Genomic DNA, 72,089 nt, shown 5'->3' with positions numbered 1-72,089 from the left:
TGTAGGTGAAGAAAGCTTCTGATAGAGTGTACAATACAATGAGCGTGGCTGATGCAACATCTATAAACTGATGTAAACGTCGACAGGATCATATCTGGATTTGATCCTGAAGAGGAATGCTTAGAATGAGAAAGTCTGTTATTAGAAAACAAGTGGAATGGCTTGATTAATCCTTAATTGTGTTAGTAAATGCATGATTCATCTGTTTGTTTTTTTTTTGTTTTTTCTTTTGTTTTTTTTGGCCGACTTGAAACACCCAATCCATAAAACTACGGGGAAGAAGAACCCTTGACAGAACAAACAAGAGTCACGACCAAGCCAACTAAACTAAATGTGGATCTGGAAAACCATTATACAACAACATTTCAAATTGATGCTTTATCTCTTTGTCGGGGTCTATACCGTGGGCCTTAACAAATTTTGGTTTAAATACCTATAAACCACAATCCACATGCTTCAACAAAGCAAAGTTTGTCAATACTTAATTCTCCAAAAAAAATTAATAATAAGTTTGTCAGTACTTAAATATGTCATTCATTAATGTTTGAGAACATGAGATTAGGATCAAAGCTGAAACTAAATCAAATTCTAGTAGTATAAAAGTTAGAGAACAAAAAGGTAGTAGAAAAAGTGGAAATCAAAGAATAATGACCCAGCAGAGCACTCTGTTAGGGTTTGTGGTGCGGCGGCACTAATGTTCGTTGTTATCTATACCTAATCCATTCATGGAGAAACCTTTAGGCTTTGGTTTATTCATCTTTGTCTTCGGAGGCAGTGCATCTTTGGAGAGGAGTTTGGGCTCAGCTGGGGCGGTGTCGGCGGGCCAAGTTTCTGTTGGTACAAGTTCAGAGGTAGGCAGTGATTACTAGGAGAAGTGGGATCCAGATAGAAACTTTGGTGATCTCAGTGGGCCTCCTCTTCCCCGCGGTGCTGCTGAAGCGGTGGAGATTCGGTGGGTGCGAAACAGGATATCCTCTGGCCGGATTGCATGATGGTGCGGATGTCGTACCCCACTAGTTGATCTATCCTAGGTGGTGTTGGAATCCGGTTTTTGGTCCACGATGTCCTTCGATGCTAGGGTGGTGTGGCAGACAACTAGCCATCGTTTAACGGCTTAACGGATATGGGGAGTGCCACCAGCGGCAGGGTTGGTTGGCCAGATGCTATGGGGACTAGGAATCTGTCACGCCCCTAATTTTTAACACCAATAAAAATCGATATATAATCCCATAATTATACATGCGTGATCATTCATCCATCAATACAAAATACCTGGAAACTTTTTCCTTTAAAACCAAGTACATACTGATGCCCTGAACCCTCAAAATCAATATACACTCGCTCCACAGAGTTATATCTTACACAAGCTTACGAATTAAATTGTCAACAACAAAATAAAATGTAAATGCTTCTCAGGGATCACTACAACGAAAGTCTTTATAACGGTAAAGTCACAAAATTGACTTCCTACCGTAATGCCACCAACACACCACCTCAGGTTCAGCCACGATTATCCTGACCTGCATAAATAACCCCTACACCGTTTGAATGGTGTACCGGGTTGCCACACAACAAACCCAGTAAGCTTTTGCAAGCCCGTATGAGTTACTCAAAACCACACATGCACAACTCGCCCAACTCGGAAACCCATCAACTCGTAAAAAGGAACACACACCCTGTTTTCCCAAAACAACACATTCTTTTCCCAAAACAAAACAACTCAAATCACCCCGTGATGGAATCATATTAATTGAAACTCTGACAATTAAATATGATACACAAGTCCTCCCCGGACATTTAAAAGAAAGCATCCCCGAAACTCTCTTTTAAAACACGTACTCATGAGCATCAGATAGCTTCTCGCTACCCCCCATGATGTACCAACAACAATTCAGTCCAACCTGGACAAAACAACACATCGGTCCAACCTGGACACACAACATATAAATCCAACCTAGACACACAACACATCAACACACACCTCAATCATATCTATCGTTAACCTAACAAATATAATATGATTCACAAGTCCTCCCAGGACATTTAAAAGAAAGAATCCCCGAAACTATCTTTTAAAACACGTACTCATGAGCATCAAATAGCTCCCCTCTACCCCCCATGATGTACAGACAACAATCTAGAGCTCTAACTGATCATACCCACTCACCCGGCCAAAAGCGTGAAGTCCCGATCGTCAGACAGATCACCAACAGATCACTCCCAGCAACCCCGAATCCTCAGACGTCCCCAGGTCGTCAGATCAGAACATTAAACAACCCACACAGATCTTGACACTTCCCAAACAATAGGAATTCCCAATTCCTAACACATTGTCCCCCGAAAAGTCAAACCTCAAGCAATAGAATGAAACCCATCAATCCCTATTGCATAAATCACCCATCAACCCAAAAGAATATACATATTTCATGTAAATATATATATACACATGTGGTCAGTCAATCATGAATGCCACTAATACCAACAATAGTTTGCAGTTAACTAAATAACTCTAAAAAATAATATGGTAAACCCGTTCGTGAATGAACATTGTGAGATTACTCACCTCGAAACTTCCGCTGTGTCTTCAATATAGAACAAGACAACCACACCACAAAAAAACCGTCCAAGGATACCCCGTCAAGTACCTAATCACATACGGTTTCAACTTAGCAACAATCCACAAACGATTTAAGTCCGAAACCCCTGTTTTGAACTAAAATCCCCAAAGTGACACCAACTGAGGCGAAACCACATCCAAGACCACCCAATGTCTCCGGAATACTTCTACGATCGATATGCCAAAACCACAAGTCGATCGGATAGTCGGATCCTCACGGATCGAAACATCGAACTGTCTGAAACCGTAAAAACCCTAACATGTTCATACGTTCTCCAAAAATTACAAACAATATATCAAAATGCTCGTCTCGACGAGTAGATCAAACTCAGGGACATAAACTATCCCTGAGGTGGCCGAAAACTGCCGGAAAACACCAACATAGTGGCGGCACCACCGCTGGCCCTAAGTCAGAATTTGACAAAACTTCCAACACCAAAGTTCTTCATCTCAACTCCAATTTAAACTTTCATAACTACACCAAAGTCCAATTATGAACCAATTGATCGAATTTTACTTTAGAACAAAAGAGCTCGATGGAAACCCTAGAATTTCAAAGCTTCGATTCGTCTTCCACAAGTGAAATCGCTCCAAGCCACTTTGGGAGAAACATCTACGTCCTCCGAGCTCCAAAAGCCCTCAAGAATCACCGGCAAAAGTGGCCGAAATCTTCAACTCCGATCAAGGCGATTTCATCCCCGAAGCGACCTCTTCCAGTCGATGTAGCTCCCCCCACAGCTCGAATCTCTCTTCAATCCTTCCACAGACCTCTAGAGGGGATTGAGGCGATGTGAACTCACTTTGAATCGCATCCAAAGGTGGTCGGATGAGGGAGAACGACGCCGGCGAAGTGGAGAGGCGAAACCAGGCTCGGGGAGAGAGAAAACAGAGCTGGGTTTCCGTTTTTGGAAATCTGGCCTTTTTGCAATTTCCGGAAATTTTCGTCCTATCATACCAAAATGGAAAGTATTTCTGAAGTCCATAACTTCTCCATACGAACTCCGACTCTTGCGTTCCGCATGTCCACGAACTCGATCGACGCGCTCTACAACTTTCGTGAAGGAAGTTTTTGGAGAATCCCAATGAATAAAAAGTCAACCCTTGCCCCCCCTAAATGACGCTTCCTGAATAATTATTTGCCCGAAACACTTCCGCTCCGTCCACGAGCCACGAAACCATCTGATGCCCACAATTTAAATTCTGAAAAATCCTTGGAAAAAAAATAAGAATTTCCGGGGCATCGATATCCCGGAGCATTGGGTCACAGATGGTGATCGCTATTAAGTCACAGATGGTGACGGATCACAGATGGTGATCGATATTGACATATCGATCGTAGAAGTATTCCGGAGACATTGGGTGGTCTCGGATGTGGTTTCGCCTCATTTGGTGTCATTTTGGGAATTTTGGTTCGATTTAGGGTTTCGAACGTTATTCATTGTGTTTCAGTGACTGAATCAAGGCTGTACTTCCTTAGGTGTTTGACAGAGGGCGTTCTGTAAGAAGTCTAGTGGTGTGAAGACGCAGCGGGAGTTTTGAGGTGAGTAATCTCACAAGGTTCATTAATGAACGAAATTATCTTTATTGTTTTGGTGGGTTTGTGGATCTATGGAAACAATATGCATGAATGATGCGTTTTATTGTTTGTGATGTGACTTTTCGGAAAACAAATGGTGGGAAATGGTATTTCTATTGTTTTGAAAAGTGTCTGAGGATGTGAGAGTCACAGGTTGTGATTTCTCCTTTTGATTTGATTTAACATTTGGGGTCCAGTGCGACTCATTTAATGTTTTGATCTGAAGGTTAGGTGGGCCTAAGGATCCGAGGTTGCAGGTTGCATTCTCATGGCAATATTATATCGTAAGGTTGAACCTTGGCCAGGTGACAGGTTACGATTCAGTTAGAGCTCTAGTTTGTCTGCTATGGTACCTCGTGGATCTAAGTAGGTTACTTACGACTCTTGGGTACGTATTTGTCCAGGTTGGACCAAAGATTCATATTCGATTTGTTAGGTTAACAATTAATATGATTTGATTATTTTGTCCAGGTTGGACCGATTTGTTATTTTGTCCAGGTTGGACCGATTTGATTATTTTGTCTAGGTAGGACCGATTTATTATTTTGTCCTGGTTGGATCGATTTATTGTTTTGTCCAGGTTGGACCGATTTGATTGTTTTTTCCAGGTTGGACCGATTTATTGTTTTGTCCAGGTTGGACTGATTTGATTGTTTTGTCCAGGTTGGACAGAATTGTTGTTTTATCCAGGTTGGATCGATTTATCATATCTGATTTGTTAGGTTAATGATTTATATGATTTTGTCACGATGTGACTTTCGTAGTTTTCTTTTGGGAAAAAAGTATTGTTTTGGGAAACATGGTATGTTTTCCTTATTTTCGAGTTGAAAGGTTTTCCTCCTTTTTGGCGTGCGTTGTGCAATGTTTTGTTTTGAGTTACTCATACGGGCTTGCAAAAGCTTATAGGGTTTGTTGTGTGACAACCCGGTACACTATTCAAACTGTGTAGGGGTTAATCCTGCAGGTTAGGATAATCAGGGCTGGAGCGGAGATAGTGCCTTTGCAGCTTCACGGTAGGAAGCTTTTTTTGTAACTTTACCTTTGATAAGAACTTCCGTTGTAGTAAACTCTGAGGAGCATTACGTTTTATTTTGTTATTGACAATTTAATTCGTAAGCATTGTAATATATGACTCTATGGAGCAGGTCAATATTGACATAGTGGGTTCAGGGCATCAATATGTACTTGGGTTAAAAGGGAAAAAGTTTCTAGGTATTTAGTATTGATGGCTGAACGTTCACGCATATATAATTATGGGATTGTATATCGATTTTTATTTGTGTTAAAAATTAGGGGCGTGACTCAATATCGATCACCATCTATGACTCAATATCGATCACCATTTGTAACTCAATATCGATCACCATCTGTGATCCGTCACCATCGATACCATTCGTCACCCACTGCTCTTATCTAATTCTGCTTGTGTGCTAGAATGATGTGGGATAGTTGTGTACTTCTTTCTGTGTGTTGTGTTGGGTTTTCCCTGTTGTCTAGAGTTAGACTTTGAGTGTGGATGATGTGTGAAGAATATTATGCATGATGGGTTCATATTATTGTTAAAGGTGACTTTTCAGGAAATAATATTATGGAAAAAAATGTTTTCTATTGTTTAAAAAGTATTGAGTTTGATGTTACATTTTTGAGTCAAGCGTGACTCATTTTAAATGTATTGGTCTTTGTATTAAGGGTCACAAATGGTGAGCAAGGATGGGGAAAGCCGAAACTAGATGTTTGTAACGTTTTTAGGTCAGGTGTGACTTACTTAACGTTTGACTTTGAGACCAGACAGGGTCTGAAATCATGTGTCACAGATGGTGACAGGTGGCAGATGGTGACCGAGGCTGGAAATAGGTATTCACGTCCTTGGCAGGACGAGTGGTTACGATTTCAATCAGAGTTCTAGTCTGTCTGCCATTATAGCTTATAGGAGTAACGGTCGAGGTTGCTGGAGACTTATAAGTATGTAGTTTAAAGGAGAGTTCCGAGAGTATTCTTCTTTTATTGTCTAGATGAGACTTGAATTGCTTCTTGATGGTTAAGTTAGCAAATAGAACATTGTCACAGCGGTGATTTATGTTGTCCTTTCAGTGGAAAGGATATGGGATGTTAGAAGGAATCATGGTTGCATGGTTTCCTTAAGCTGATGTGGGTGAGTTGTTGAGTTGAAATGAAGGGTCCATTTTCAATTCCTGTAATGCAAGGGTTGCATTATCGATGAACTGATGCAGATACTATTGTGATGATAGGATTCTCGACTCTTGTGTGATCTGTGTGTAGTGGTGCAGTCACAGAGTCTTTGTTGGGTAGTGTAGGTGGATGAGATCCATCAAATGATTGAGTTACCACCAAGCTGTGTGGTAAAGATTCCTAGTGTTGTGATACTAGGTAGGGTACCTGCATCCATTATTGAGTTAGGTATGTTGTACAGTGAGACAAGAACAGGTTGTTGAGGAATGAGAATTGGATGTGGGAATGAGTTTATTCTTACTTGTGGGAGTGGTACGTTTAAATTTCCGGACGAAATTTCCTTAAGTGGGGTAGAATGTGATGCCCCGGAAATTCGTATTTATTTTCCGAGGATTTTCCGGAATTTGAATTATGGGTATCAGACAGTTTTGTGACTCGTGGATGGAGCGGAAGTATTTCAGACAAATAATTATTCAGGAAGCGTCATTTAGGGGGGGCGCAAGGGTTGACTTTTTATTCGTTGGGATTCTACGAAAACTTCCTTCATGAAAGTTGTAGAGCGCGTCGATACAAGTTCATGGACATGCAGAACGCAAGAGTCGGAGTTCGTCTGAAGAAGTTATGGGCTTCGGAAAAACTTTCCATTTTGGTATAAAAGGACGAAAATTTCCGGAAATTGCAAATAAGGCCAGATTTCCAAAAATGGAAACCCAGCTCTGTTTTCTCTCTCCACGAGCCCAGTTTCGCCTCTCCACTTCGCCGGCGTCGTTCTCCCTCGTCCGACCACCAGTGGATGTAATTCAAAGTGGGTTCTCGTCGCCTCAATCCCCACCTTTGGCCGCCTTGATCGGAGTTGGCGATTCCGGCCACCATTGCAGTTGATTCTTGAGGGCTTTTGGAGTTCGGAGGACGTAGATGCTTCTCCCAAAGTGGCTTGGAGCGATTTCACTTATGGAGGACGAATCGAAGCTGTGAAATTCTAGGGTTTCCATCGAGCTGTTTTGGTCTAAGATAAAATTCGATCAATTGGTTCATAATTAGACTTTGGTATAGTTATGAAAGTTTAAATTGGAGTTGAGATGAAGAACTTTGGTGTTGGGAGTTTCGTCAAATTCTGACTTTGGGCCGGCGTTGGCACCACCACTGTGTTGGTGTTTTCCGGCGGTTTCCAGCCACCTCAGGGATAGTTTCTGTCCCTGAGTTCGATCTACTCCTTGATAGGAGCATTTTAATGTGGTATTTTAATAGTTAATTCCTCTCATTTTGCTTAGTTAATTCCTTAACGAATCGATTTTTAACTCAATTTCTATTTTTTTAGGTACATTGGAGTAGATGATGATGAAATGAGCTGTTTGGCCCCAAAATGAGCATTTTGGCCTGACAAAGCATGTCTTGGAGAAATTGAGCCAATGAGAAAGCGAGCTAGACAATAAATGAGGAGTGGCAGACTAACCATCCGAACTCCAAATAAGTTGAAACTTTCTAGATTAATTCTAGAAAGCCCAAGGATCATTTCTTATGAAGAGTGCCAGAGCAAACTATGAGTGGAAGGCCTTCAAACAATCAGCCTAATTTTCTACAGAAGCAAAACTGGAAAACTGGACCTGTAAGAGGTCCAGCAGCATTTTCGGCCCAACCGCATGGAATAAAAATCTGAAAATTTGTCAAGATGATCTACACTCATAGTGGAACATTTCATATGCAGAAGTCGAAGGCATATAATGAAGTCTTGTTGGAGAAATAATTGAAGGAATAAAGGGGCAGAAACTGACCTAAAACCAGCTCAATATTCACATGTTCATGTTTCCTACCCACATGAAGAAAGCTAGATGCTTTTCTCTTTTTCCTTGGATATATTTTTCTTCTACAATCTCTTTAATAGATCATCATCACTTCCATGTTGCTGCACCTTCATGCTTTGCTTTCATTTCATCATTTCTCTATCTTTTCCATATTTTACAAGTGAACTTAGATCCACTTTCATTATTTTTCTTCCACTCATCATTTCACTCTTCTTTTTCTTCCCTATATAAACACCTTCTCCTCTCATTCTAACACACACATTCCTTCATCCATTCCATCTTCTTTGTCTCTCCATTTTCTTTCCATTTTCCTATACACATTCCTTCATCCATTCCATCTTTTTTGTCTCTCCATTTCCTTTCCATTTTCCTATACACATTCCTTCATCCATTCCATCTTCTTTGTCTCTCCATTTCCTTTCCATTTTCCTAAACACATTCCTTCATCCATTCCATCTTCTTTGTCTCTCCATTTCCTTTCCATCCTCTAGTTTCAAGTTTCTGCATTTCCAAGCAAAGAGAAGAAGAGAAGAACAAGCCATGAAGCCTCCTAGCCGTCATCATCCACCTTGTGCCGTGATAGTGACGTCTTGCTTTCAAGATTCAAGATCAACGTCTCAAGCTTTTCATCATCCACTCCCTTCATGGTGTAATTCTATCTTTTTCCTTGTAATTTCTTTTGGTTTTATTTTTTTTTGGATTTCCAAACTATGAGTGAGTAATTTTCTTGTTGAGAACTAGTATGAAATCCTAGTTATGTGATGGATATTTAGCTTTTGAATCTCTTTTTCGATTACAAGGGTTTGTGAATGCTTTGTTTGGTTTTGTTTTATAAAATCTTTTATATGTTTATGTCTTAGATTGATCACCTAAAATATGAGCATGTAATTGGAGCTAGTTTTCAGGTGCAGTGCGTTCACGGTCTTAAAACACTCAAGTAGTAAAGCCTACATGTTAGGTGAAATCAAACAAATAGAATGCATGCTAGGATGGCGTTCCTCACTAGTTTTGTACTCTAAAATCAATCTTTCCAAAGAGCTTAATGTGTTTATGTGTGCTTAATGAGTTAATTTGATAGGGTAGCGTTCTACACCTTGATTGCATATAAGCAAGCTTAGGATGCAGTGCGTTCACGGTTCTAAGTAATTTTGGGAAAAATAAGGCTTTAGCGGCGATCCTAAAGTTCTTGATTGGTTTCATTCACATGCCTTAGTAATTGAAGATTAGGTTAAATTGTCTTTCTCTTATCTTAGCTAGTGGTGGATTACGAAGTTCTCAACGTCCATACAGATGATTTGGAATCCCTAAAAATTGAAACATTTTCTTTCTTTTATTATTGGTTGCGTTTTGAAAACTCCAATCCCCCCTTTTTACATTAACTTGTATATATTTCTATTCTTTGTTTTATTTTTGTACATAATACTTTTTACTTTATTATTTTAATTCTTTATTTGTTATTTTTGTACATAATACTTTTTACTTTTATTAATTTATTTTTGCAATTACAAGTGTACCCTCAATCCCCGGACTGAACGATCCCTGCTTATCCTATACTAACAATTGTCTTTTGCAGGGTAATTTTGTGCGCTTAATTCAGGCGTACCAATTTTTAGCGCCGTTGCCGGGGATTGAAAAATCACTTGCTAAATTGTGTCATTTATTGTATATATTTGTTGTATATAAATTGTTTAAAACTTAGTTTAAATATTATTTATATTATTGAACACGAATTTTAATTGTAGGTTGTAAATTGAGAGGAATAGGTGAAGTCTCTTTTATTAATATTGGCCTAAACCCCTTATTGGTACCTAGCTCAGGTCCCTTAAGGTTGAGGGCGGCCTTTATTAACACTTGTTGAACTGTCTTCACACTTATGAACTTTTTCATCTTAGTAAGTATAGCCTATGTGGAATGGTGTCTAGGAAGGGGACAACGTTCATGACGGGTTTTTGAATCCAGAAGTGCTTGCAAATGGGCCTAAACCACTATGTGGGAGTAGCTCATGCCAAAATGGATTTTTCCTCTTGTGTTCGTCCTCCCCCACCTGGCCATTTCAGTAAGGTTGCCCAAATGATTTGAAAGGGAGTTTGTGTCTAGGCGACTATACTTGGGCCGCACGTCCACTTGATTTACCGCTTGGAATTTGATTCGATATCAATAATGTTAATAACAAAAGAAATACTTGTAAATACTATATACGTGTAAATTATTTGTTGTTTCACACTTTAAACTTGTAAAAATAGTTTTCACGTTTTATACTCACTTGTGTACTTAACTTGTGTCTTATGTACAATATACTTGTTAATTATACTTGTAGTTTGTAATTAATAGTTATACTTGTTTTTATTTTGTATTTCTTTGTTAATTATAGTTACTAACTTTATTGTAGGTACCGTCTGGCTGCAAGACGTAAAATACAAGCGCTACTTGGGAGGCAACCCAATTCAGAATATAATCAGATTTGCTTTCTCTTTCCCTAATTCTTTTTATTTATCAGCTTTTCCCTTGTTTTTATTTTAGGATTTATATTTTTGTCTTTCATTTTGAGTCCTATAAATATTTTTTGTCTTTCATTTTTGAGTCCTATAAATTAAAAAAAAAAAAAAAACTGCATTCATTCAGTCTTATTAAATTCAGCTATTTACAAAAAAAAATAAATAAATAAATAAAAAAATTTTTTTTTAATACACTATACTAAGCCATGTCAGCAGCTCTGGAGGAGTTGAGACTAAGCTCAAGAGAAATGCAAGAACCACCATTGTTGTCGTCCCAGCCACCGGAGTACCAACCATATGCGCTACCTTCCTCGGAAGTAGTCTTCGGGTTACCAAGGACGTTCTCACCGTGCATGGGGAACAGTGGAAGGGTTTCAATCTCCTGGTGATATTCTCCTCGTTATTCCATGATCGATCCATCAACACCATAGCCGACACGTGACCCAAAATTTAGATCAATGGATCTGTCAGTACTAGTAGAACCAGTGGAACCAAAGTTTAGGTCAATGGACCTACCATCATCAGTGGAGCTAGTGGATCCAAAATTGAGATCGAGAGATCCACCGACCCGAACTTTCCGAATTGGCCTCATCAGCTGCCTCTCTCGAGCTTTGAGGTTCTGGAACCAAAAGAAGACGTTCTTGTCCTCGATCTGCCCATACTGTTTCAGATGAAGGCAGATCTCTTGAATCTGCTTAAAACCCTTATCATAGTAAAGGCCCTTGAGGATTCTTAGTTGAGGCGGTGTAGGAGCCCACCGGTTATTAGTCGGCCTGATAGGCGTGTTGGCACTACTCCCGGCTGCTTGGTTGTTTCCTCCATCCTCGATTTGTTGCTGGGTCTGTTGCTCCATTAGTTGCAGAGTTCGTGGTTCCATGGTGTTGGGTTGAGAGGAAGTGAAAATTGAAGAACGACGTTGTTGAGTGTTTGAGGGAGATTGTTGTTAGAAGGATTGAAGTTGATGAAGTGGTGTTGGAGATCTGAAAATCTCAGAGGAAGGAAGGGATTGAATCTTTCAGATGGGAGTAAAGATCTGAGAGAGAAGGATTGAAGATTGGTGAGGGAAGGACTGAAGAGTTGAGAGAGAAAGGCTAAAACTCAGAAGAAATTTCTTTTCCTTTGGAGTGAACAGTCGTTTCCTCAGAATGCACCTATTTATAGAACGAGTGAGCAGACCTCCACCGTTGGATGGACGATCTCTGAGATTAAATCTACGCGTTGGATTAAAGTCACCCGAAAACACGGAAAAGCTGTTGGCGCGTGGAGGACACGTGGGGGAACCCAACGAATCTCGAGGAGCTGTGACAGACAAGCTACAGCCGAAAGCAGGTCTAATTGCCATAAATCCAGGAAAAGAAAGGACACGTGGGGGAACCAAACGAATCTCGAGGAGCTGTGACAGACAAGCTACAGCAGAAAGCAGGTCTAATTTCCATAAATCCAGGAAAAGAAAAAAAAAACTTCCCCACGTGTAAATATTCCTTTCTTTTCCGTAATTTACGGTAATTAGATCTGCTTTCGGCTGTAGCTTGTCTGTCACAGCTCCTCGAGATTCGTTTGGTTCCCCCACGTGTCCTTTCTTTTCCTGGATTTATGGCAATTAGACCTGCTTTCGGCTGTAGCTTGTCTGTCACAGCTCCTCGAGATTCGTTGGGTTCCCCCACGTGTCCTCCACGCGCCAACAGCTTTTCCGTGTTTTCGGGTGACTTTAATCCAACGCGTAGATTTAATCTCAGAGATCGTCCATCCAACGGTGGAGGTCTGCTCACTCGTTCTATAAATAGGTGCATTCTGAGGAAACGACTGTTCACTCCAAAGGAAAAGAAATTTCTTCTGAGTTTTAGTCTTTCTCTCTCAACTCTTCAGTCCTTCCCTCACCAATCTTTAATCCTTCTCTCTCAGATCTTTACTCCCATCTGAAAGATTCAATCCCTTCCTTCCTCTGAGATTTTCAGATCTCCAACACCACTTCATCAACTTCAATCCTTCTAACAACAATCTCCCTCAAACACTCAACAACGTCGTTCTTCAATTTTCACTTCCTCTCAACCCAACACCATGGAACCACGAACTCTGCAACTAAGTTTTTTTTCATTTGCATACGTGTTTCTTGGGCCGTGAACTGTCATAACTCTTCTCCTTCCCGGAGAAACTTTGTTTAAACCGTGTGCCTGTGCAGTTTCAAATTCCTTCTACTTCCTCATGGCTCGAACCAAGGTTACCCCTCGCAGGGGCGTCAATCAACGCCGTGTTCTCTCTTTGGAGGAAGAAGGTCGTCAAGCGGCCACTAGAGCTGGACTTACTCGTCCAGGGGACCATCGTCCTATCCGTGAGCGTACCCGCAGTCCCCCTCCTCTGCCTCGTCGCTCTCCCAGACTGCATCCCGGAGAGTCCTCTTCCTCACCAGCTGCTCGTGCTCCTCGGCCTGTGGCCACCCTGGAAAGCTAGTCGGATTTGATTGATGATTTGCGCTCCTCTCTCCGCGATGGTATTATGGTGACAGATTGGAGAGTCACATGCATGATCGATTACATCTCTGAGATGAACTTCTCTTTGATCCGCTGTCACACTGCAATAAACAAGCTTGCTCAGGAAGTCAATAACTTGCAGAGTTATCCTCCTGGGTTTCCTCGCAAGGACGCTACTGCATCACACCATGAGGACCCTCCTCAGGAGGCTGAAACCAGCAAGAGGGCTGCCACTCGCATGCATACCACTCCTCCAAAGGAGTAAATGGAGGTACAAGTCTAGGCTGAAAGACTTTAAACATTAAGCGCTGCATGGGAGGCAACCCATTTCAACTGTAGCTGTGGTGGAACCATCAAACGCAGATTTTCTTTCTTGAACTCTTCCTTCTATTTTATTTTCATGAATTTTAAGTTGTTTTAGGTTTCGTTGTGTTAACTTTCTCTTCTATGCTTGATTTATGCTTTGCATGCTTTATATTTGTTTATACATTGAGGACAATGCATGAATTAAGTATGGGGGACGGATTATTGCTTTATTGTGTTTTTAGTAGTTAGTATATAAAAAAAAAAAATGTTTATAACGAAATAAAATGTTGTGATACACTAAGGTATATTGGATTAAACATAGTCTTGAAAAAGGGTTGCTGTTTCAGTCCCATTGCACATCGAGACTCCCTGTTCCCGTATCTAAGTGTTGAAATTAAATTAAATTGTTGAAAAAAAAAAATGAAAAAAAAATGTTGGTTTTAGAGTGTTTTTGTTTGTTTGAGTCTTAGGATGCTCTTAACGTCTAGGATGAACATGTCTCTGAATTCATGGCTGAAGGTTTTCACAATCGAAATAGGACTTAATTGAATTCTGTGGTTAATCAACATTGTGATGCTTGTATGAAGATTTGAGATAGGATTGTAACTTGGTTCATTAAGCATGCTAGGATTAAGTCTGATTCATTTGACCCTAAGTGAGCTGTTGAGCTAAAATACTTTCTTTTCGAGTGCTTACTGATAAATTTAGAATTTCATGGCTATATTTGCAAAACCTCATCATTCTTTGGAAATTCAATGATCATGTGCCATAGATTTTAATGGACTAGAGAGTACTAGAACTCGGCTGTTGTGACTGTCAAAACTTGTATGCCATAATATGCACTGATCCTGGATAGGATAGAAGGCATTAGGGTAACCACCATAGCCAAACAAGCATGTGTCCCCAATTGTGCCCGTCGTGGGACTCCTTAGAATGAACCCCTTTGAGCCTACGTTGAAAACCTTTGTTTCATCACCCTCACTACCCTACCATGAGCTTAGTACAGGATATCTCTACCCTTGTCTTAGGGACTTAGTAGAGCATAACATGGTATGTAGGGGTGACGATGAAAGACAAGTGTGGGGTGGGGAAAATCCAAAGAAAAAAAAATGAAAGAAAATGAAAATGAAAAAGAAAGAAAGAAAAGCGGCAAAAGACAAGAAAAATTGAAAAGAAAACTCTTGGGAAATTGTTGAAGTGTGGTTTTGGACTTTCAAATTTGTAAACTCAAAGTTGAAAATTATGCCTTTGTCCATTCCCATGTTGGTTAGAGTGAAGGTTTGGCCCAAAACAATGATATTTGGTCTACAAAAATGATGACATAAGGTGGTCCATATATGCTCTGCTAGGTCCTTAGGATTTTTGTATCCTTAATCTTCATTTCAAAAACCCTAGCTTAGCCCCATTACAATCTGTTTTAAGTGCTGACTTGATCCTTGAGATGGGCAGCCTTTGGTTAGTGGAGTCAGTTACGCAGTCGAGCTTATGGTTTAGGTCCATTTGTGCACTTAGTCATTTCATGAGGTCTTTAAAAATTCTTCACAAAATGCTTTTATTGATGAAATATGCAAGCTGTTTGTTGCCTTACAATTTGTTCTCTTGCATATACTTGAGTGTGAAGCTTTTAAGCATAGCCATTTCTGAGAGAAAAATCGAGAGTATGCCTTGTGAGTTTGGATTGGACTTGTCGAAACATGCTATTATTCACTGTATAACTTAAGTTCTCCATATCTTACTTAGTCATATGAGTGTCACATGTTTATTAACCTTGGAATTATCTATGTGATTTTGATTAAGTGTTTTACCTGAAAGCCATGAGTTTGATATCTCTGAGACAACAGTTAGGAGTAGTAGAGTCATTTACTTGCTTTTTGTCAAGCCTTTGTTCTGTTTTGTACTTTTGTTTTGCTAAGGGACTAGCAAAAGCTAAGTGTGGGGTAATTTGATAGGAGCATTTTAATGTGGTATTTTAATAGTTAATTCCTCTCATTTTGCTTAGTTAATTCCTTAACGAATCGATTTTTAACTCAATTTCTATTTTTTTAGGTACATTGGAGTAGATGATGATGAAATGAGCTGTTTGGCCCCAAAATGAGCATTTTGGCCTGACAAAGCATGTCTTGGAGAAATTGAGCCAATGAGAAAGCGAGCTAGACAAGAAATGAGGAGTGGCAGACTAACCATCCGAACTCCAAATAAGTTGAAACTTTCTAGATTAATTTTAGAAAGCCCAAGGATCATTTCTTATGAAGAGTGCCAGAGCAAACTATGAGTGGAAGGCCTTCAAACAATCAGCCCAATTTTCTACAGAAGCAAAACTGGAAAACTGGACCTGTAAGAGGTCCAGCAGCATTTTCGGCCCAACCGCATGGAATAAAAATCTGAAAATTTGTCAGGATGATCTACGCTCATAGTGGAACATTTCATATGAAGAAGTCGAAGGCATATAATGAAGTCTTGTTGGAGAAATAATTGAAGGAATAAAGGGGCAGAAACTGACCTAAAACCAACTCAATATTCACATGTTCATGTTTCCTACCCACATGAAGAAAGCTAGATGCTTTTCTCTTTTTCCTTGGATATATTTTTCTTCTACAATCTCTTTAATAGATCATCATCACTTCCATGTTGCTGTACCTTCATGCTTTGCTTTCATTTCATCATTTCTCTATCTTTTCCATATTTTACAAGTGAACTTAGATCCACTTTCATTATTTTTCTTCCACTCATCATTTCACTCTTCTTTTTCTTCCCTATATAAACACCTTCTCCTCTCATTCTAACACACACATTCCTTCATCCATTCCATCTTCTTTGTCTCTCCATTTTCTTTCCATTTTCCTATACACATTCCTTCATCCATTCCATCTTCTTTGTCTCTCCATTTCCTTTCCATTTTCCTACACACATTTCTTCATCCATTCCATCTTCTTTGTCTCTCCATTTCCTTTCCATTTTCCTATACACATTCCTTCATCCATTCCATCTTCTTTGTCTCTCCATTTCCTTTCCATCCTCTAGTTTCAAGTTTCTGCATTTCCAAGCAAAGAGAAGAAGAGAAGAACAAGCCATGAAGCCTCCTAGCCGTCATCATCCACCTTGTGCCATGATAGTGAAGTCTTGCTTTCAAGATTCAAGATCAACGTCTCAAGCTTTTCATCATCCACTCCCTTCATGGTGTAATTCTATCTTTTTCCTTGTAATTTCTTTTGGTTTTATTTTTTTTGGATTTCCAAACTATGAGTGAGTAATTTTCTTGTTGAGAACTAGTATGAAATCCTAGTTATGTGATGGATATTTAGCTTTTGAATCTCTTTTTCGATTACAAGGGTTTGTGAATGCTTTGTTTGGTTTTGTTTTATAAAATCTTTTATATGTTTATGTCTTAGATTGATCACCTAAAATATGAGCATGTAATTGGAGCTAGTTTTCAGGTGCAGTGCGTTCACGGTCTTAAAACACTCAAGTAGTAAAGCCTACATGTTAGGTGAAATCAAACAAATAGAATGCATGCTAGGATGGCGTTCCTCACTAGTTTTGTACTCTAAAATCAATCTTTCCAAAGAGCTTAATGTGTTTATGTGTGCTTAATGAGTTAATTTGATAGGGTAGCGTTCTACACCTTGATTGCATATAAGCAAGCTTAGGATGCAGTGCGTTCACGGTTCTAAGTAATTTTGGGAAAAATAAGGCTTTAGCGGCGATCCTAAAGTTCTTGATTGGTTTCATTCACATGCCTTAGTAATTGAAGATTAGGTTAAATTGTCTTTCTCTTATCTTAGCTAGTGGTGGATTACGAAGTTCTCAACGTCCATACATCTGATTTGGAATCCCTAAAAATTGAAACATTTTCTTTCTTTTATTATTGGTTGCGTTTTGAAAACTCCAATCCCCCCCTTTTTACATTAACTTGTATATATTTCTATTCTTTGTTTTATTTTTGTACATAATACTTTTTACTTTATTATTTTAATTCTTTATTTGTTATTTTTGTACATAATACTTTTTACTTTTATTAATTTATTTTTGCAATTACAAGTGTACCCTCAATCCCCGGACTAAACGATCCCTGCTTATCCTATACTAACAATTGTCTTTTGCAGGGTAATTTTGTGCGCTTAATTCAGGCGTACCACTCGTCGATACGAGTATTTCAATATATTGTTTGTGATTTTTGGAGATCGTATGTACATGTTAGGGTTTTTACGGTTTCGGACTGTTCGATGTTTCGATTCGTGAGGATCCGACTATCCGATCGACTTGTGGTTTTGGCATATCGATCGTAGAAGTATTCCGGAGACATTGGGTCATCTCGGATGTGGTTTCGCCTCAATTGGCGTCACTTTCGGGATTTTAGTTCAAAATAGGGGTTTCAGACTTAAATCGTTTGTGAATTGTTGCTAAGTTGAAACCATATGTGATTAGGTACTTGACGAGGTATCCTTGGACGGTTTTTTTGTGGTGTGGCTGTCTTGTTCTGTATTGAAGACGCAGCAGGAGTTTTGAGGTGAGTAATCTCATGATGTTCATTCACGAACGGTTTTACCACTACTAAAAAGAATTGCTTTTGCGACGCCTATTTTGCGACGGCAAAATGAGCTTTTGCGACGGAAAAAACTTTTCGTGACGGAAAATTAAGCCTTTTGCGACGGAAATGTTGGCGTTGCAATAGGTGGCGTCACAAAATCCATTTGCGACGGTAAAATGCCGTCGCAAAAGATAATTGAGACGGTATTCTCTTGCCGTCGCATCAGTTATTGTTTTGCGACGGCTATTTGCTACGGTGACTTCCGTCGCAATGTCTGTTTCAGGATAATCTATGTGGAGGTATTTGCAACGGTTGCCGTTGCCGTCGCAAAAAAAGAAATTAAAAAAAAAAAAAAATATGGTGCAAAATTGCACCATATTTTCATTACAAGAACACGCAAAAATGAGAACTATTATACATGCATTAAAGAAGCACAATGAACAAAAAGCTACTACCCAAACAAGTTGAAAATCTAAACATATGATTCTCTGAATCAAACTGAAGTATGTACTATAGTGAAACAAACCAAGTAAGTTGACCTTGTGAATGGTATAATACTAGCAATAGTGCCCGCGCTTTGCTGCGGGGTTTGCCGTTGCTAATAATTTACAATAATGATAGAATGATAAAATGTGGCAAAATTTCATCTGTCTGAAATTGTTTGGTTTACATTATTGCAATTTACAATAACATCCTATGAAACCATTCTATGACAACATCAAGTATTGCCCATCATAATTGTAGCAGCTGCCCATCATTGTGCACATAGAAAAGCAAGGCCTGCGTTGTTAACTAAATTGACAATACCATCTATAATTGCAACATACAAGTTAGCAATTTTACCTGCAACCTGATGGAGGAACATCATAAGGAATATTGGATGGAATAGTATCATATTAGACCTCCTTACAATTGAGCTTTTGAGAGTTTGTACCATTGAAATAGCATACTGAATCAGGCTATTACATACAGTTCCTAGTTGTGGCTGCAAAATTACACACCTTCATTGTTTCAGTAATAATAGAATAGGTGTTGGCTGTGGTCAGTGGTCTTTATATACATAACAGAAGAACCATATATATATTTGTAAAATAGATAAAGGGTAAGGTCATCAAAAATTTGGTGGAATAACACCTCCCTTTCATGGAAGATAGACTGAAACTAAAGGAAGAATAAAAATAAAATAAAGTGAACAAAACAAAAACAAAAAAACAAAGGAATGAACATTGGATCAGCCACCTGGCAATCAAGAAGGCGAGAAAGAAGCTGTTGCAAAGCAGGAAGATGCCTTAGTAAGTCTGGGGTTTCAAGTTCCTTGGTTCTCTGTAGAGATTGTATTGAACATGTGAGATCTTTTATTCTAAATGTCATCATGTTACACTGGTAATACAATATGAAAAATGTGTGAATTAGCAGTAAACGACTGTACTATATTAAAGAATATGGTACATTCCTAGTCCTTTTTGCATTGATAATTAAACATAATATAAAAGTTTAAAGAAAAAGCTAGAGGGGTGGTTTTTCCGTTAAATGATATAGAAAGAACAGTGTACATACAAGAAGCTTGCACATAAGTTCCAATTCAAACTGCATACCAAGTGATCTTTCTGAACATCGTACTTCAGGACACGAAAACAGTCCAGGCGTTCTTTGAGATATGATGCATATAAATGAATGCAGGTACAATAGTCCATGCTTCGTCTCAAAGAATCATCATCGTCATTATTCTTACTGAAAAGAAAATGAGATATGTTCAGAATATGACCTCTACTCCAGCTATACTTAGCATCACAAAATGTACCATCAACTTCCCTCAAAGTGTGGTGTATAACAGTCATGGTTTTCAGTGCTACCTAGGCATACACTGTAAGATCTGAGATTGTTTATGTGTATGTACTAAAGGAATAAGGGTGCAGTTTATTATAAAGAAGAATCATAAGGGTACAGATTCTATGAAACCATTCTACGACAATCTAATTCAAAATTCCATTTGATCATAGGCTTTGGTTTGTAGGGAAGCTTCCAGTATTTTATTATTTAAAAGATCACCATAGTCCACAGTCTGGAAGTTGACATTATTGTAAAACTGAAGAGCTGAATCAAGTTCCAAACTATTGTAAGAAACATACAGAGAAGTCATCCAAAAGAACAATAGAATTCATTATATGCTACTAAAAGATGATAAGCTAACAATATTTCCTATTATACTGACCAGATAATATTTCCTATGATAAGCGAACAATATTTCCTATCGGAGTTTATTAGGGCAACAAACTGCCCCCTTGTTTAATGTTGCTGAAAGCTATCTGATGCTAGAGAAGCCACAGGTAAGAAAAAGACCACTTACTATAGAATGTGTTAACATTCGAGAAGGTTCATTTAGGTTAAAGCCAAAATTTGATTAAATCCGATGGACAAGGAGTGACACTAAAAGCAAGACCATCTTGGTAACAACAAATGCAAACTTCAACGTGAGAGGGCATTTTATTAGATCTACTAAAATACCTCAGAAGACATGTATCTATAATTACAAGTAGTCAGCTGATGAAGTCTAATGGTTCGATAATAAGAAAACACATAACAATGCAAGCGCAAAGGCGGCAAAGCCAAGTAACAACGGATGTGCACAATTCCAACTTAAAGTGTAAAGGAAACTAACAAACGAAAACAAAACAGCAGCTATAGTACCGTACCTTGAGTAATTAGAGTTCTTTTCTACAACTCTGGGGTCATGGTTGGTGCAGGCATGTCAAACCTGAATAACATAGGTTACCAAAAGACACAGGCAAACATAACAACTTCAATCACTGTGCATTCCCTAATGGTTTCTAAGATAATACAAGACCCAAATCACACAAAGGGCTGACAAACCAATTCAAGCAGTCGTGTCTTTGAGTTTCTTCCTCTGCAACTTGTTCAGCGTTTTCAGGTTATTTGGTGGCACAAAGAGGCCATCCACAAGCTGGGTGGCCGGTTTTCAAAGGTGATTGGTTTCTTGAGGTTTTGCATCAACTCCAAGTCTAGGTTTGGTTGCCGATGAAAAATTCAGAATCTTTGGCTCCCATGAGAGACCAACTACTGCTTTGATATCCGCCATTCCAAAAACACAATGCATGGAATCAACTCAAAACCCCAAAACCCTCATTCTTTGTCACCAAACAGACCATCAAAAACCTGCAGCTGCTTAATCTGCATCAGAATTGCATCGATTGCATCTTCGTGCTTATAGTATCACTACCAAGTTACAAATGAACAATTAAAGCTAGCAGGAACCATCTGACCACATGTGCTATAGACAGTAGATCTACAATATTACCAACCAGCAAGTGTTTGAAACTTTGCTCCCAAAGATAACACATATAATAAACAAAAAGATACTGATAACGTCCACTACAAATCGCGATCAAAACGTTCAACATAAAAAAATAAAAATAAAAAAAACAAAAATCAAATCAGATCTGGAAGCAAAAGACTCAAATACAAACAGTAAACGAGCTATCAATTCCATCCAACTCAGTTCATAACTATCAGATCGACAGTGATGAATCCCTAATAGTAGCCAAATCAAACCCTAGAAATTGAGAAATTGAGAGAACTGAAAATGGAGAAACTAAAGTAAATGACGTGTTTGGAGAGCATTGAGGCGTGGGCCTTGCTACCCATGATGTCATGCTTGTAGAGGGCTTTGTCGAAGGAGATGGACTCGGTGAAGGGCTCGACGGCGCGGTGAAGCGCTCGATGGCTTCGGTGATGCCCTCCTCGAAGCGGCCTCCCTGGAGCTTGGCCTCATTGGGCTCGGTGGCAACGCAGTGGAGGTCGAGCTTGGGCATGGATCTGTGAGAGGAGGGTGTGATCGACAGTTAAGGTTTGGGAAGGGAGTGGTGGTTAAGTGAGGAAGATGAGCGATAGGGAGGTGGGTTTTTAATAAAATAGATTTGTTTGCGACGGCGACATGAAAATGCGTCGCAATTAATAACTAATCCTACTACGGTAAAGATTTATCGTCGTTAATAATAAAAATTATTTATTACCGAACATTTGCCGTTGCAATTGATATCAATTGCGACGGAAATCGCTGCCAAAGTAAAAAACCGTCGCAAATGCAATTTTTTTTAGTAGTGTACCATATATATTGTTTTTGAGAGTTATTTAGTTAACTGCAAACTATTGTTGGTATTAGTAGCATTCATGAGTGAATGACCACGTGTGTATATATATATTTGCGTGAAATATGTATATTCTTGTGGGTTGATGGGTGATTTATGTAATAGGGATTGATGGGTTTTATTATATTGCTTGAGGCTTGACTTTTCGGGGGACAATGTGTTAGGAATTGGGAATTCCTATTGTTTGGAAGTGTCAAGATCTGTGTGGGTTGTTTAATATTTTGATCTGATGACCTGGGGAGGTCTGAGGATTCGGGGTTGCTGGGAGTGATCCGTGTGGTGATTTGTGTGATGATCTGTGATGATATGTGTGGTGATCTGTCTGACGATCGGGTTTTCACGCTTTTGGCCGGGTGAGTGAATACGAGCAGTTAGAGCTCTAGATTGTTGTTGGTACATCATTGGAGTTAGCGGGGAGCTTTCTGATGCTCATGAATACGTGTTTTAAAAGAGAGTTTCGGGGATGCTTTCTTTTAAATGTCCTGGGAGGACTTGTGAATCATATTCTATTTGTTAGGTTCACGATAGGTATGATTGAGGTGTGTGTTGATGTGTTGTGTGTCTAGGTTGGATTTATATGTTGTGTGTCCAAGTTGGACCGATGTGTTGTTTTGTCCAGGTTGGACTAATTTGTTGTTGGTATATCATGGGGGGTAGCGGGGTGCTATCTGATACTCATGAGTACGTGTTTTAAAAGAGAGTTACGGGTATGCTTTCTTTTAAATGTATGGGAAGGACTTGTGTATCATACTTAATTGTCAGAGTTTTCAATTAATATGATTTCGTCACAGGGTGATTTGAGTTGTTTTCTTTTGGGAAAAGAATGTGTTGTTTTGGAAAAACTAGGTGTGTGTTCCTTTTTACCAGTTGATGGGTTTCCTTGTTGGGCTAGTTGTGCATGTGTGGTTTTGAGTTACTCATACGGGGTTGCAAAAGGTTACCGGGTTTGTTGTGTGGCAACCCGATACACCATTCAAATGGTGTAGGGGTTATTTCTGTAGGTCAGGATAATCGTGGCTAAATCTGAGGTGGCGTGCTGGTAGCATCACGATAGGAAGTTAATTTTGTGACTTTACCGTTATAAAGACTTCCGTTGTAGTGAGCTCTGAGGAGCATTTACGTTTTATTTTGTCGTTGACAATTTAATTCGTAAGCTTGTGTAAGATGTAACTCTGTGGAGCGAGTGTATATTGATTTTGAGGGTTTAGGGCATCAGTATGTACTTGGTTTAAAAGGAAAAAGTTTCCAGGTATTTTGTATTGTTGGCTGAACGATCACGCATGTTTAATTATGGGATTATATATCAATTTTTATTTCTGTTAAAAATCAGGGGCGTGACAACTGCAGTGGGTGACTCAATATCTGTGAATTAGATAAAAATCAAGGGCTCTGGGCTCAAGTTGATTTGGACTTGGGTTGGAGCTGCAGGGCGTGGACAAGAGCAATAGGTTTTGGGCCTCCGCAGTTTTGGATTCAGATTTGGGATCCGAGTGGTGTTTGCAAATGGTTTCGAATCTGGGATCCAGGTGGACATTGGGCTTGGACTTCAACCTGTTATCTTTTGTGGGCTTTTTGTCTTTTACATTGGAATGGGGCGCTTGTGCTTTACTGGTATTGGATCCAGGACCCTATTCTATGGTATTTATTCGTGAAAGATCGTCTGCCAACATGGCCATATTCTGACAACCTTAGCCGGCTTCGATCTTTAGGTGGGAGAGTGCCTTCATTCCGGCGCCAAGTTGACTTTTGTCAATTTTTTCATTGGAGTTCGCTGGGTAGTCAAACCACCGAGAGTATTCACTACACAGCTGCAATCCGTAGTGTAAAATCAGCGTGGCGTTGATGTTGCTGCTCTTGCGTTATTAAGTTTTTCTATTTCATATGTATTTTTCTTTTCGTACTATTTGCTTCTATTCTTGATGTCTTTTGGCATCATATCGTTGTAATATTTCAATTTCAATAAATGGTTGACCTCCTTGGATTAAAAAAAAAAAAAGGTAGTAAAAAACAATCTTGAGTATAAAGTCACAGTATTTGCCTATTTGGTCCAACCTTCTAATACACATTCAATAATCCAACCTAACTGATGTAGCAACTGTCCTTCAATTCTAGGTTTCATATAAAGCAAACATATATACATAGAGGTCTCAAGTGTCTTCCTAAATCACAACAACAATAAACAAATAGGAAACCTAGAAAGAATCTCCATCAAATGTATCGAGCGGGACCAAAAAAAAAAAAAAGTTAAATATTGTTTACTCCCTGAACTTTTATCTAAAAAACACTTAAGTCCTTATCCTTATAATTTCAAACTTTAGTCCCTGTACTCCAAAATTTTAGACCAATAGGTCCTTGCCGTTACTCTCCGTCCAAAAATCTCGTTAAAGTGCTGACGTGATAGTTTTTCAGCGATAAAATAACTATTATACCCTCACTTTATTTTTTTTAATTAATTAGTTAATTCTTTTTTCTTTCCATTTATTTATTTTTTGTTTTTTTAAGGGTTGACATCAGAGCTTTCTGATATTACCCTATTCCTTCTCTTCTTCTTCTCTCTCTTCCTCCATCACTTGTCACCATGCTGCTGCGCCGGAATCACTTACCTAAACCCTGCTCTCCTCTACTCAATCACCACAGTCCCCTTCTCCACTCCTACTCCTCCATCGTCAGGATCTGAACATTGAATTGCTCTACATTTCCAAGCCCAGATCCAAATTGCCCATGGCTTCGGCGGCAAAGCCATCGTCTCTATTGTCGTCGCCTTAAAGCTGGGACTCCTCACCTACCTAGCGACCTAGAGCCACCAAACCAACCCGACCCACCCCGACTCACCCGCTGGTGCACCCATCACAACTTCAACCCCTTCGTCGATCACATCGATTCCCGCAGCTCTGACACTGCCTCCGATTTCGACGGTGATGTCAGCTACTTCGTCACCGGTCTCTTCGACCCAATGAATGTGTCCCCCTCTGTTCCAGAGCACCTCTTGGCATGCCTTATCTCTTCTTGCTGTGCTGAACATGGAAGATACGAAGCCGGAGGTTTCTGCATTCAACAATTCGAATTCGGGAATTAGAGATTTGGACCATGTTAGAGCTAGATTTACCGATTTGTGCAAAAATGATTGTCGTTGGACGAGAATACGGTGATGCAAGCTATCAAGCTAGAGACCGAGAGTGTGACTATGTCACTGTGAGAGAGTTCGGAGGACGAAGGCGAAGCGGCGACAGAATCATTGCTCTTCCTACAGAGGTATGCCAAGGTCGGGGACTGATAAAGTTTGGGAATTTAAGGTGAGCTACTGGGTTTTGAATCGAGAGATGAGTTTGATTGTTTGAGGCTTTGAGTCATCTGACACCACCAAATCGACTCAACCCCACCAAATTGACTGATTCCAATTCATAGCCTCATCCCTGAAATGAATTGGGCTTTCGTTGCATTGGGTTAATTTTGAGGGAAAATTGAGGTTTAGGAATTGGAATTTCTTAGTTGTGTTAGGTTGGAACTTGGAAGAAGGAGAAGGGAAGCTGCTGTTGCCTTTTCTGAGAACCAGGGAAAAGATAGATAGAGATCTGAGGAAGGAGGAATCGAATAGATGAAGAGACCAAAAAAAACAATAATAATAATAATAATAATAAATTAAATTAAATAAAAAGGAAATGAGGGTAGAATGGATATTTTACCCAAAAAAGTCTACCATGTCAATGATTTAACGAATTTTTTTTACAGAGAGTAACGGAATGGACCTATTAGTCCAAAATTGAGAGTACAAGGAGTAAACGTGTGAAATTAGAAAGACATGGACTAAAGTGTTTTTTAGGTAAAAGTTCAGAGAGTAGACAGTATTTAACCAAAAAAACAAACAAACAAACAAACACACACACACACACATAACCAATCCAAATCCTAAAGAAAACCAAGATCCCTCTTCTTCTTTTTACATGTCGGCGGAGCCAAAAAACCCCAAATAAATCCCCCAGATTAATGGTTTTCTTGAGAACTTCATGTCCCTCTCTCTCTCTTAGTATCGAGCAAACAACCAAAACTCGAAAAATTGAAGCGGTGGAATAGAGAAAAAATAGGAGGGAGGGCAAAATGGTTAGAGACCAAACAGGAGGCAGTAGCAAAATGGGGAAAACACTTTTCATAAGGGGATCACTGTTCATGAGCTCATAGGGCATTAGATGTGAGCACCTGATGTTTCGTTATTTTAGAAATTTAAAAGAGGTGTATTTTTTTTTAACATGAAAATAAATATTACAAAGACAAAGCATTATTAAAATTTACATATGGAATAACTCTAGTAAGGAACTTATGAAACCAAGCACTACTATGGGCAACATTTTGACCTAAAGCTGCACATTGATCTGCTACCATATTGGCCACCCCAAAGATATATCGGAAAGAAATGTTTAAAAACTAGTCTTAAGATGCTAAATATCATTAAGAATCGAAGAAACTCTTTAGGGAACCTTGAAAATACCTCTGACCATCTTGATTAAGAGAAAAGAATCTCCTTCGACTTGAAGTTGATGAATACCAAGTCGTTTAGCCTGCAACAGACCTGGCATTAACCCTATTGCTTCAGCATTGAGAACAGAGGAATAACCAATGGGAAGAGCACCTGCAATAATAACTAATCCATTGCTATCGCAAATCACAAACCCTGCAGAATCTTTTCCAACAGCAAATACTAAGCCATCAAAATTTAATTTATAACGATTATCATTAGGTGAGTTCCGACCAATCAATTGTTTGTGACGATTTCTAAATTTTTTTGTGGCAATGTTATTAGCATTCCTAAAATTGTTTAATATGAAAAACAACATGATTGATTGTAGGTGAGTCTAGTGCTTAGAGGTTGAGGTCAGGAGGCTTCTTGTCTCGTTTTTCTCTTTTGTCGAGGATGGCTGCTTTAGGGATTGGTTGGTGGTTGATGGGTGGGTTCGGTGTTGGGTCGATCCATGACACTAAGGGGGGACCATGGGATAGGTAGTAGAGTCACCATGGGGAAGTGGAAGGTTGGAGATATGCGGTGTTGGGACAGGCCTTCTCCCTGATTAGGAATTGAGATATGGGTTAAGGTAGTGGGAGACACCATACCGTCCATACAACCCCTCCGAAGGTTTAGGGGATCGAAACCCAAGGTAGTCGCTATGCTCCGCTCACTCTTAGGTCATCACACGATATCAAAACAATTGAAAACAAATATGGCCATTAAGATATAAAAATCTTTAAATTCACAAAGAAATAACCATAGCCATGCAATCACTATTATATATATACGCTATGTATGAAAGCCACTAATCAAGGAGAGTCCTGAATCCCCTACTTGGTATTCCTGGAGTTTGATCTTTTACTCCACGATGCTAGGCAAACACCACCACTGCTTACACTCGGGTAACTGGAGGTACGTTCGACAAATCCGATATTAAATTCTCATTTCCACAAACAACATTTTTCCTCAAGTTCATTCATGCTTAGTACTTGACTACTTAAATCCCGAACTAATTAGCAGCCTTGTGGTCTTGATGTTGATCATGGAGTGATATCATAAGAGATGCAGAAGATGAGAGAAAGCGCGAGAGACAGAGAGAGTTCTTGAGAAGAAGAGTGATGAAAGGGAGAAGCTTCTGGTCATTCAGACCAAGCTCTTCATTTTGTAGTCTAACATGTGAAATCCAAGTCTTGCCCTCAACTTGACTCTGTTAGCACATTTGTGACCCAAAGTGGATTGGGCTGTTCCAAAGTCTTCTCCATAGGCCCAATTCTAAAATAAAAACTTTCGAGCCCAAACGATGTCGAGCAACGTTTGTACGTTCACAGTAACAATCGTCTACTAAAATTTATTCGGGACTTCAATTCAAATAACCATAAATTTACAGGGGTTTACCGGGGCTCACATTTACACAAAATCATCACGCAAATCACCACCTAGGATGTCACATAATATTGTTTCCTCAACTCTAATAACCTCAAAATAATAACGAAATCATTTCTCAAATATTGTTTCCTCAACTCGAAACCATCACCAAAATGATACTAACTTCTTTCAAAACTTAAAGCTGACAAAACCGTATTTTCTTTCCAAAATCATTTATTTCCTCAACATCACATTGCATAACGATAGGGAACTACACACACAATTCCACCAAGATATGGATATTTCACGTAAATATATATATATATATATATATATGTAGTCATCCATTTAGGGATGCCATTAATACCAGCCATAGTTCACAACTACAAAACCCGTGAAAAATCATTTTTATAATAAAACTTCATTTTACTTACCTATGAACCGTGGACGATTAAGTTCATATAATTTAAACAAATATTTATTTTTGAAAACAATTTCACAATTTAACAAATAATTTCAAATAATAAAGTAACTGCACTCATAAATGAACCTCGTGATATTTACTCACCTCTAAATCCAGCTGTGACTTCACACACCACACGAGATAAAGCTCAACTCGATCATTAAACTCCGCTCACACAATCCTCTCAAACACCCACATGTTTGTATTGACGAATGGAGGGTAACGAAGGAAAGAACTTCTCATGATCCTCACGCACCGCCGGATCAAAGTCAGAACCAGAAAAATCAACTCCACCCATCCTGTAGATTTCAGCACGATGAACAACTTTCATAACTAGCACCAAGGCAGATTCGGCCTAGATCGAGCTAGAACAAGCCCGAAAAATCTTCACTGTTGAACTTCAAATCGTCATTCCAGCCACCACACTTCGAATCGAGCTTCAAGGCTTCTATGGCTGTGATCAGGAGGAGGAGAGCTTCAAAACATGACAGGTTTCAAGTCGTGAAGTAGCCGGAAAACGAAGGTGAGTTCGAGTTCGCTGCTGACTTGATTTTTGCAGTTCGATCAGCCACTTCCGGTGCACCTCGGAGCAAAACAGTGACTAAGGGAAGAAGAGGAAGAAAATCTGAGCCAGTTGGCGACAGTCTCGCCGGAGGATGCCAGAGTCGGAAGATAATTCCGGGTTGGGTCGGCCTCTTCGCCAACGGGTCGGGGTTGGCCGAGAGAGAGAGAGAGAGAGAGAGACTTCCAGAATTTTCCAGAAAGTTTCCAAAATGGCAAACTGAATTTATTTTTTGATATTTTTTTCTATATATATCATAATTTCCAAAAATGCAAATAACTTCCGTTGACCATAACTGCTTCATACAATCTCCGATTTCCGTGTTCCACGTACATATCCACGAACTCGTGTCAACGCACTGTTTTCCGAAAAACTCAATAAATAAAAAGTCATCCCATTGACCCCTCGAAATAAAACGTTTTCGAGTAATTATTCGTCCGAAACACTTTCGGTTCACCACAAAACTAACGATCGCACTAATTAACCACTTATTAATTTCTAAAAATTCCAAGAAATTAATAATGAATTTCTGGGGTATTACAAACATTAACCAAAAAAAAAAAAAACAAGAAGAAGAAGAAGAAGATCAAACACAATCCTAAATTAAGATGTGTAGATAAAGTCGATCTTGAAATATGATAGAGGGTCTTTTTAACGAGTAAGGCTATGGTATGTTAATATTTCTCATACATCAACTTTTTTTATCACTTTGAGAACTCATTTTACCGTTTTGAGGACTCATTTTATCGCTTGAGGACTTATGTGGTAACTAAAAAAATTTACCACTTTAAGGACTCATATTACCACTTTGAGGGCTAATATTACTATTTTGAGGACTCATTTCACTACTTTAAGACAATTGTTTGCATGTCATACGTTAACACATTGTAGAATTTCTCCTTTTTAACGTTGAGGTTGATGTTGATGTAATATAAGTTGTTGCAGTGTTTTAGCTTTTCCTTTCTCTCTTATATGCGCATACCTTCCTTGAATTTTAGTTTGGAAACTTATAGCCTTGCCTAGTTTTCTTGAAGCCATAAACAAACACCGGTATGGCGTTATTAGTTTGCTATTTCTAGCTTGCTTGAATGATGCAAGAATTGAAGTGGAATGAAATTACTGTAATGGCTTTCACCTGAAGAGGCTAATATCAAAATTAAAAGTTTTCTGATGTTTTATACACAATTAAAACTTTGCTTTTTCTTGATACAATTAAAAATTTACTTTACTTCACGTCATGTTCGGTAAATTATGACGAGAAGTCTCACCTTTTCAATGCACAGTGCATGTTGACGCATGCGCGCGCATGCATGTATAAACTTTAGAGGATCGAAGTAGGTAAATGTGTTCAATTAAGAGGAACACTAACTGAAGACTAATAGAGCTCGGGTTCCCATCTGAAACTTGCTATGAATACTGGGCAGTAATGCACAAACCTTCATACAGTCACCAGCCTTCCCTATTCAGTGCAGTATTTACATCACTCTAGAGAAAAGTTCAAGTCCTTAAGCCACAATGTCGTGGTTTCGGAAGTTTGTTGCTGTTTTCCATTCGATTACACCAATTGTTTTAACAACTCTTGCAGTGCTCGGAACGATCATACCTATTCTTGCACCAGCTTTTGCCGCTGTCGGTGCTTTTTTTCCAAATCGCGGTGCTGGTTAATTAATATTGTATCTCTAATGATGTAGGGGAAATCATGGAAGTTTGTTTAGGTATGGGTGCTGGGACGTGGGAATAGCTAGCTAGTAGTAATATGGTATCTGTATCCCTGCTCTTTTTGTTATCTCTGTAATCCTTTCTGTTTGGTAATATTTTCATGAAGTTCTATTACTTGTCTTGACTCTTCTGCATCAATCTCTTTTCTTTATATGTTATCACATAAAGTATCTGATACATGGTAATTCAAGCAGTGTAGGATTTCATTTAATTTTTCAATGTGGATTAATCTTCTATTCATAGTGCGTTACAACTTAAAAAAAAAAAAAAAAAAAAAAAAGGAATCATGTTTTAGGGAATCAGAAATTGAGAGAAATTCGCTGTGTACTCTCATTGATAATAAGAGCCTCTTTATATAGATGATTACAATACATAGAGTCTAAATCATACAAGGAAATATAATCTCTAGATTCTTCTAATTAAATCCTATTACCTCTAGGTCAAGTAACCTAGAGTTTGGGCTAAATACAACACTAGTACAAAAATTGAATCAGACGACGGCTAAAAGCTGTCGTCTGATACGGAGCTAACTGTCGTATATCTCGCTGACGTCTGATGAAACATGATTTAGAGAACCATCGTCTGAAGAACTTGGCATCCATGTCGACAGCATTAACTATTATGTGAACGTTACTCAGACAATGGGCAACTTAAGAACCCGTTGTATGATTGTGATTTAGAAGTCGTTTTTTTTTTTTTTATAACCGTTGTGTGACTGTTATTCACACAACAGTTTTTTCATAGCATCCGTGATCTGTTTTGCATTCAGACGACAGTTTTAATTTTGAGGCTATTGTAAATATTGTGTACATATGACAGTTTTGTGTGGTTATTGTTGTACTAAAAGAATGATTCAATGCATTATATATGCTGGAAGCGGAATCAAAAATGACCAAATTAACAGTAAATGATCAATATATAGAAAATGTTATCATCTACATCATGCATCAAAATAGATTGTGCAAAGCTAATCTTTTATATACGAAAGGAGTACGTCTAATAGTACTCTCCTAGAAATATACATCCAGAAATTTACTTAAGGAGTCTAGCTTTGCAAGCTCTGCTGCTCTCATGGCCTCATTGGAACAAAACCTTGCTTTATTGCATATAAACACTTCCTGACACCTAACCTTCGCAATGCGATCTTTTCCTGCTAAGTCTACCATACAGCTGAGCGAGTCTGTTCCAAAGAAGTAACAGCAATAAGATGAATGCTTTTCAATCAACAGTACCAATCACTAAAGAAATAAAGTAATAGGTAATCCTAGATCAACAGTAGCAGATAATACTAACAAAGTTATAACCCATTACATGGAAACTTGACAATGTTATAACTTTATGATCCGAAACACAAAGAGCCATTAGCACACCTTCAAAGAGTAACTTTTGGCAGAGAGAGCTCCAGCTTTAGCAACCAAGGATTGTCCAACTCTTCTAGTGGAACAGAAGGACAATGAATAACAATCACAATTAGGAAATTTTACTCTTTTGAGAAGCAAATCAAAAGCAAATTACTGCATAGAGGAGTGACATATACACGTGCTGAGCATAAAAGTGGCTACACATGAAAAGGTTACATTAACTGACAACAGACAAAGAATTGAAGTGTAGGACCCCAAGAAGCAAGAGGTAAGGCATAGAATTATGAACTAATTGAATGAAATGTAAGAGTTGGAGTGAAAGAAAAGGAATTGAAATAGAAATTGAAAAGACAAAAAGTGTGGAAAGAGCATGCAATAGCAAAACCAAAGAGCGTCAAAGCAGGTGGAGCATGATAAAGTACACAGGGTTCAATATAAACTTAACCTGACAGCATAAAAATGCAGGAATCTGAATGATATCTGCAACTTAATTTGCCAACTTCTTCGCACTAGGAAAAGAAAACAGCATTGATAAATGTGAGAAACAACTTATGATCAGTGCGAATTTTGCTTGCTGAACATGGGAATCTAAAAGATGAACAAGGGTGCGAGCTCACCTGTATAAACTCGTGTACATTTGTAACTATAGGGAGGTCAAAAGCTATTTTAACCTTCTTAAGGATCTGAAAGTAAAAGGGTAAAATCAAGAGAAGTGATCACACCAGAAAAACAAAATAATAAATTAATGATAATTGTAGATAATTAAATGTATCCAGTTACTGTAACAAGAGAAAATCTACTTCAGAAAAATTTGGCCATGAGAGATTGCAGCTGAGCTATTACAAGCTCAAATAGATCACTAAATGTCATGAGAGAACTTTAAAGGGCAAGAACACATGAACAAACCATGATGGGCAACTGATCATGGATACTGAATTCAAAGCCTCAAAATCCAATTGTAGCTAATAATCTATCTGAATTTACTGATATCTAGCATATTCTCTATGTTTATTTGCATAGCAAAAAATGCAAATTGTATCTTAAAATGAATGACAACAAACGCTGCCTATCAGTTTATCACCTTTAATCCTTCAGCCATGCCAGGGCCCCGGAATGATTTTGAGGATGTACGGTTAGCTTTGTCAAAGCCTGACTTGAACACCAGTGGCAATCCAACTCTATAATATTGGAAAACAGATTGTCTATCTTAGCAAAAACCATCAAGATAGATTATGAATAAACTCTAATCTTAGCACATAGAAGATACATAGTAATCTCTTTACTTTTCTTACTTTTCTCAATATAATCAAACTGGAGAGGACAGAGTTCTCCCTTAAGCGTTAGAATAATTGGCCGAGTTTGACCTTCTCCTTGCTCTTAAAACTAAGATTATAAAAAACACTCTAACTGAAAATGCAACTGGTATGAAACCAATAATAGTTATGTATCTTCACTTTCAAACATTTCAAGTAATAGTTATGTATCTTCACTTTCTTCCTTGACAAACAATTTCATCGATATTAAAGCTATTACATGAAAACTGCATGGTACATTATCTTTTGGAAAGAAAGGGACTCACTTGACTTTGGAGGGGATTTGTTTCTCTTGAGATGAGCTGCTGCAATGCTGAATTGCTGATACTTTTAGTATATGCAGGTATCAATCTTGCTAAACTAACAAAACTAATTAAGACTAACATTGTGCAATTATCAACCTCCTGATAGCTTCTTATCCCTCCACAGGAAAACATCAGCCACTGCGTCATACAGTTCATATCATTAGACAACAAAATTCAAATTCTTTGCAATACAATAGGTGATGAAAAATAAACCAAGGTAAATAAATAGGTTCAGCAACTATAAATAACTAGAAAAAATACAAGCCATGCTCATAAAGATTGTGTACAATAATTAGCTTCAAAGCCTTGGTTCGATTAAAGAAACTAAAAAACCTACTATGAACTTGTAACCCACCATCAGTCCTAATAACATGTCTCCCTTAGAATAAATTACTCAATTAGACACTGAGCAATAGCTAGAGCTTCTCCATGTGTGGGCTTATTCCGAAAAGAAAACATTGATCAGAATGCATAGAAAACACTGGTTTGTAGTCACTTTTGAACAAAGACAAAACCTTTTCTAAACCTTTCAAACTGAAGTCAAGTTTCAGGGCATGCTTTGCATGTCTAATCTGACTCACTAAAAATCGAGGACAGAAAAATAAGTGTAAAGGTGCTCAAATCAATTGCTTGCAACAATAAGCTGCAAGTTTGAGAAAATTTCAGAAAACTAGTAACAAGCAAGAAAATTTCACCAACAATTAGTCTTTCAGTGATTTCAAGCAAAAATTTCCAGATCTGACGTAGACATGCAAAGCTACTATTTTGCAAAGTTTCATACAAATCGAAGTTCAAATGAAGGGTCAAACAAGAATCTAAAATTGACAGAAACGCTGATTCTGCAGAAATCCTGAAACAGTGCAGTAACTTCAAAATAGCACAAGTAACTCAATTTAACTCCCTTTTTTGTGAAACCAAGCTCAAAATTACCATTGAAGAGTCTACTTTAAGTTATTAAAAACTGAGAGTAAAACAAGGAGTATAGATTTTTCGAAAATCATGGAACAGCCCACTGGTTCAGCTTGGGTGTTGTCTTTGAGGCATAACATCAAACACTTGGAGTGCAGTAACTGATCTTTGATCTTTTCCAGTCCTATCCATCCTAATGGGCTTACCAAAACGTAATAATCAAAAGTGCATTCCATTACAACCTTGAATAGCTTTAAGAGCTGGAATTTAACTGAAAATAGAAGTTCTTACCAAAAAAAAGTAGATTTCTGGTATTGAAGCAAAATAGAGAGAAGCTCAGTGGTTTGAAATCTCAAAGTCCTCCATTTTTTATGTCATAGTGAAATATGTGAATTAGAGGAGGTTTACAAGACATGAAAGGCAATAGAAGACCTGGAGCTACGAAATTAGAAAAGTGCAGAAGCATATTTGATCAACCACAAGAACAATGAAAGAATCTTACTTTAGCTTCTTTCTCCACACCTTATTCTTGTATCCAGTGGCACGTCTCTTGAGCATCGAGAGATACCTAAGAAATCCTACCATATTTCAAGATTAGCATCACAGAAAAAAAAATTTAAATTAAACAAATCCTAACAATTTCAGCAAAATCAGAGGTACCCATGACTGAAAGGAAGGAAAGAAATCGAAAAGTGGAACAAGAATGAGAGAAGAAGAGCAAAGAAGGTACCCATTTTAACAGAAGGCGAGTTCCAAGGTTTCACTATTCCAGAAGTTGCTGCAAGGAGACTAGTGTTTGAGGCAACTGAATCGAGCGAGCTATGCTTTTAGTACATGAAACATAGAAAATGTCCAATCCAAACAAAGATGTTTCACAAAGTGCTTACCACAGATCTGAAAACAATGCGAAGTATCTCTAGATCCAACTCTAATAGAGAGATTGCGAAGCGGATAAAGATTTAGAGAAGCCTAGCCACAAATCTGAAAACGATGTTAGAGCCCTACCAGTCTACCACGATGTTGGAGAGGTGTGAATTGAGTCCTTTTGAATAAACACCAAGTACACAACTAAACCTAGATTACCTGAATGACCCATTTCAATGACCAGAGGCACGAACCCTTATCTTCCCAAGTACTCGAACTGAATGGTCGTAATCTCGCCATAGCTCAGCTTCTTCAAACCTGGAGCTCTGACAACGACGGGAACCAGCTATATGTGTACTCGCTTCACCTTCCCGGTGTTGGGCTTGTGGGTCTGATTCCACCCAACACGCTCGGCCGGCTGAGTCAGCTCCGAGCTATGAGTTTTCGCAGATTTCGCCAATAGTGCTTCCCTCCAAGGGAATTGGCTCGATCTGGAGAGGCTGAATCGGCTCGATCTCAGTTCTAACAACTTCACCAGCTCAATCCTATTCGCGGTCAACAATCTCACGCAGAGAGATGAGATTGGTTAGAGAGAGAATGAGGGTTTTGGCTAGAGAGTGAGGGTTTTGGTTTTGGGTCTGTTGAGACTTGAGAGTGAGGTGAGGTCGAGAGTGAGGCGCTATCGAGAGGGGGTTTTGGTTTTGGGTCAGTTTTGTTATTTTTGTTATTTTTTTTGCTTAAGTGCTAGGGTTTCAGCTAGGTTTGTGAGGCCCTGTTAAGTTGGACAAGGACTCAAATCTGTGTAAGAATGTGGTCTGAATGTAGCCATTTAAATTTAGGGTTTGTCTCCTATCAATATGACTCCTGACTTTTGGGGAGTTGGAGAAAAATGGTGGTGGGAAATCTCCCTCATTTCTGTCAAACTTTTGATCAGACCACGGTTATATCATTTCTCATCGTATGATCAATACATGTTGGACAAAATTTGGGGTTTCATATGGGGTTTAGCACCACTTACATGGTGAGAAACTTGACGCTTAATTTTTTTAAGGGACACACAACAGTTTTTATCTTAAACATCTTCTGAACTAATTTCTAAGTCCCTATCAGACGACTGCTCTTACAAAAACGACGTTTGAAAAAAAAAAAATCAATCACATGACAGATAATTGCATAGCGTCGTCTGATTTGATTTTTGTAGTAGTGCAAATTAGGGTTTTACTTGAACACTCCCCCTTGTGTTGCCCAAACGCGGTGCTTCTCTTGTTGTTTAGTTAAAAATCTTGCCGAGTAACAAAAACCCAGTGGAACAAAAATAACCTCGGTCGAAGGGGAAAGGGAGCACAACACACCCTTCACGTTTCGAGGTGAACATGTAGACATCTCCCCATGATGTCTGCGCCTCCCCCTGATGACTACGATCATGGGAGTTAAGATAATTTCCGCAAGCCAATTCTCCACATGTTTCTTGAACGTGGATTTAGGCAATGACTTAGTAAACAAGTCTGCCACATTATCCTCAGATCGAACCTGGTTCACTTTGATCTTGAGGAGCTTCTGTTGTTGCTGATTGTAGAAGAATTTAGGTGATATGTGCTTGGTGTTGTCACCTTTAAAGTAACATTGCTTCATTTGTTCAATGCAAGCAACATTATCCTCATAAATGCTCGTTGGCTCATCTGTGGTAGGCTTCAGACCACAATTGCTTCGAACATACGTAACTATGGATCGAAGCCATATACATTCATGAACTGCTTCATGAAGAGCAATAATCTCTGCATGATTCGAAGAGGTAGCGACTAAGGTTTGCTTTGTAGACCTCTAAGATATCGCGGTCTTTCCCATGGTGAAAACATAACCAGTTTGGGAGCGACCTTTGTGTGGGTCAGAGAGATACCCAGCATCAGTAAAACCTTCCAAAACACTTATATCGTTTTGGGATAGGGAGAGGGAACGCAGTCCACCATGTGTGGCATCTCAGGCACTTGATGGTTCCGAATCCATCGTCTCTCTGTAGGGATAGAACAAGCCCATATCAATCGTACCACTTCGGTATCGAAAGATATCTTTAACACCAGTCCAATGGCGTCGTGTTGGCGCAGAGCTATATCTAGCTAGCAAGTTCACAGTGAATGAGATATCCGGTCCTGTGCATTGTGCTAAGTACAATAATGCGCCTATTGCACTTAGGTGGAGCACTTCTGCCTCTAGCACTTCTTGGTTGCCATGTTTTGGATGGAATGGATCCTTCTTTGGATCAAGACTGCGGATGACCATTGAGGTACTTGAAGGCTTAATCTTGTCAGTGTTGAAACGCCTAATCATCTTTTGGGTATAAGCTGAATGATGAATCAGGATACCTTCTCTACGGTGCTCAAGTTCCAAACCGAGGCAAAACCGTGTTTTCCCAAGATCTTTCATCTCAAACTCGGATTTCAAGTGTTCAGTGGTTTCCCTTAACTCTTTAAGGGTGCCAATTATGTTCATGTCATCGACATAAACCGTTACTATTGCAAATCCGAAACTTATCCTTTTTATGAACACACATGGGCATAGTTCATTGGTGACATATCCCTTACCAATCAAGTAGTCACTTAGACGGTTATACCACATCCATCCGGATTGTTTCAATCGATATAGTGAGCATTTCAGTTTAATAGCAAATGCGCTCCGTGGTTTAGAGCCACTTGATTTGGGTAACTGAAGTCCATCTGGGACCTTCATGTATATTTTTGTATCTAGATCCCCATATAGATATGCAATAACCACATCCATAAGCTGCATGTTTAGTTTTCTGGAAACTACCAAACTGACAAGGTAGCGAAACGTTATTACATCCATTACTCGAGAATAGGTCTCCTCGTAGTCGATTCCAGGGCGTTGTGAGAAGCCTTGCGCCATAAGGCGAGTTTTGTACCTTAAAATATCGTTTCTCTCATTACGCTTTCTAACGAATACCCATTTGTGACCAACTGGTTTGGTGTTAGGCGGTATTGGCACAACTGGTCTGAATACCTTTCTTTTCGCTAGAGAATCAAGTTCTGCCTGGATCGCATCTTTCCATTTTGGCCAATCGGCTCTACTTTGGCATTCATCAATGGAGCATGGTTCGATATCATTGATCTCAATAATCTCACGTGCTATGGAATACGCGAATACATCATCAATAATGATGGAGCTTCGTTCCCACGTCCCATGTACACTAGTATAATTTACAGAGATCTCTACATTCTCAAGGATAGGTTCTGACATTGAGGCGTCCCCCAATGATGTCTCTTGGACAGAACATTCTCATGGGATGGATTTTGAGTATCGATGATCAAAGGATTTATTTGTGCCTCATTCGCTCTCTTTCTAGGGCGAGTATCCTTCGAACCAATCGGTCTACCACGCTTCATTGTGGGACCTACGGCCATAGACGCCACATCAATGGCACCATCTCCTGGTGTCACAGGAGTGGCGTGATGTCCAATATTCTAGACATCGATCCTTGCAGCAGATATGTGTGATCTCATCACTTTGGCAACATCAGAAAACGTATCAGGCAGAGTATCTGCTATATTTTGGAGCTCAATTATTCTTCGCACTTCAAGTTCGGACTATGCGGTACTGGGATCGAGATGAGACATAGTGGGGACAGACCACGACAATTCCTGTCGTTCCTGTTGAACATCTGTATTCTTATCTCCCCCTAACAATGGGAAGACTGTCTCATCAAAGTGACAATCCGCAAATCTAGTGGTAAAGAGATCACCTGTCAAGGGTTCAAGATAGCGGACAATAGTTGGAGATTCATAGCCAACATAGATGCCTATTCGTCGTTGTGGACCCATCTTAGTATGCTGTGGCGGCTTAATAGGCACATAAATGGCACACCCAAAAATGCGTAAGTGCGAGATATCAGGCTCGTACCCAGTCACTAGCTGTAACGCAGAGTAAGATTGGGTTGCAGTGGGTCATACAAGAATAAGCGTCGCTGTATGCAATATTGCATATCCCCAAGCAGAAACAGCGAGATTGGTGCGCATAACCAATGTCCGTGCTATCATCTGTAGTAGTTTGATAGCGGCTTCTGCGAGACCATTTTGGGTATGAACATAGGGAACTGGATGCTCTACATCAATCCCCAGTGACATGCAATAGTCATCGAATGTTTTCGATGTAAACTCCCCAACATTATCAAGTCGAATTGACTTAATTGGATGGTCAGGGTAGTGAGCCCGTAGACGGATAATCTGGGCAAGGAGTTTAGCATAAGCAGCATTTCGAGTGGACAACAGCGCAATATGTAACCTGTGTGTCGATGCATCAACCAATACCATAAAGTATTTAAAAGGTCCGCATGATGGTTAAATTGGTCCACAAATATTCCCTTGGATTCTCTGTAAGAACGGAATGAGTATTTTGGGATCCTTTGCGTAAGACGGTCTCGGTCCTAATTTCCCGAAAGAACAGGCTTTGCAAAATAAGCGAAGGGGCCTTAGAAGCAACCAATGAGGATTTTGGTTGGGCCTGAGCGTCTGTAGTGTTATTATAAGCAAAATGTGTGACTACATCTCCTATCATGACGTTGGAGCCATGGGAATTAGTATGTATCGCGTCATGGCCATTAGGAGGAACAGCCATGGCATCATGCTCATGGTTGGTGCCATTGATGGCGTCATCACATGGGACTTGGGTGGCCCTATGGCTCCCTAAGATGGCTGCAGTGCCAGATGATGCAATTGTTGCGGTCTTGCTAAGTCCAGGAATCAATTTTCGATTCATGCTTCTTCTCACTCTGAAGAATGGATGTTCGTGTGAAGTCTTTAGTATACTGAGCATCATATCACGACCAGGGTGTCCTAGTCGGTCATGCCAAAGCCAATATGTGTCAGAATCCAAGAGATCTTCTCTTATGACATTATTGGATTCAATTGGTCGAATTGTAGTGACATAAAGTCCACTAGATTGACACATAAGCTTCTCTAAGATGCGATTCCGTCCGCAATCATTAGAGGTAATGCAAAGGAACTCTTTTGCGTTCTCATTATGCGTTTCCACATGGAATCCGTTGGCTCTTATATCTTTAAAGCTCAATAAGATTCGATTTGCCTTAGGAGCATAGAGAGCTTCAATGACTTTAATCAAGGTGTCATTAGGCAATAGGAATTAGGCCATTGCATGTCCTTGAACTAAACCTAATTGCCCAGCCATCGTAGTCACAGAGGAATATGTAGGCAACATCTCTAAGAATAATTGCCTATGTTGTAGAATGGTATGCTTAGTCGCACTATTCGCAAGACATTGTAGTTCATCCATTCCTAAAAGAAAAGCTCATATTTAAAAAGGAGTCATAAAGAAAAGAACTCAACTTTTATTAATAAGCCAAATGGAATTACATCATCGTTTCTTTAACCAAAGAAAATCTAATCCAATAAACTAGCTAATGCAAAACAATGGTAGTCGTCTAACTCATTTCGGTAATTCCAATGCAAATGTGACCAGGTGAGTAGAGAGATGTCGGTGAAGCAAAGCTCACTTAAGTAGCACTTATCTCAAAACCTTCCTAGACATCACACTTACATTGAGTACGCCTACTTTGAAGAAGGACTAATACCATTGGCATCTACTACAAAAATAATATGGCAATTGCCTACATCTCTTGGAAAATAAAAAGACTTAATCAAAATCACCAGTTTCTGGGTCTTGATCCTTATAGTCTTCCACCCATAGATCGAGATCGCCATCTTGATCTTCTTGTTCCATGTAATTTGCCTCCCTTGCTTCACGATACGTCTTGTATGCGTTTGCAACATTCTGGGGTGCTTTACATGCTTTGACCCAATGTTCAGTTGATCCACATCAAAAACAAACTTCATTATGGTCAGGCTCCCTTGATCGAGGAGCCATTAGGGCGCGATTTGGACGACCATTGTTCTTGGTGGAGTTACCACCATGGTCGGAGGCTCCGCCTCTCTCTCTCTTCACACGTTGACCTCCATGGTTCTGTGCACGCCTCTCTAGGCAATTTCCTTCCTCTTTAGGGCTAGAATATGGACCAGAATGTCCAGAATTATCCCTACTCTTAGGGTTTCACTCCTTGCATCCTCCCTTGGGGGCACAACTATAGTTAGACTCCAGAATAGACTTAGTTCCCACGGGTCTAGCATTATAGTTCTTCACAAGAATATTGTCGTGCTTTTCAGCTACGTTCATGGCGCCAATGAGCTCATGAAACCTTGTGATACGTCCTACATTCACATCAATCCGATAATTCTTTGAAATCATTAGGGTAGAGACGGGGAAGGTAGAGAGAGTCTTCTCAATCAACATCGTATCAGTTATGGCTTGGCCACAAAACTCCATCAGAGACTTGATATGAAGAGCTTCTAAGTTATAATCAAGCACAGACTTGAAATCATAAAAGCGGAGGCTATGCCATCGCACTTCTAAATCAGGAAGCAAGGAGTCACGAACGTTGCCAAATTGCTGCTCAAGTTCTACCCATAGCTTTCTTGGGTCTTCCTCATTGAGGTATTCACTTTGGAGCGCGTTATTCATGTGCCTTGTCATGAGAATTATGGGTTTAGCTTGATTTTCTTAAAAAGCAGTAGCTTGCTCAATAGAGAGCACGTTCTTACTAGGCTCTTAGATGGTTTCCAGAAGTCCATCAGCCTTAAGATGTTGGCGCACATCTCAGACCCACCTATGGTATCCTGCCCCAGTTGTTTCTAGTGGAATAAAGTTCAACTTGTTCAGGATCCTGCAAAATAACACAAGATTAGGGTTAGTTTCGGAGCGAAAAAGGCTACCATGAAAAACTATTAAATTTCTGAGCGTAGTCACTTCCAAGAAATTAGGGATTTTCTTAGCATAGTCGCTTCTAAGAAAATCCGATTCCAAGAGGGGTTTTGGATTAGATCGAAACAACGATGTATGTGGTCGATCATTTTCTTCTCAACAAACTCTAAGTTTGGAGGACTCCACAAGCTCCAAGGTTGGAGTGAACATGAACCCCCACAGTTCAGCTTCTGGTCTCCCCTATGAAGAAGAAAGGGGGGTAGGAGAAAGGGAAGTTGCAAGTCCCCGATAAAAAGAAGAAAAGAATTAAAAAAACTTAAAAAACGGGAACTTTTAGAAAAGTTTACCTTGAAAAGTTGTCGGAAATCTTGACCGGAAAAATTGGCCGGAAAAATCCTCGGAAAGTCGCCGGAAAAAAGTTGACCTGCGGTGTTGACCGGAGTTGACCGATCTGCTGACGTAGCAGGCTGACTAGGTGTTGACTGGATGCTGAATTGGCTCGGGTTCTGGGCCAACGTCTGTGGGCTTTGGACCTGGTTCTTTGCTTTTGGGCCGAGGTCAGCTGCTATGCTTCTGGGTCGATGGGGCTTGGCTTCTGACTCTGGGCCGAGTCTGGTTCTTCTGGGCTGGACTGACAGAGGCAGAGAGGATCTCCAAGGATGATGATCAGGCGGCGGTTCAAGGCAGGGAAGCTTCTGATGAGCGGTTCAGGGAGCTTCAGGCCGGTTCTAGGGATGGGTTTTCCGGTTCCAGGGATCTGGGGTCAAGGAGCTTCTGATGGCGGATTATGGTTGTCAGATGCTTGAGCCGGGAAGGAAGACTTTCGTCACTTCTGGAGGCCGGTTCGGGGTTATTCTAGCTGGTTCTAGAAGTGGCGCAGCCGGTTCCGAACTCCTGGAGTTGAGAGCTTCAAGGTAGGCGGCGGTGGTTTCTGGGATTTGAAGGCTACGAATATTAGGTTTCAGGGTTAGACCTTCATGCTGATAACGTGTTTTAGGGAATCAGAAATTGAGAGAAATTCGCTGTGTATTCTCATTGATAATAGGGACCTCTTTATATAGAGGATTACAATACATAGAGTCTGAATCATACAAGGAAAGATAATTTCTAGATTCTTCTAATTAAACCCTATTACCTCTAGGTCAAGTAACCTAGAGTTTGGGCTAAACACAAATTATGGTTTTACTTGAACAAATCAAACAAACTAATTTCATCGCATGGAAGATGAGAAAGCGGTTATGAAACCGCAATTTGGTTACTTTACTTTTACTACGAACCGTTTATTCACACGAAGTTGTAAAAACAGCTGTTGAATATTTTCCTTACCGTGTACATCATGAGATGTGATTAAGCCACGTAAAGATATTTAACACCCACATGTTAGTCCTCTACCATTGTAAAAAATTTGTAAACAACAAGTGTGTGGCATGCACTATCGTTCCTGGTAGCACTTACCACATTCTAAATTACGTGCCGATTTATTTTCTGTACATTAGCTTGATGGATTAATAGGTAATTAATTAATTGAAAAAGATAGAATGGGAGAATTGGAAAAACAACCTTCCACTCCGTTCTTACCTGAAGAACTGGAAAAGTTAGATAGTCGGTCTCTTTCTAATTGCTAAGCACTAATGACAATTATCCCTTAATCAATAGGAGTTATCCAAACCAACGGATAGGCTTTTACACATTCCCCATTCTTACTTGTTGCCCTATCAATACATAATCCTCTCTGCATCAAATCATAGCCCGCATCTTCATAGTTTTCATACACACCAAACATATTGTAGAATGACGAAAAAGGCTTATTGCGGCGTCATAATTGTTGCTCCGGCGAGCAAAATCAATGTCTCTGACGAAGTGCAAAGCCAGGTCAAGTCTTCGTACAACGATAAGTACGGTGGGCATCAAGTAACTTCACCAAAAATTTCAAGGAAGGAGAGTTCATGGACAAGTGCAGTGGATGGTGCGGCTACAAGCAAGAGGCCAAGCACACCTCGATGGAGAATTATGTCGACAAGACTCAGGGCTATACCACCGAGTCTGTGTACACCAAGCAGGGCCGTCTCGTGACAAAGTGAGGCCTAAGGAAAAAGTTAGAGAGGCTTTCCTAAAAAAAAATAAGGTAACAATGTCGACAAAAACAAGAAGATAAATTTTCATTTGAAGATCACTCTTCTTGCCTTTTGGGATGCAAAAATGTTGATTAAGTTAGTGTATTTAAACTTTTTGAACAATTTTCTTTCAATAGATAACATGGTTAGTCCATTCAATCTTTCTTGTGACATGGTTGATCGTAAATATGATTTTATTAGTTTCAATTTTGAAAAGCTTCTTTCAGCAGAAGCAACTATACGTAACAGGAATAGTTAATAGTATTCTATAAGCAATCATGGTATTTGAGAAACAATCACATCTTTGAACAAAGTGCAGAACTTCAATTGGTGTTTCTACTTTTCGATCTGAATCTTTGTTTAGCATTTCAGTTAACAATCTTAATTCTAAATGCAGCTCTGAACCATCTATATCAGAAACATTATCATGAGTAAGAAACTCTTCAAGTTTGAGACACTTTACTTTCAAATCAGTATCAACTAATGACTTTAATTGTTTCACATCACATAAAAAACCAAAAACACTTTCATATAATTGAAATTGTTCAAATCTACTGTGACGGGAAGATATGACTTGATCTACTATATATAAAGAATACTCAGTCCTAAAAGTATCTTCAACAAATAATGTTGGTTCCTCATTTGCATTCTCATCAAACTGCTTTTTTCTACAAGTCCTACGTTTTTCACGAAATATAGGTTTTATTTCCATTTCAAGTGCAATCTCTCTAGCTGAAATCATAGCATATGTAAATCCATATTCTCTATACTTTATAAAAAAAGAAACCAAGCCTTCTAACAATTTAATAGCATCACCAATATCCATGTCTTTAGATTGTAACTTTTTACTAACCAAGTCAACAGCATATAGCATATCATACCAGATAATCATGCCTAATAAAAATTCAAAGTTTGCAAAAGCATAGTCTGCTAACATTTTAGCTTCACATTTTAGTGCACCATCTAAGTCATCTACATTTGCTAATTGTTGTAAAGCAGCTCTAATTTGTGGAGCTTGATATCTAATAGCCTTGCCACTTTCTACCCAACTTTCCCACCGTGTTGTAGCCAAAGCTTTGATAGTTAAATCATGTACATTATCTTCTAAAATTTTCCACCTCTTTGTTGAAGAAGAAAATAATACATATATTTTCTGTACAATTCCAAAAAAAAGTTTTAGTTTTAGGACAAGAGTTAGCCATGTCAGAAAGCACAAGGTTCAGATTATGAGAGCCACATGGTGTGTAGAATGCTCTTGGATTAATTTCTAACAACCTTTTCTGGAAACCTTGATGTTTTCCCTTCATGTTAGAATCATTATCATACCCCTGCCCTCTAGCATCATTAATATCAAGTTATAGTTTGGCTATAACACTTATAAGTTCATCAAAAAGTCCTTTTCCAGTGGTGTCATGTACTCTTAAAAACTCTAAGAAATATTCCTCTAATTTTGCTGGGGTTTTTGATATATTCACACATCTCAAAATCAAAGTCATTTGTTCTCTTTTACTAATGTCAGGTGTACAATCAAGAATGATAGAAAAATACTTTGCCTCTTTTACTATTCTTAGGAATTCAGTTTTAATTTCATAAGCTAAGAGATCTATCAATTCATTTTGTATTTTAGGTCCAAGACAATGACTATGAATTTCATCATCTTTTAAACGTCGAAGATGTTCTTTCATTATTGTATCAAACTCTCCAATTGTCTCAATAAAACTCAGAAAAATTCCATTGTTGTCCTCACCTATCTTCTCATTTGTTCCCCGAAATGCCAAATTGTTTTTAGAAAGACCTTTAACAACAACAATAATTCTTTTCAATACTTTTCTCCAATTCACTTTTTCTTTGTTAACTTGTTGTTGTAGAGCTCTATCAATCGTCTTATTTTTTAAGAGTCTCCCTTCTAACTCAAACCACCTACACATATTAGTGACATCATGACCTTTAAGCCTGTCACTAAGATTTTGCCAATCTCTAAATCCTTCATTAGCTAACTGACTTCTACTATTCTTTGCAGTAAATAACTTGCAACAAAAACAGAATACTCTATCTAGATCTTCTGAATAGACTAGCCATTTTCTTTCACGAATTTCACCATTCGATGATCTGTAAGTATAGTGTTTTGAAGAAAAATGTCTAGACGTTTCATCTTTGGGAAAATCTAAGTCCTTGTGCCTAACAGGACCTTTTTCTACTAATAAATTTCTTAAGTTTGCATCAATATTGTTTTTCCATTGGCTGGGATCAAAAATATTTGTGTTAACATCGTTGAATTGTGGCATCCTTTCTACTAGATTTGGTTCAACACTCTCTGCCAAATTTTCCTCCACACTTGGTTCAACACTCTCTGCTAGATTTTTCACTAAATTTGGTTCAACACTCTCTGCTAGATTTTCTACCACTCTTGGATTAACACTCTTTGCTACATTTACATTTTCAACTACATCTTCTTCTACAATTGGCACTGAATTCTCTACTGGACTTGCTACTGTCTCTTCTACTGATCCTGTAGCTTTTTCTTTGACAGTAACATACTTATCTAGTGCTCCTTTTTGGGATTGAATTAGGTTTTCTATCCTTCTCTTTTTCTTAAGTTTATCAAATCGACACTCAAACTTCCTAGTAGACATATTCAGTACTAAAACAATTAAAAAATCAAACAACTATTCAACTATTCAAGGCTTCCAAGAAAAAACAAAATGAACTAGCATTACAGATTCCAACCAAAAACAAGCAAATTCAAACCAAAAACAAAGAGAATAGTTCAACCTTTCCAAAAAGATAAAGACCAATAGAACCAGGTTTTATTAACCACAAACTTTGTGACTTGAGGCCTCAATAGCTTGTTACAATTGTATCACCTTTCTGATTACAAAATTAGAACAGAGAATGGAATTCAGAAATTGAGGAAGAGAAATATTGCTTCAGTGCATCTATGAGGGTTTGTCAGTGGTTTAAATAGACATAAAAGGAAGAAATATTACCGTTTGTCTTTGAAAGAAGCAGAGGGGAATCAGAAATTTCTGAATCAATAGCCAACGTTCCATCTTTGCCCATATTGGTGAAATCGAGAACAAGACTTTTGGTTAGCTTCTTTTCTAATCCTAGAATGATGAAGAAAGAGGAAATTTTGGGGTGTTTAACCCAATAACACTTACCAATACAAAAGAAAAGGAGGAAATTTGGAGGCCTCATGTAGTCATGGGTCTTTTTTCATCGGTCTTACGCGTCGTCTTCAGTCTAGAAGACTGCATTCTGCGTTTTATTTATTTTGGGATTTTTTTTATAACTTATATACATATATATATATATATATATATTTATATAATGAGCATTTTGAGATGAGGCCTTCCCCAAACTGAGGCCCAAGGCCACTGCCTTGGTCATGGGCCGACCCTGACACCAAGAAGAGCACTGATTTAGGAACCAAGTCCAGCTACAAACGTTTCAACTATTATTGATGAACCATGTTCTGTTAAATATATATGTTTGGGTATTTTACTTACTTGGAATGAGAGGGAATGATAACGGGGTAAATTTATTCCTGCTTTTAGTAACACATAAAGGAATTGGAATGATTCCGGGTAAAAGTATTTATACGTTTACTACCACATGAAGGAATTGGAATGGGTGTAGGTCTCTCCTGATAAGGAATCGATTCCTGAATACTCAGGAATTTGATTACGAAAGGGGGAGATGGGTTTTGAAATCAACTCTTCCGGAATCAATACCGATTCCTTTCTTCTCCCATTCCAGTTGTCTCCGATTCATAATTATTTCTATTCCAAGTAAGTAAACGTGCCATTAGGTTCTATATTTATCTAGGTAGCACCTTTGTTTTATGTTCTATCAACTATCATATTAGTTTATGCATGTCTACGTTTTATATCCTTCGATCGTCTTGTTGTATGTTTTATGTTCTTTATTTACTGTTCTTATCATCATATGCTTGGTTGTGTGATGATTTCTAGTATAAAAAATTATCAATGATTTATGTCTTTAGTATTGTATGTTCTGAAAATTTAGTATGACATGCATGTTGATGAGATGGGATCATTTCTATTGTTATCAGAAATTCAGAATGGGATTTAATAGTTTAATTTTCAAATGCATAGTTTGCAATGGTAAATTGGGTTGCTAGGGAAGCCACATAAGGAGAGACGGCCCTCGAAATGAAAAGAGTAGAGTCCCCCAACTGTAATACAATACAAATTGTGGCATGTCTCTTATCACCTTTTATATCTGCATAAAGAAGATCATACTTCAATCACTTTTTTTTCTTTCAAAATAAATACTTCGATCACTTTGCGTTGAGATTGTTACGTGATATTAATGACGTACCCATAAGTATCAAACTTGGCACTTCAAACCTGCGGTTAGACTGATATTATCTCCTTCAATGAAAAGATTGATGCCTTTGGCACATAGTATTGGGAAATTGTAACATGGTCCCGAATCATAGTACACGTGGTGGTCTGGTTGATGTTATTGGCGCATAGTACACGTGGTGGTCTAGTTGATATTATTGGCGCATGTGACCCGTTTTAATTTCTGATTGGTCTCTTAAATTAATTTTTCTTTTCTTTTTTCACCTCCCTTGTGATGCCTTGGAAATTCGTAATTATTTTTCGAGGATTTTTCTAAATTTAATTAGTGGTTATTGGACGGTTTCGTGGCTCATGGATGGAGCGGAGGTGTTTCGGGCGAATAATTATTCAAGTAGCGTCGTTTTAGGGGAGGCGCAAGGGTTGACTTTTTATTCGTTGGGATTCTTTGGAAACTTCCTTCACAAAAGTTGTAGAGCAGGTCGATACGAGTTCGTGGATATGTGAAACGCGGAAATCGGAGTTTGTATGAGGAAGTTATGGCCATTGGAAAAAGTTTTCATTTTGGTATAAATAGAAGTTTCCCGAGTAGGAAACTTACTATTGTCATTTGGTTTCCTTTTCCAGAAACTCTCTTCCTCTCTCTTCTCTCTCTTGACTCCTTCAGTGTTAAAATATTTCGACTGACCCGACCAGGATTTTAGGGTGGTTTCCGGCAGTTTCCGGCAGCGAAAGTTTCCAGATCAGATCGCCTCCTCCATCTGGTTGTCCCTATGGTGTCCTCTAGCGGTGATTAGTGGCGGTGATGGCGCTAGAAGGAGGCGGAGTTTGGTGTATTCGGACCCGATCGGAAAACGCAGCTCCGGCGACTTTGTGGCTTCATGCTTCCTTGGTTGAGTTCAGAGAAGGCTCCCTCATCGATCTGTGGTGGTTGTTTGGATCGATTTACGTGGAACTTAGTTTAACTCAAGTTGAACAGTAATCCACGGCTTGCGAGGCAGTTTTCGACCCTTTATGCTTGTTTTCTGACTTTGAACTAGTTATGAAAATTCACAAGCATGCTTAGATGAATAGCTTTGATGTTGGGAGTTTTATGAAATATTGAGTTTTGGCCGGCGGCGGTGCGCCACTGCCTGTGGCGGCGTTATGGTAGTTTTTCGGCCATGTAGGGAACTGTTTATGGTATTAACTATTTTTGGTAGTTCTACTAGTTGATACGAGCATTTTGATATATAATATGAAAATTTTGGAGTTTGTATGGATTTGTTATGATTTTTACAGTTTCATACCGGTCGATTTATTCGATCTGTGAGGATTCGAGCTTCCGATCAACTTGTGGGTTTGGCATATCGATCGTAGAAGTATTCTGGAGACATTGGGTGGTCTCGGATGTGGTTTCGCCTTGATTGGCGTCACTTTGGGGATTTTAGTTCAAAACAGGGGTTTCGGACTTAAATCGTTTGTGGATTGTTGCTGAGTTGAAACCGTATGTGATTAGGTACTTGACTAGATATCCTTGGACGGTTGTTTTGTGGTGTGGCTGCTGTCACACCCCTGATTTTTAACACAATAAAAATCGATATATAACCCCATAATTTTATATGCGTGAACGTTCAGCCATCAACACAAAATACTTAGAAACTTTTTTTTCCTTTTAACCCAAGTACATAATGATGCACTTAATCCACAATTCCAATATTGACTCGCTCCATAGAGTCACATAATACACGAGCTTACGAATTAAATTGTCAACAACAAAATAAAATGTAAATGCTCCTCAGAGCTCACTACAAGCGGAAGTCTTTATAACGGTAAAGTCACAAAATTGACTTCTTACCGTTAAGCTGCAAGCACGCTACCTCAGCTGACAGGACCCGCCCCGACTTTCACCCTGAAATCCGAGGTGGCCCTGTGGGGCCCACGTTAGGGATAACTCTACCAAAAATTTGGCAGAGTCACCTCTAAAATGGACTACCCAAAAACCTGTAAAACACACTAAACACTTCAAGCAAACCAACCTTATACTCCTGGAGCCACCCTGCTCCCAATTACCAACAACTCCACTTTCACAAAACACAAACTCAAAATACTAATCCCAAGGTTATGCAGAGCAATACTACTATACACAGGGATATAAAAGAAGAGTAAAGGATCAAGCGATCCTACACTGCGGAAGTAGTGACAACTATGCCTCAAATGTTATGTACGCCCGACCTCCACTAATTCGCCTGCAAACTGGGCATTAGAAACCGAAAGGCCCAGGGGAAAGTAGACGAAAAACGTTAGCGTGAGTGGACAAAAATAAACAATTTAAAGGAAAAAGGATTTCATACTTTCCCACATTTATTCTCTTTAATAACCGATGCATGCAACAATTAGAAAAATACATTTAGCTTTAAATCCAAGAATTCCAAAACGATAAATCGACTAGCCTCGCTAGTCACCACATTCGAAAACTATATCGTAAAACCGAAATCTCATTTCTCAGAAAAAATAAGACCAGCCCCGCTGGCTACAGTGAAAATCGGACTAGCCCCGCTAGTCAAGCAACGATAAAATATGGGGAAGAAGTGTCACCATACAAAAGAAGGGAGCCTTATTGGCTCGGGTCGGAGTGTCCCACACTCTAGAGCATCCCATGCTCTCCTCTACTCGCCTACGAACACATAGTAAGTAGGGAGGAGTACTAATAGGCTAGCCAGTAATATAATATATATATATAACGACCCTGGGTATGGTGGTTAAAAACCGATAAATCAATAAAGCTTCCCCATGTCCACGTATAAAGCCAACACGGGTACGATTCCCAACCGCACCCGGAAATTCTCGTAAAGTCGTATAAATTAACAGCGTGTCCCACACGCTAAAGAAATAAGTAGATTGTCAATGAGGCATTCCCAATGCCAAAAATCGAATAAATAAACAAGAATTTATTCCATCGAAATCCCATTTCGAAAATCTTTCAGAAATCTCAAATCGACGATTATAAAGATAATATAAACAGTATAAATCTCGAAAATCACATCGAAAATCAATTCGTCGAAAATCAACATCATTTATAATTTCGAATCCGAGCATAACAACTTAATAACCGAAACTCACAACCGGTATAAATCATAATTACTCGTGAGAATCATTACTTAAAAGCAAATCCATGAGATAATTCGCAATCAACTTTATATGCTCGGAAAATAGGTTAATAAAATAAAACAAGCTTTAATAAATAAATGCATGCATCACTTATTTAAAACAAACGTCCACTCACAGTACTATTGGGCAACCACGCAAACGAGTTCCTTCATCTAGCCGTAGCTCGCGACATTGCCCTGTACACAATTATATTTCCATAAACGGCAATCCGATAAAATAATTACGAACTTAAACGAAATCCGAAAATCCCTATCTCCAATACTTCTCAAATTCAACCCAAATCTCTTCCACAATTCTAATTCCTCAATTTACATATTCCATAATGAAAACGAGGGAAATCCGACGGCCGGATTTCCCATAATTCCACCACAAAACTCCAAACTTCGAAAATTCACAAACAATTCCAAACTCCTCCAAAATTCACCAAACTTCATATATAAGCTCTATGATAATTATAGAATTTAACTAGTTAAAAATTAAAATTTATAAACTACCCTAGCCGCCGCTACCGCCGCCCACAGTGGCGGCGCCGCCGCCACCATCTCCGATGGCCACCAAAATTTGACAGTAGCACCTTCTCAACACACTGATTCAACTTCTCAACTACAACATTCCCAAATAACAATTAAAAACGGCCGAAATCGATCAATGAACAAAAACCCAGAAATCCTCAAGAACCCTAGAATTTCAATTCGTCGATTCGGCATCTACACAACAAATCGTGATACAAGGCCATAGGGGAAATGATCAGTGATGAAAACCGAACCTTCGACGGCGAGATGGGGACCGGAGGTGGCCGGAATCGCCGGAAATCGGCAAAAGTACCCAACTGCCACCGCAGCTTCCTCCGCTCCAAATCGAGGTTCTCCGGCCAAATTGTCGTGAAATACCTCCACAGACGTGACAAGGGGAAGAAACCGAGCTTGGGGGTGGCCGGATTGTGTCCTGGGTCGGCCGGAGGAGGAAGAAACCGGAGGAAGAAGCAATCGGGCCGAAGAGGAAGGAATCGGGGGAGAGGAGAGTAACTCGGCTATTTATAGAAACTTACCATGAACAGTAACCGTGAACAGTAATTTTGTATTTCGCTTATAACTTTCGCATACGAGCTCCGATTTTTACGTACCACATATGCACGCGCTTGGTTTAACGTCCTCTACAACTTCCATGAAGAACATTTTCTCAAATTTTGACCCGAACAAAAAGTCAACTTTTAGGGCCACTAAAAGTACTAAACCGAAAGTAAAAGTGAAAGTAAAGGTCGTTTACCGTCCCAATGACTAGTAAACCGGTGAATTTAGGTTCGGGACGTTACAATCTCCCCTCCTTATAACAATTTCGTCCTCGAAATTCATACTGTTAAAGTAGAGGTAGCACACATGTACTAATCTGCAATGCAACATCCTCAACGAAGGTAGTACTCAGATCATAACAAAGTGGGGATGATATCGCACGATCGATATGCAAGTCTGCTCAACTCATGCAGAAACTAACTTTAGATCTAGTCCAAGAGGTGGCCAAATAAAATAAGGGAATCGACATATAAAAAGGAACAGTCCTCAAGCAGAAATATGACCAGTCACTGTAATCTTGAATACTGCATAAGGAATAATCGTCTCGCCCGTCAAGAAAACCAAGATATGGAAATAACGATATAACCCACAACCAGAATGAACTTCTTTTCACAGTCCCCAAAAGACTAACCAAAACAATATCTCATCCAATGTTTCCAAAACCTTGAAGCTTGTCGACTTATCCTTGGTCAAATTTTTCTCTTACAATCACAAGTCAACTACTTTGACAACCCCAAAGATTTTTCCTATAATCCCAACTACACAAGCAAATCAAAACATGATTATAATTCAGATAGCACGAGGTATTGACGTCACAAGCCACTTGACTGGAATAGACGTATTCATAATCTTGCATATAACTCATACGGTAAAGAACCAAACCGTTCACCAACAACATTGTTATAAGTCATTGACCCCACACACAATACCTTTTTCAAATTACACAGGTGTTAATGGGAAGCCAACACGATTAAGACATCACAACATGGTTACAGAAACCCAAAAGTCTAAAACAAGTAATCTTCGTAACTACCACACACAACAACACTTCCTTCCATTTATTTATATAAAAATTTATGATCGAATGTCGTTCACGTAAAGGTCCCACAATTGTCAAGCATAACAAAGGGTAGCCTCGGACAAACCCATAAGTTCTTAAGCAGGTAGGTTATGGAACCACTACACTTCCTCTTTGTTACCCAGACAACTGATTGGAACATTGATCACGCCTTGAAATGACATTCCCAGTCACAAGAAAACTCATTTAATAGTTATCCCGCTGGCCACACTTATAGTTCTCAAACGGGCAAATTAGCATTGTCCCTCGAAAGCTGCTTATAACTATAATGTGGGGATAAAATTCTTCTAAATCACATGCATTCCAAGAAGTCTACCAATTACCAATGTCTAAAATCGAAACTGCTCACATTATGTACTACATCTTCCGAAACCTGATGCAAAGCAAAATCCATAAATATTCACTCAATTCCAGCCCAAATATTCAAATCTAAGAGGAGATACATCACACCAAAGTTGTTCTTAGCTGAGGCTACACTTCTTAGTCATAGGTCAAAATTTAGTTGAATCCATGTCAATTTCGCTGGCCTCTATGCCACAAATGATAATTCTACTTCGTATGCCAATATAATTCTCACCACCGAAAACAATACTTGATTGGAATTCCGATCAAATTCAAATAAAATAGCATCCCTTGCTGACTCAACAGTTTTAAAGTATAGATATGCCCTCAAGCATTACCAATAACTCTTAGCCACTGCTAAGCAAAAATTCGTAAAAACTCTTTTGCTCAAAATAACCTGGAGAGAAAGTCGAATAAGAGCCCAAATAGAAAAACTTAAAGTCACTTAATTAAACAAATAACACGTGTGTACCACAGAAACGGAGTTCACTTCCCAAGATAGGAAAATATGATATCGAAGAGGTTCATTGTCTGATGTTACAAGAATCAATGGAAATCAGTTATGTCAAACCACGTTGAACTTGCAAGTACTAGAATATAGCCAACTCCTTTTATTTAACTTAAGGCCAAAACTGATAAACAACAATTGCCCTTACCAAAAAGAGGATAAGATAACCACAAATCCACTCCTCAATCGACACTTGACTTCTAAAATTTTAGTTACAACAAGGATCTCAATGACTTTCTTGTGCTAACCAAAATTGTACCAAAAACTTTCCAAATCTTTTCACCAAGAATTAATTCAATAACATAACCATAGTAGCTCAACAATTAGTACTTAAATATCTATTGAACCCTTGATAGAACATAAGCCCAATCAATTTATTTCAACTCACCTCCTACTTCCTGTTCAAGTCATCTTACCTATAGACAAGTGGTGACCGGATTTCACTCGTACCAACTTCCTATACATTTTCAATTAAGGGTCACCAAGATGGCAAAACTCGCTTAATCCCTCCAAAGGAATCCATTAAATATATTTAATTCAAGCAATAACTAATTCCTCAAGGTAGCTAACACAATTCACAAGCTCTTTCCCGAACAATCCTTAATATAAGACAAAGGACACCCGTCCAACAGCTTGGGCCACACCAATCGATATCCGGATCCGAACGTGGTCCCACCACAATAATGATCCAATTTGCTCAAATAATCATCACTGAAGTACATCACTTAAAACAGACTACAATACCTTCCACCCAAGATAACAAGAGTCTTGGTCAAGCCTTAACTTAAAACATTTCCAGAGCCAACAAAAAACTTATTTCCTTAAAGTTATTCCTTCCACCATCCACTAATATAATATCACAACCCATTCGTCCGGCAAACTTCCACTAAGAGTCTATCACAATTCAACCTTCAAGGCTCCGCGATTTAAAACTCAAATCAGATTCCGTATCACAAAGTAATTTCGTTTGAACTTCTAAGAACACCCAACTATATCACTATCACTATTCCCCAAATTTACGTACAACCGTTTCACTCATAAATGGATAAACAAAAGAATCCATTTGCATAATACCACATACGAAGAGTTGATTCCAACTCTCCCAATTATTTTCCGACCAAAGTCGTAACTCTATTATAAAACCTTAAGCATTCTTCCGATTCTCGAACTTCAAGCACATAACTGCAAAAGCCCATTCTTGTTAATCTCCCTACTCGCTACCATCCAAGACTCAGGTAGACAAAACTATAAGTCATGGTATCAAAAATCAATCTCTTTTATTCCGAGCAAAACTATGCTCATACACCTTGGTTAGGTCAACGACCCAAATCGACAATTGTTAAAAAATCTCATTCTACTTACAAGTCTCATTTACTATTATCACTTCTCACTTACCAACATCAGTGACCATAGCCACTTGAAAACACAACCTCTAGACATAACAACCCAGAATAATTATTTAATTTTCTCTATAAATGGTTTCCAACACTGAGGTTCCCAAAGAACCACCAAAAATTTCCTATAATATTTCAAATGTTACTTAACAACCAATCACATCACAAAATATCTTTCCCGAAACTTGGTTCAAAGTCAAAACCACCATTATTACCAAGTCCATTTCCACCCACAATCCTGATTTCCGAAGCAATCATATCATCTAGAGACAGCCCAAAGCTATTGTCGCTCGTCTCAAACACTCAAACACAACTCTAACTCTGATTTCCGCACCTTAATCCCTGCCCCAACAAACTTGTTGGCATCAAAGAAAAGACAACCACAACATTTTCCTCGAATCACATTTCGTAGCACAACTCGAAACTGTAGAGTAGTTTTACTCTACCATCACCAGGGATAGGCGCAAGACAGTTAACCAATGGAATACGCAAAGAAAACCCTAGGAGGTCGGCGTACAAGAGGCATAGCACCAGAAGAAAACCAACTGACTTTGTACCTTACACACTTGATGAATACCACAGCACCGAAGAGCACACGATGGGGAACCGCTGCAGTCGGGCCATCACTCGAGAGGTACTGGGCAACACCAAGTATATAAGGTAACAGAATAGAAACGAGTCTACAGAACCTAACAACCTAATGCTCTGATACCAAATTGACAGGACCCGCCCCGACTTTCACCCTGAAATCCGAGGTGGCCCTGTGGGGCCCACGTTAGGGATAACTCTACCAAAAATTTGGCAGAGTCACCTCTAAAATGGACTACCCAAAAACCTGTAAAACACACTAAACACTTCAAGCAAACCAACCTTATACTCCTGGAGCCACCCTGCTCCCAATTACCAACAACTCCACTTTCACAAAACACAAACTCAAAATACTAATCCCAAGGTTATGCAGAGCAATACTACTATACACAGGGATATAAAAGAAGAGTAAAGGATCAAGCGATCCTACACTGCGGAAGTAGTGACAACTATGCCTCAAATGTTATGTACGCCCGACCTCCACTAATTCGCCTGCAAACTGGGCATTAGAAACCGAAAGGCCCAGGGGAAAGTAGACGAAAAACGTTAGCGTGAGTGGACAAAAATAAACAATTTAAAGGAAAAAGGATTTCATACTTTCCCACATTTATTCTCTTTAATAACCGATGCATGCAACAATTAGAAAAATACATTTAGCTTTAAATCCAAGAATTCCAAAACGATAAATCGACTAGCCTCGCTAGTCACCACATTCGAAAACTATATCGTAAAACCGAAATCTCATTTCTCAGAAAAAATAAGACCAGCCCCGCTGGCTACAGTGAAAATCGGACTAGCCCCGCTAGTCAAGCAACGATAAAATATGGGGAAGAAGTGTCACCATACAAAAGAAGGGAGCCTTATTGGCTCGGGTCGGAGTGTCCCACACTCTAGAGCATCCCATGCTCTCCTCTACTCGCCTACGAACACATAGTAAGTAGGGAGGAGTACTAATAGGCTAGCCAGTAATATAATATATATATATAACGACCCTGGGTATGGTGGTTAAAAACCGATAAATCAATAAAGCTTCCCCATGTCCACGTATAAAGCCAACACGGGTACGATTCCCAACCGCACCCGGAAATTCTCGTAAAGTCGTATAAATTAACAGCGTGTCCCACACGCTAAAGAAATAAGTAGATTGTCAATGAGGCATTCCCAATGCCAAAAATCGAATAAATAAACAAGAATTTATTCCATCGAAATCCCATTTCGAAAATCTTTCAGAAATCTCAAATCGACGATTATAAAGATAATATAAACAGTATAAATCTCGAAAATCACATCGAAAATCAATTCGTCGAAAATCAACATCATTTATAATTTCGAATCCGAGCATAACAACTTAATAACCGAAACTCACAACCGGTATAAATCATAATTACTCGTGAGAATCATTACTTAAAAGCAAATCCATGAGATAATTCGCAATCAACTTTATATGCTCGGAAAATAGGTTAATAAAATAAAACAAGCTTTAATAAATAAATGCATGCATCACTTATTTAAAACAAACGTCCACTCACAGTACTATTGGGCAACCACGCAAACGAGTTCCTTCATCTAGCCGTAGCTCGCGACATTGCCCTGTACACAATTATATTTCCATAAACGGCAATCCGATAAAATAATTACGAACTTAAACGAAATCCGAAAATCCCTATCTCCAATACTTCTCAAATTCAACCCAAATCTCTTCCACAATTCTAATTCCTCAATTTACATATTCCATAATGAAAACGAGGGAAATCCGACGGCCGGATTTCCCATAATTCCACCACAAAACTCCAAACTTCGAAAATTCACAAACAATTCCAAACTCCTCCAAAATTCACCAAACTTCATATATAAGCTCTATGATAATTATAGAATTTAACTAGTTAAAAATTAAAATTTATAAACTACCCTAGCCGCCGCTACCGCCGCCCACAGTGGCGGCGCCGCCGCCACCATCTCCGATGGCCACCAAAATTTGACAGTAGCACCTTCTCAACACACTGATTCAACTTCTCAACTACAACATTCCCAAATAACAATTAAAAACGGCCGAAATCGATCAATGAACAAAAACCCAGAAATCCTCAAGAACCCTAGAATTTCAATTCGTCGATTCGGCATCTACACAACAAATCGTGATACAAGGCCATAGGGGAAATGATCAGTGATGAAAACCGAACCTTCGACGGCGAGATGGGGACCGGAGGTGGCCGGAATCGCCGGAAATCGGCAAAAGTACCCAACTGCCACCGCAGCTTCCTCCGCTCCAAATCGAGGTTCTCCGGCCAAATTGTCGTGAAATACCTCCACAGACGTGACAAGGGGAAGAAACCGAGCTTGGGGGTGGCCGGATTGTGTCCTGGGTCGGCCGGAGGAGGAAGAAACCGGAGGAAGAAGCAATCGGGCCGAAGAGGAAGGAATCGGGGGAGAGGAGAGTAACTCGGCTATTTATAGAAACTTACCATGAACAGTAACCGTGAACAGTAATTTTGTATTTCGCTTATAACTTTCGCATACGAGCTCCGATTTTTACGTACCACATATGCACGCGCTTGGTTTAACGTCCTCTACAACTTCCATGAAGAACATTTTCTCAAATTTTGACCCGAACAAAAAGTCAACTTTTAGGGCCACTAAAAGTACTAAACCGAAAGTAAAAGTGAAAGTAAAGGTCGTTTACCGTCCCAATGACTAGTAAACCGGTGAATTTAGGTTCGGGACGTTACATCAGCATCAGCCACGATTAACCTGACCTGCAGAAATAACCCCTACACTGTTTGAATAGTGTACCGGGTTGTCACACAACAAACCCGGTAAGCTTTTGCAAGCCCGTATGAGTAACTCAAAACCACACATGCACGACTCGCCCAACGAGGAAACCCATCAACTTGTAAAAAGGGACACACACCCTGTTTTCCCAAAACAGCACATTCTTTTCCCAAAAGAAACAAAAGAAACAATAAAGGTCACACCGTGACCAAATCATATAAATTGAAACTCTGACAATTAAATATGATAAACAAGTCCTCCCAGGACATTTAAAAGAAAGAATCCTCGAAAACTTCCTTTTAAAACACGTTCTCAAATCAACACAAATCACCCCGTGACAAAATCATAATAATTGAAACTCTGACAATTAAATATATAAACAAGTCCTCTCAGGACATTTAAAAGAAAGAATCCCCGAAACTCCCTTTTAAAACACGTTCTCAAATCAACACAAGTCACCCCGTAACAAAATCATAATAATTGAAACTCTGACAATTAAATATGATAAACAAGTCCTCCCAGGACATTTAAAAGAAAGAATCCCCGAAACTCCCTTTTAAAACACATTCTCAAATCAACACATGTCACCCCGTGACAAAATCATAATAATTGAAACTCTGACAATTAAATATGATAAACAAGTCCTCTCAGGACATTTAAAAGAAAGAATCCCCGAAACTCCCTTTTAAAACACATTCTCAAATCAACACAAGTCACCCCGTGACAAAATCATAATAATTGAAACTCTGACAATTAAATATGATAAACAAGTCCTCTCAGGACGTTTAAAAGAAAGAATCCCCGAAACTCCCTTTTAAAACAAGTACTCATGAGCATCAGATAGCTCCCCGCTACCCCCCATGATGTACCATGGCAACAGACTAGAGCTCTAACTGATCATATCCACAAACCCGGCCAAAGGCGTGAAGTCCCGATATATATGCCTGAGGTCACTCCCAGCAACACCAAATCCTCGGACCTCTCCGGTCGTCAGATCAAAACCTTTCAAAATGGTCACTCAGGACCCAAAAGTTACTCAACTCACACAAAAGGAGATGTCACCCCGTGACCTCCAATCATCAGACCTCCCCGGTCGTCAGATCAAAACATTAACTCAAACCAAGAGGAGAAATCACAACCTGTGACTCTCAGATCTTCCGACCCCCGGTCGTTAGATCAAAACGTTCAAATCACATCAAAGCAACTCACACCAAATCTTGACACTTTTTCAAAACAATATAAATTCTCAATTCCCACACAATGTTTCTCGAAAAGTCAAGCCCCAAAACAATAGAATGAAACCCATCAATACCTATTGCTTCAATTCACTCATCAACCCACAAGAATATACATATTCCACGTAAATATATATATAAGTGGTCATTCACTCAGGAATGCCACTAATACCAACTATAGTTTGCAGTTAACTAAATAACTCTCAAAACAATAAGGTCAACCCGTTCGTGAATGAACTTCGTGAGATTACTCACCTCGAAACTCCTGCTGCGTCTTCAATACAGAACCGAACCAAAAATTTCACCAACAACTCGTCCAATTGACCTTTAGAAGCACCTAATCACCAATGACCTCAAATCAGTAATGATTCACAAACGATTTAAGTCTGAAACCCCTGTTTTGAACTAAATCCTCAAAGTGACGCCAATCGAGGCAAAACCACATCCGAGACCTCCCAAAGTCTCTGGAATACATCCACGATCGATGTGACCAAACCACAAGTCGATCGGACGCTCGAATCCTCACGGATCGAATAAATCGATCGGTATGAATCATAACAATTCCATACGAACTCCAAAATTTGCATATTATATATCAAAACGCTCGTATCAACGAGTAGAACATATATAACACCAAAAACAGTTCCTTAAGTGGCCGGAAAGCCGCCACAGGTGGTGGCGCACCGCCGCCGGCCAAAACTCAATATTTCACAAAACTCCCAACATCAAAGTCCTTCATCTAAGCATGCTTGTGAACTTTCCTAACTAGCTCGAAGTCAGAAAACAAGCATAAAGGGTCGAAAACTACCTCACATGACAGGACCCGCCCCGGATTTCACCTTGAAATCCGAAGAGGCCCTGCGGGGCCCACTTTAGAAGAAATTCTACCAAAAATTTGACAGAACTTCCCCTAAAAATGGACAACCCAAAACCTGTAGAAAAACATCCACACTTCTAAATCATCCATCCTTATTCTCCTGGAGCCACCCTGCTCCCTATATCACAACATCTCACATCTCTCAGTTCATAAACAATTCTGAATTTAAGAATATTAATCTCATAGGTTATCAGAGCAATCCAATGTACAGGCGTACAAGAGAATAGAAAACAAGATAAATGACCGATGCTTTTATAATGCGGAAGCTATGACAGCTATGCCTCAACCCCAAGTACGCTCGACCTCAAGCTAAACTGGCCTACAAACTGGGCATTTAAAACCGAAGGGCCCAGGGAAAAACATTTAAAATCCGTTAGAGTGAGTGGACGAAAAATAAGTACTTTCAAATGTATAAGTAAAACTTAATGTTTTCCCAAGTTATTCTCTAAAATCTCGCATGCAGTAACAATCTTGAAAACACTCTTAATCATCCTCTTTACTGAAATCTCAATCACGTAACAAGAACATTTTGAAATCTCTTAAAATCTCATCCTCAATCCTTATAAAAACATCCTTTTTATGAGGCTCGTTTGATGACTAGAAAGGACTGCTGTCTAGTCATCTCATGCCATCTAGGAGGGACTGCCACCCAGATGACGCATCGGAAGGGACTGCCAACTGGAATAGGAGGCGGTGAATAGATAGGACTGCCGACTAGCCACATGTAATAGACAGGACTGCCGACTAACCACAGGTAGTAGACGGGACTGCCGACTAACTACCTCATGTCATCTGGAAGGGACTACCAACCAGGTGACGCATCGGATGGGACTGCCAACCGGGCTGTAGTCTGGAAGGGACTGCCAACCAGACTATTACCTAGAAGGGACTGCCAACTAGGTAAGATACACATGCGCCAAAACTGGCCTCCTTAATAAATTGAATAGCCTCCTCAAGAAACTGAAAATAACCTCAAAATCTCAATAAATCCTCGAAAGCATAAAATCAAATACTCTGTAAATCAATAAATGCTTTCGGAAAGAAAACTCAATCTAACTTCAAAGCTGATAAGTACGGAGCTCAAACCTCAGTAAATCTCGATAAATCAATCATGCTCAAATATTCGATGAAACATTCGTACTCGTGAATCCTCATAAAAACCAATATTCGAAATCCAAAATTCTCATAATATTTTCTGAATCAGTCACTTCCCGAAAATCATTCGTCAATTCAATAACTCATGAATGACTATCTCAAAAATCTACTAAAAGCCCTCGGGAAGGAATTTCAATACTAATCTCGTAATTCATAAATAAATCTCGATAAACTAAATCTCATAAAGTCATAAAACTCAACAATTCAAATTATAAATTAAATCTCAATCGGAAAAATGCTAATATACTGCATGCACAATTAATTTAAAATAAATGTCCACTCACAGTACTATTGAGGCGATCACGCATACAAGTTCTTTCGTCGAGCAATAACTCGATATATCGCCCTGTACACAATTATAATTCGTGAATAACTATTCAACAATTAAATACGATTCTCAAAATCAAATCCTCATAAATCATCTCTCCACTTCTTCTCTGATTCAACCCAAATTTTATATCTAATACCAATTCGTTATCTTAAAGGTTCTAAGTCAGAACCAAGAGATATCCGACGGTCGGATTCTCGTAAATCGATAATCCAAATCCTAAATTCTCAGAAATTCATAATCAATTAAAAACTTCTCCAATTCCAACCAAATTCACATATTCAACCTCTACCAAAATTATAGGATTTAACTAGCTAATAAAAAACATAATATAAATCACTGTTCATACACCGCACTATTCATGCGGTGACACTGTTCATGCGGCGGCCAACTCCTCCTCCGGCCACCAAATTTCAACCACAGCATCATCTCAACATTTCCAATAACTTTCTCAACTGTGACAAAGTCAGAAAATACCTTGAAGTGGCCGAACAATTAAGAAATCCGAAGTACAGTGAAATTTTCCAATTATGCTTTCTTCCTCCACGCTTCGAATCGCTGCAAGAGGTTTGGAGAGCATGAAGAGTGGCTCAAGGCGCTTCTAATGGACCTGGTTTTGTGGCCGAAGGTGACCGGAAATCGGCGTTGACCATTTTGCTACAGTAAAAATGTTGGCTTCGATCTCTACATTTCTGGCCAAATCGCGGTAAACAACTCCCACATGCAAGTTAAGGAGGAGGAGACGAGTCTATCTAGGCCAGCAGCTCGCCATTTGGTGGTCTGGAGGAGGAGATATGCTGGACGGAAAGAGAGTTGCAGAGGGATGAGAGTTGCAGAGGAGAGAAAGATAGAAAACCACGGGAGGGAGAAGAGAGAAGGAAAAAGAAAACTTACCCGGCTCAACAGTAAAAAAATTCAAATATATACTTCTTACTATAAACAGTAACTTTCCTATTTCGCTTATAACTTTCGCATACGAACTCCGATTTTTACGTACCACATATGCACGTGCTCGGTTTAACGTCCTCTACAACTTTCATGAAGAACATTTTCTCAAATTTTGATCCGAACAAAAAGTCAACTTTTAGGGCCCCCAAAAATGTCGAAACGGAGCCAAAAAGTAAATGTAAATGTCGTTTACCCATCGAAAAACTTGTAAACTGGTAAATTCAGGTTCGGGACGTCACATCACAAGCCTTGAACAGTAATCCAATCCGAGTTGATCAAAGTGACTTGGCTCATAAACTCTCGCAAGCGTACGAATCGTTGTCAAGTAAGGGAAATATTAAAACCTTGATTATCGTACCTCGGGGATTAGGTGTTGGACCTAACCGAGGTAATTGGCGCTAGAATGACTCAAAAGCATACAATGAAAAAGTAAAAATAAAAATAAAATAAAGTAAAATAAAATATTCACAAGGCACCAAGCCTCGGCAATGCTCGGCTTAGCTCACACTAAGCCTAATCAAAGCCACTAACTTGTAGCCCAAATGAGTTATGCACAAAGGAAGGTAGAATTTTGTTTGGGAGTTTTTAATTGGGAATTAACTAAATTAAAAGCAAACTAAAGTAAAAGCAAACAACTAATTATCAAACAAGAAATTAAATTTGGATTTTCAAATTAATGGGAATATGGGAGTGTCGGGTGATTCACACTAACTATCTTGCAAATATCGGTGCCAATTTCATAAATGCATGCATTTCCTATATGTGTTAAGTCCCGTATTTAGTACCGGTCAAGGCTACTAAACCAATTATCATTTCGGTGTATCGATTATGCTGGTTAGGGCCACAATCAACTCTCTAACTTAGGCATTACACAGGTTAAGGCCGCAATATCTAAAATTAGAGGCCTAGAGTGCAAGATAATAGAGACCCAAGCAAGCTTAGCTACAATTAAGCTAGCTAATGGTTACCACACTTAAATCCTAGATGCAACAAGACCAATAAGTTGTCAATTTATCAATCTATTCATCACAATTGCCCACAACATAATTTCAAAGGGGTGACAAAGCCTAGAAACATGCTTCTAAGGACCAATACATTCGGATTTAAAGCATACACAATGAAAATTGCATTTATTAAAATTAAAGCATCAATATTTATACAAGATGAGTTAGGGCTTCACAACTCTAACTCCCAAAATTGAACTACTCACAACCCATTAGCAAATACATCATCAAATGCATAAGAAATTAAGAGAAATGATAGAGGAGAGAGGAACACAAGCTAGGCTCACAATTTGCTATAGGCAAATATAAACCTAACTTGATATTAAGCTCCTACTCTTTACCAAGCCAAAATTTCTTTGTGGTGATGAAGCCTTGATGATGTGTAGTGAAAACCCCTTGAGTTTCCCTTGAAAGAATGAAAATTGGTGATGAAAATTTAAAATGGGAAGAGAGAGATATGGAGGTGGAGGTGATGTGTCTCGGTGAAGAAGAAGAAGAGTGGGTAATGGTGGAGTGCAGCTACTATTGAAGAGAGAGAGAGAAGAATAGGGTAATGGTGCGGTGTTGAGTGAGAGGAAAAAGCGAATGGATCTGGGGGTCTGCGGGACTTTCTAGGGTGAGTCCCTCGAAAGGGTGAATGGTGATGAATATATATGTGTGGCTGATGTGTTCCGTTCGTACTTGAGAGAATTAAGGTTAATTAAACAATGGGCTGGGCTGAGGTGATGGACTACGAATGGTTGGCACGCTGTGATGGCTGGGAAAGAAAGGAAGAGTGGATAAAATAGGATCTGCAGCTGGCACGTGGGTATAAAGAACAGCCCAAATATGATGGCTATTCAATTAGTTTAATTAACCCACACATGCAGATAGGCCTCATCATATGGCCCTTGGGCCCTAAGCCCGCCCTAAGCCCGCCCGACCAGTAGGGCCGAAGCCCGGCCCGGCCCTTCCATTAGGGCGGGCAGGCCCGACCCTTTTTTATTTAGGGTAGGGTATGGGTCACACAAATAAAGCCCGGCCCTACCCTACGGCCCGGCCCGATTGAGCCCATAAGGGCTAGGCCCGGCCCGGCCCTTAAAGCCCGGCCCTAAAATTTATATTTTATTTTTGTTATTTTCTATTACATGTGTTATATGTATAAAAGTAATAAAACTATGGAAGTGTAGAAAATTATTTCAATCTACCATATTAGGAAATGAGTCTTTTAAATTGAGCCATATTTTGAGAAGAAAAAAATAATTTTTTTTAAAGAATTAACCGTTAATTCGGCAAAAACACCGCCGTTTTAATATAATCTTATGGGTATTTTAATATTTACCAATAATTATTGTTAACTAATTAACTGTAATAATTACAAAGCTATTATTTCAAATTGGACAATATATTCATGTAATACCAATTTTGAAATAAATCAAGTAATCAACATAACTAAAAATAATCAATTGGTCGAGTTGAAACCTTTTTACCAATATAATGTTAACTTCTTAATGAGCAAAATGGGGGACGAAATGGAATTTTTTAAAACGAACCACTGGATGTTGTTTGCATATGAATATATGTTAGTGGTAGAAATTTCAACAATTTCCACATTCGGTTGGACCTCGATCTACCCGGTCAACTCAATACCCTAAATAGAACATAAAACAAATATGTTCTTAACCAGTCCTTGGCAATTCACTTTTTTCGATCTTTCAGCTCCCACACTCTCATGGGTAGGGGGTCTAGTTATGGATGTCAAAATTCCGCAACGTTTGTCCGCGCATGGTGCCGCTCCCCTTAGGGAAGTTTGCTTGTGCAAAGCGTTGACCGCTCCATTAGGTGCCTTATTCACGGCGGATCGGCCTAATTTCTTTACACAATACCTATCACTATTGTATAAACATATAAGAATTTTCAGATTGATCGATTTTCATTTCAAAATTTTTGGATCGCACATAATCCTTATATGTCTTGTAATGTAGTATAACTAGTTTATTAGGCTTGTTACCCTCCATGAGCAAAATGAGGGACGAAATGGAATTTTTTAAAATGAACCGCTGGTGTTGTTTTCATATGAATATATGTTAGTGGTAGAAATTTCAACAATTTCCGCATTCGGTTGGACCTCGATCTACCCGGTCAACTCAATACCCTAAATAGAACATAAAACAAATATGCTCTTAACCGGTCCTTGGTAATTCACTTTTTTCGATCTTTCAGCTCCCACACTCTCATGGGTAGGGGGTCTACTTATGGATGTCAAAATTCCGCAACGTTTGTCCGCGCATGGTGCCGCTCCCCTTAGGGAAATTTGCTTGTGCAAATCGTTGACCGCTCCGTTAGGTGCCTTATTCAAGGCGGATCGGCCTAATTTCTTTACACAATACCTATCACTATTGTATAAACATATAAGAATTTTCCGATTGATCGATTTTCATTTCAAAATTTTTGGATCGCACATAATCCTTATATGTCTTATAATGTAGTATAACTAGTTTATTAGGCTTGTTACCCTCCATGAGCAAAATGGGGGACGAAATGGAATTTTTTAAAATGAACCGCTGGATGTTGTTTTCATATGAATATATGTTAGTGGTAGAAATTTCAACAATTTCCGCATTCGGGTGGATCTCGATCTACCCGGTCAACTCAATACCCTTAATAGAACATAAAACAAATATGCTCTTAACCGGTCCTTGGCAATTTACTTTTTTCGATCTTTCAGCTCCCACACTCTCATGGGTAGGGGGTCTACTTATGGATGTCAAAATTCGGCAACGTTTGTTCGCGCATGGTGCCGCTCCCCTTAGGAAAGTTTGCTTGTGCAAAGCGTTGACCGCTACTTTAGACGCCTTATTCACGGCGGATCTGCCTGATTTCTTTACACAATACCTATCAATGTTGTATAAACATATGAGAATTTTCAGATTAGTCGATTTTCATTTCAAAATTTTTGGATCTCACATAATCCTTATATGCCTTGTAATGTAGTATAACTAGTTTATTAGGCTTGTTACCCTCCATGAGCAAAATGGGGGATGAAATGGAATTTTTTAAAATGAACCGGTGGATGTTGTTTTCATATGAATATATGTTAGTGGTAGAAATTTCAGCAATTTCCGCCTTCGGTTGGACCTCGATCTACCCGGTCAACTCAATACCCTAAATAGAACATAAAACAAATATGCTCTTAATCGGTCCTTGGCAATTCATTTTTTCGATCTTTCAGCTCCCACACTCTCATGGGTAGGGGGTCTACTTACGGATGTCAAAATTCCGCAACGTTTGTCCGCGCATGGTGCCTCTCTCCTTAGGGAAGTTTGCTTGTGCAAAGCGTTGACCGCTACTTTGGACGCCTTATTCATGGCGGATCGGCCTAATTTCTTTACACAATACCTATCACTATTGTATAAACATATAAGAATTTTCAGATTGGTCGATTTTCATTTCAAAATTTTTGGATCGCACATAATCCTTATATGCCTTGTAATGTAGTATAACTAGTTTATTAGGCTTGTTACCCTCCATGAGCATTGTCAGATTGGTCAATTTCCATTTCGAAATTTTTGGCCCGCCCGAATAAGCCATATATTTTTTTCTATTTTTTAATTACGTTTCTCTTTTTTCTATAATATGCAATTTATCTCTTTCTTTGTAATTGATTTCATAAGTTTTGTTTTCTTTAATTTCTATTTTCTTTGTTAGACAACAATTAATATTGGGAGATTTATATAGATAGTTAATTGAATATAACCACCTTAAGTAAGATTAATAAATGTTATAAGTTACAAGTATTACATTAATATAAAATATGTTCAATAAAAAACAATGAGTCTTTTATCACCAATATATACCATTAAGCCATATTTTGAGAAGAAAAAAATAAAGTTTTTTTTTTGTTAAACAAAATAAGGCCCTTTTTGGCCCATTTCAGCCCTATTTGGCCCTATTTGAGGGCCGGCCCGACCCAGCCCTTTCGGCACTAACGGATCGGGCTTTTCGGGCGGGTAAGGGTTAGCATATTTAAGCCCTGGCCCGACCCTACCCGGCCCTAAATTTTGTTGACTTTGACTAGGCCCGGCCCGGCCCGACCCTAAGCCCTAAAATTTAGGGTAGGGCCGGCCCTAGCCGGGCCCATGATGACCCCTACATGCAGATGCACTTCCGTTTTCTTTAATTAAACCAAAGTTGGTTTAATTAATTGTTAAGCCATTATCTCCAATAAGCTTCAATTTGCTGCCCCATTTTCATTTTTGTCTCATTTGCTTATGAGTGATCAAGTTTTGTCCCTTTCAATGTATTGACTCAAGGTTGACTTCCGTCTTTTTGTCGAAAACTCAATTTGCTCCAATTTCGCCTCATTTTCTCACGATTTCTATAACTCCGCTTATTTTCTACAAAATAAATAAAACTAGATTAATTACATAATAATTGACATGAGGATTAGCTTAATTCTAATGTTTTAGATGTAATTACACATATATAAATGCGTGTAATCACACCCCCACACTTGAACTTTGCTTGTCCCCAAGCAAACTAAAAGAAAAATAATCCAAAAATCTATTAACTCACAAACATAAAGATAGTGTAGTATTAGCCTTTCCAACCATAACCCTCGGAGAACTAATTATGTAGATGACCATGAAGTAGATATAAGCACAACATAAGAATTTTAAATTTGTAAGGCAATTAAGATGCACATGTGAGAAATGCTCAAGTATATGTATGTGTTGACCTTGTGTCAAATCAATCTACCATAATCAAATAGACATATAGAAGACTCGATATAACCCACTAAACTCACATAGGTTCACTAAATATTACCGCTCAAGTGTTTAGGGGTTATATGTGTTTCACTCAAAAGCAATTTCACAACATGCGCCGCCATATGCTTGCTCTTTGATCTCATCTCCACTAGGTAGCCCATAACATTCAAGATCAAGAGGTCTTTTATTTGGTTGTAATGAGGCTAAGGGCAAGTGGTTAAGAGAAATGAAGGATAAGGAAAGACAAAGTCCATAGAAGTCGATGAAGCAACTCTCTCTTGTAGAGATTTAAGACTTTTGCTTTCGAATGCTAAATCACTCACTCTAATCCCAATGTACAACCCGCTAACTAAACTATGTGACACCCTTCTTCTTCTTTTTTTTTTTTTTTTTTCAAGACAATTTTTTTTTCTACTTTTCTTTTCCTTTTTCCTTTTTATTTTCACAACTTCTTCTTCTTCTTCTTTTTTTATTTTTTTTTATTTATTTTTTTTTAAGAACTTTCTTTCCTAAACATATCACTCACCCCCACACTTATTCTTTTGTAACCTCACACTTTTGACTTTTTCTTTCTTTTGAAGCACTCAAACATAAAGTCATTCTCTCGAATCGCTTCACCAACTACCATGGAATGGTAGGATAAAAGTGTATAGGCTAGGTAGGAATTTGTGGGGCAAATGAATAAAAATGCTAAATAAATAAATAGGCTCAAAGTGGCAATCTAGTGGTAAATATTTTTGGGCACATGCTTCTTTGGCCATGGTGGTATATAGTCCTAATGCCTCCATCCTTTCTATCATATCACAAGCTAAAAGTAGCCTCGAGAGGTCTCAAGCAAGTTCTAGATACGCAATGTCATGAAATTGTACACACATGAAGAAAAAGTGAATGAACAATACATACACTATAGATATTAGGCTCAAAAGCTCACAAATAAGGCATGCAAGTCAATCAAATCATCTATATGCTTCTCTAATTATGATGAACTAACCTAACCATAGGCTATGTGCTCACATATAGTCAAGCATAGATCACATATGCACTCAATTACAAAACAAATTCATAGTCCTAGATCATGCTTAATCTATCCACAATCATAACAAGTTAAGTCCATGGCTCGTCATTGGGGTTGGAAAAGGCATTAACCACTAAAATATAATTACATAAAGCTAATCTAATTTTTTTTTCTTTTTTTTTTTTCTTCTTTTTTTTTAGTCGCCCGAGCCCTCACCCCCACACTTAAAACCAACATTGTCCTCAATGTTGTAAAGTGAGATCGAAAGCTAAAATCCGTGTCGGATTTAGGCATGAGAGTGAAGTTTGGGCGAAGGCACACAAAAATTAACTATGAAAATAAAAATCTAAATGCAGAGTAAAGTTACGGAAAACCCCCTTTGTCGACCCTCCATTGCTCACGATCCTTGGAGAAGACTAACATGAGACACCAACCTCAAGGCACAAGGCCTTGACTTCCTTTATGCATGCTCCATACTAGCTCAAGGTGCTCGTGAAAAGATCAACTCCATTGAAAAATATGTAGTGTCCAAGAGCAATGCGTCATAAATAGGCCATCAAAGAATAAGGATAAGGTCTCCATTAAGCACATGACCTTGACCACCTCCCAAATAACTCACAGCTGCCCATAGATTATCCTCCAAAGATGAAATGAAGTGCGAAGAAGTCCAACCAACCCGAGTGAACAAAACTAGTGAGTGCAGAAAACTATCAGCAATGACCTTTTTGTCTTCAAATGCCCATATCTCATACTCAGAAAAAGACAAAGAAGTGAGACCACTTGGAATGGAAAGTAGACTCAGATAGCTTTCTATCCATGTAAACTAAGCCACCTATCGTCAATTGAGAAAACCAAAGCTGGTCAAAACTGCCAACCTGTAATGAAGTCTGCTGCTGACCCTCAGTCACCAAAACTGCAATAAGTCGGGCTCTAGAGGTGAAAAGAGGGTGAGACCAATGACATATGAAATTAGACTCATAAGGCTACTTGATAGTAAAATTTCACTTAAATATCTGTTCTGAGTCAAAAATCGTTGGCCTCCAAACTCACTGATCTGTTCTACAGTTTCTGCTGTGCCCCTGTTTCTGGCCTCTGTCACTTGGAACACTATATCTGAAGCTAGGAAGGTTCAAATTAAAAACTGTTTT

General features: G+C 39.0%; 2 protein-coding genes across 16 annotated transcripts in view; one reads left to right on the top strand and one right to left on the bottom strand.

Moving 5' to 3' along the window:
• LOC112196381 (protein DETOXIFICATION 16) overlaps positions 1–213 on the top strand; it is a 3,003-nt gene extending 2,790 nt beyond the window's left edge. The window contains exon 8 of the mRNA XM_024336709.2: positions 6–213. Within this exon, the coding sequence (XP_024192477.1) occupies positions 6–71 (66 nt within the window). The 3' untranslated portion in view covers positions 72–213. The remainder of the gene's footprint in view (positions 1–5) is intronic.
• Positions 214–31,626: 31,413 nt separating this feature from the next.
• LOC112199374 (2-dehydro-3-deoxyphosphooctonate aldolase 2) lies at positions 31,627–36,284 on the bottom strand. Of its 15 annotated transcripts, none has more exons than XR_005810382.1 (10): positions 35,727–36,273; positions 35,531–35,624; positions 35,374–35,448; positions 35,146–35,221; positions 33,696–33,872; positions 33,198–33,294; positions 32,734–32,799; positions 32,562–32,625; positions 32,126–32,189; positions 31,627–31,935 (listed from the first exon to the last, which is right to left on the bottom strand). XR_005810382.1 is itself a non-coding variant. In XM_040519149.1 (10 exons), the coding sequence occupies exons 5-10, from the start codon at positions 33,864–33,866 to the stop codon at positions 31,766–31,768; spliced, it is 480 nt and encodes a 159-aa protein (XP_040375083.1). In that variant the 5' UTR covers positions 33,867–33,872; positions 35,146–35,221; positions 35,374–35,421; positions 35,531–35,612; positions 35,727–36,284; the 3' UTR covers positions 31,627–31,765. The 15 variants fall into 15 exon arrangements, 7 of the variants coding, with proteins under 7 accessions (XP_040375083.1, XP_040375082.1, XP_040375080.1 ...); XR_005810379.1 differs by having other exon boundaries at positions 32,126–32,625; positions 33,696–33,742; positions 33,814–33,872; positions 35,727–36,244; XR_005810380.1 differs by having other exon boundaries at positions 32,126–32,625; positions 33,696–33,742; positions 33,814–33,872; positions 35,146–35,211; positions 35,727–36,244.
• Positions 36,285–72,089: the final 35,805 nt, after the last annotated feature.

This window comes from Rosa chinensis, chromosome 4 (assembly GCF_002994745.2).
Source record: "Rosa chinensis cultivar Old Blush chromosome 4, RchiOBHm-V2, whole genome shotgun sequence".
Lineage (NCBI taxonomy): Eukaryota > Viridiplantae > Streptophyta > Magnoliopsida > Rosales > Rosaceae > Rosa > Rosa chinensis.
The sequence above is the reverse complement of the archived record's forward strand: the minus strand, read 5'-3'. Positions and strand labels throughout refer to the sequence as shown.

Bases quoted from the DNA above. Each gene is read 5' to 3' on its own strand.
- LOC112199374 (XM_040519149.1), bottom strand. From the start codon at position 33,866: ATGTTTTCCTGTGGAGGGATAAGAAGCTATCAGGAG. The intron at 32,626-32,733 runs GTGAGCTCGCAC...TTCTTTTCCTAG, and splicing joins ATGTACACGAGTTTATACAG to TGCGAAGAAGTTGGCAAATT. The intron at 31,936-32,561 runs GTTAAGTTTATA...TCTTTGGAACAG, and splicing joins CTGCATTTTTATGCTGTCAG to ACTCGCTCAGCTGTATGGTA.